Raw genomic sequence first — 68975 nt, 5'->3', positions numbered from 1 at the left:
TGCCTTAGCTGTTCTAACTTATAAAACATCTCCTGAATTAATTTGGATTTCTTTCTGTGCCATGCAGGTGCTGTCATCTGTGCTCGGTGTTGGTAATCCATTGTTGCTTGATGGTTTGGCCACCGAGCATTTACTATCCCTTATAGAGGGAGACTTTATAGAGTTGGATGATCTCATCGACTGATCATTCAATACTAATCTTAAAACAATTGGATCAGTCTTATTAATCTGTGATTAAAGATTAGCTCACAAATAGGTGAAGGTTTACCTTAATTATCAGGCTGAAATAGCAGCTGAAGCGATTATTCTGAGGTGCTAAATTTTGAGTTGTACAATTGTTCTTACACTGTAAATACACATCCAAGGATGAGAAGGGAAGACTAAGAACATTAATTTAATGGTTGTGAAGTTCAGAGGCAGGATCACCACCTGTAAAGGTAATTGGTGCATACATAATTGATTCTTTGCACTTTATTTTCAGTCCATTCAACGGAATATTCACTTTTGTTTCGGTTTGGTGATGCAGATTTGCTTGTGCCTCAAAGGCATGTTTTCACTGGAATTAGAAGAGTAGAAAATGTCTGATGATGATAATTCTGATATCAACTTTATTAGTATCGGCTGCTTCATTGAGCTACACAATCCTGCTGCCTTTGTATCTACGATATGCAAACATTATGGAGACATCAAGTTTTCCATCACCTCTAGTGCCTTCCCTTAGCGAAGGATCTCTGATTCTGTTTCCCGTCTTCTTTTTGTTATTGCAGAGATCGATAGGCATATTATCAATTCTGGGTTTTAAGGAATTTTCAGTTCATGGTGGCATTCAGTTAAACGAATTGTACTTTTGTTATGCCATTGACAGAACTATTATCAGTTCTGGGTTTTAAGGAATTTTCAGTTCATGGCTGCATTCAGTTAAACGAATTGTACTTTTGTTATGCCATTGATAGAACTATTATCAGTTCTGGGTTTTAAGGAATTTTCAGTTCGTGGTGGCATTCAGTTAAACGAAATGTAGTTTTATTATGCCATCTCTTGATGCAGAGTGTTGGGAAATTATGTATTGAGATGCTTTCTACCTTTTAATACTCGAGTGCATTTTTATGAATATTGTGTGTGCGCTTTGTTTGAACAATTCTCTTCTTCTAGAACCAATACATGTATTAGAATCGATAGAAGAATATTGACCCTTAGGTTTCGCTAATCTATGATGTTATAGAAATTCAAGAACAAGGATCGTTTGGTAACTCACAACTCCATTGATTGGGACTTGAGGATTGAACACTATTGCTAATTCTGAAACTCTGTGATTGATAAACTTTAAGCAGGAGCTGTTCTAGTCAAAAGCTGACAAGTAGTAAAACCATGAATGATTTGCAATTTGTCCACTTTGACAGGAGGTTGTGTTTGATAATTAGTAATTACTTGTCACCTAAACCTTGCTAGTGGACCTTGGTAGATGGTTTGGTTATCACCTCTAATTTTCTCCTCCTTGGTAATTCAGATGAATCATTATTGTCTACCAATTTCATCACCTTGTCTTGAGCAATTTTAGTTTCCTTGGAACTCAATTCCTTGCTATGAGGCAATCTTGCTCCCCCCCCCCGAGTTATTATAACAGCTGCTGCTCTAGACCAGTTGACCTCTCCCTATTCATGTGTTTAGGTACAAAAAAACTGGAAGGACTTGTTTTTCCATGTGCATTATCAGATTTGGCCCCATATGCCCACACAGCTTTTAACATTGTGCTATTCCAATCCTTGTTTTTGCCGCAGGCCTTTGTGAGATCATGGGTTTTGCTCCCTTTGAATAAATTTGATTCAATAACTACATCACCCACCCTTCAGAAAAAAGAAATTAAGAGAGTAATTGCAGAGGTTTAGGTGCCATACATCTCCACCCACCACAACCTTAGCTCTCTGTCTATTTTCGATTTTTCGTACTCGATTACCTCCCTAATTATATTATTTATAGGGAAAGAAAAGAATACCTCCCACTAGAATTGAAATAAGCCATTATAGACTGTTTGCGTTTTAATTTTGATGCATATAATTGAATGGAACCCAATTTTTATGATAGAGTAATCGAAGATATTCATCTTCTGGGGTGAGGGAGCCATTTGGCGTGTACCGTAGCTAGAGTTTTAGGCTGTCAAGTTTTCTTTCTTCCATCGTGAAAAGCACCAAAAATTTTCTCAATATTCGCTTGGGTGGAGGAATCGTCAAACATCTTATCCTCATTACCAAGATAAACAATGGTTTTCAAAAGAAAGGAGGTACTGTCATTACGCAATGACCTAAGAAAATGATCCATTTGGGTTGCAAACAATGGGAGGGACGGAGGGTTATTGTTTTCGTGGCCTCAAATCAAAACGCAAAGAAAAAACTATACCAAGATAAAAAGCAAAGCAACCAGCTTTGAAAGGTAATGAGGGGAGGAATAGAAAAACAAAAGCACAAATGGGAAGGGAGCATAGTACCAAAACAGACGTAAAAGAAGCAAGAGGCCCACGATGGGGATTTGAACGGTAAGCAGGCAAAGCCATTTTGAAAGAAGAACCTGCTTAGAATACTTAATAGAGACATGTTTAGGTCTGTTTTCACACCTCTTTCAAGCAAAGTTATATACCACGCAATACGGCATAAACCGAGAGAGAGAGAGAGAGAGAGAGAGAGAGAGGGTCTCTCCTCTCCTTGTGTCGCTTAAAGGGCAAAAGAGATGGAGCAAGAAAAAGTCCAAGTGTCTCCAAAATGATCAAGCACCCCAAGACCAACCACACCATTTTGCACACTAAAATTGTACCGACAGAATAATTCATTGACACCCCAATTTCATTTCTGGATCATTTTTTCCCAAAAGATAGAGATTGGATATCGGTTTCTAAAATAGACTGTCAAAAACTTGGTTACCCTCTGCCCTCTATATAAAAGCACACAAGGCAGGCAAATCTTTAGGAAGATGAGCAAAATCTAAAGTCATACCAGTCTGGGACCCAGAATGTATCTATCACGCCACGTGTGCACACACGAAGAGCTGGATTCTGTTTTTTTTTTTTTTTTTTTTTTTTGAATTGCTTGGCTTGGTTGGGTTGTGGGGGTCAGAACTCAAATTACACAGCTCAAAGTCACCGAGGTCAGAAAAGAAAAGAGGCAGGGCATGTGAAAATGTGATGGTGATGAGGCGTGAGAGGGTCAGGCACTCAGGCATATGGAAAAATGAATGAATATGTATATATATGCTTGGCGTGAAAGAGCCATTGCCATTGTGGGGCGCAATGGGAGCCATTTGGTCTTTGATTTCCTTTCATTATTTCTTGGTGGCGTTGGTTACGTAGATAAGAGAAGGTACGACTAAACTTAAACCTTTCAAGATTTAACACCCGTCATTCTCACAAAAAAATCCGAAATAAAAATAATTCGTTTACAATACATTAATATACCTATAAGTTGAAAATAAATTCAGACATTACAGTGAGATATTTGATAAAGTGGTCGAATAGAGCGCCTTGTGAAGTGAACCATCTCAGTCTCGTCATAGTGTGTCGTCTTATCAAATCTAATCTAACTTGTGTAGCTTCAGAGCTTAGGGTTATAGTAGGTGGTGTAGAGGTTTGTTTTTTGTGTTTGTGTTTTTAATTTTAGTTTTAGTTTTTATGAGAACGTATTTAATCGTAGATACATATATTTCTTTGTTAGGAAACTGCTGTGTCTGTCTACGACCATAACTCTCTCCTCGGTTGTCTCTCTCTTTGGGTTATTTCGTAAATTAAAGATTACTGTCCCCCTCCTCTTTTAATCCCCTTTCTCTCCACATTTCATTTCAATTTCATTTCATCCACACCCAAAGAGCCAAAGCCTCTCTCTCCCTTTCTCTCCAACCCCATTGCTCTCCCTCAGTGGGTTTTGTGTTGTTTTCTCCCAACCCTCTTTTGTTTTCTGGAGAAAAAAAGAGAGAGAGGGGACTTTCATCATCATCATCTTCATCTTCTTGCCTAATTTGTCCCTTTTCTGGAACATAGATCGGTTTCTTCATCTGGGTATGTATGGTTCTTATGATTTATTCTGTTTTTTTTTTTTTTGGTTTGAATCGATCGGTTGGTGGTGATAAGATTGGATTTGAAAGACTTGATTTTTGGTGGTTTTTTTTTATGGGTCAAAATTTTGGTCTTGCTGGGCTTGTTCTGTTCAATCTCCGGAGCTGAATTGTAAAGGGTAGGGTGAGGGTTTGAAGCCTTCACAGCTTTTTTACAAACCCAAAGATTGTTACTTTCTTATTGGTTTGGTGTCCTTGGTTTTTGATAACTGTTTCTGGGTCCTCATTTGTGGTTTGATTGTGTGTGGCCTTCACAATTTTTGATACCAGCTGCTTTGTAATGAGATTTTGGCTTGAGGTTTTTCGGCCATCCAAATTTGACCTTGTATGTGGGTGAACCGATCTCCCAATTTTACATGTAAATGGGTTTGATCAGTCCTTTTCTTATTATACTGGCAATAATTCATGGTGGGTTGCTTGAAAGCTTCAACCTTTGAATTGTTTGACATGGTTTTGCTCTAGACTTGTATCTTTTAGCTGGTGGGTGGCTGAGTTTATGTGAATTTGATTGCCTCTTAAGTGTTTCATACAAAGGGTTTAGCTTTTAGACCATTTGTTTGCTTTACCGGTGGACTCGGTTTTCGGTGAGGAAATGTATGTGATTTTTAATTTAAGGATTGTTGTTTCACTTAATATAGTTGCACATACAGTCATTCACTCTATTGCTGCTGGAACATGAACGTGTATTCTCATGTTATTCAACAACTGCTACCATGAGGGATCAATCTTTACCTCAGCAGTGTGTGTTTTCTCATTCTGTTGTCCTAGTGTCATTGATGTATCTAGTATTTCTGGGCTTTTGGTACTGACAGCAGTGCCACACAACATAACTATGTCATACAATTCAATTGTATTCTCTTCCTGCCAATTAGGCATCTAATTCAAAAGACCTGGAGCACATACATTTCCTCAGAATAACTTGCTCTCTGTAGAAGATTTGTGTTTCACTTACCTATCAAAAGAAACTGAAAAATGAAGCATTGTTCTTACTCTTATGAATTACTTATTTAATTTTAACTTTCTTTGATTCAATTACTAACTTTCTTCTACTTTTGGTTTCAGGTCTGCCAAATTGCACACAGCTTATTGATCGTACTGAAGGTTTCTTCAAGTACTTTACATATAATTTACAAGGAGATCCATATTAGCCCTAATGCAAGGGCAGAGGGGTACTATCGGTTCCTTGCCTGAAATGCTAGATTTTGACCATGGGAATACGTCGAATGATGCTGCTTTAGATCAGCAGATTTGCTGGAATGGCACGCGGAATCCTGTAGAAAATCGGATTCCTGACTATATACAATCACCTACTGATATGAATGTTGGTTTTGGGAATTCCATTGGTCGTGAACGTCAGAACTTAGGCAGATGGTGCTTAGGTGAGCCTAGTTCTAGAAACTCACAGGGTGAAGTAAGTCGTGATGAGCGGAAACCAGATTTTGGATGGTCATCTTCAGTGGATGCTTGTGGTGAAGCTGGTCTGAGGTTAGAGGAGCGGCGCTATGAACCAACTAATAACCTTTCACTGGACAACAATGTGAATACTATTTTTACACCAAGTTCCAATTCTGATGCAGCTTCACAGCATCTGAACTTGAATGCAGGTTTCACTGGTCATGGTGGTGATAGTAGTCAAGTTATGGAATGTCCTAACACATACAAGTATAATGTCACCGAAAATGAGCAGACTCGTCCTACTGGTAATTCTGATCCTTTTCTGCTTCCTGCTGCAACTACTGGATTTGTAGTGGGAGAAAATGATGGCAGACCCGGTTGTTCATTGGAGGGTCGCCGCGTATCTTGCAAAAGAAAGACTATGGAGGGACATTTAGGACAGTCTTCTTTAAGTGGAAGTTGTAGTTACTTTCAGCATACAGAAAGTGGTGCAAGGCCTTCTGTCCCTGCTCACTATAATGCAGGCATAAACATATCTACTCCATCACAAGAGGGAAATCCAAGACCTGGAGCAGGTGGTAGAGAACTTACTTCTGACAGCATTCCTGATTCAAATGTTGGAAGAAGCTCAGAAAGTTCTCACAGAAACTTCCGTGTGAGAATAAATCCATCCAATCAACAAAACACTATACCCTCAACTAGGTTCTCAAGTGGGAGGGCTGCTAGGCATTCTAGTGGTTCTTCTTCGCAGCATTCACCTGGTCTTCTTCCAGTTGATCATAGTCTCGACCTGCGACCAGCACCGGTACTAGATAATATGAGTTCACAAAACCAGCCAGTTGTCCATGTCCCTGCATTGCCACAAAATGCGCAGTCTTTGAGGTGGAACAGTGGTTCAAGCTCAAGAACCGGTGGCTTATCAAACTCTGTGTTTATGGGGGACAGAGATGCTCCACTACGTGAGGAAGCGAGTTCAAGAAGCATGGCCAGACAGATTTTGGGTCATCCTATTTTTGTACCAGCAACTGAATTGAGGAATTCTGCTAGACTTTCAGCAGGTTCATCCAGTAGAAATTTAACAGGTGGAAATGCAAGTATTCCTGGAAATGTTGCTTCTACATCCCGGACCGGCCCAAGTTCAAGCACTCATCCAGCGTCTGCTCCTACATGGGTTCCTCACCACAATTCTCATCCGCAATTTCCTCGAAGATTATCTGAATATGTTCGTCGATCATTGTTTTCTGCTGGTGGTAATGAGTCTGGGAACCAGGGCAGCAACTTTTTGCCAATGCGTTCTGGTTCTTCATCATCACAGGAGGCTGTGCATTCATCCGGAGCTGCTAACCTGGGTCATCATCAGCCTCACCCAAGGTCTGCATCGTGGTTGGAGAGACATGGAGATGGACTTGGGCTTCCCTATTCATTGCGCACTTTGGCTGCTGGTGGAGAAGGAAACAACAGGCTTGTATCTGAGGTGTGTTACTGAGTCACCTTAAATTTATTGTGATATCATCTGATAAAACAATTACAACTATGAAGAGTTGCTGTTGCCCCATCATTTTTTCTGTATCAGTTTTTATTTTGAAGTCTCCAACTCGTTGCATTATCAAATTTTGAAATTTTCATGTTAATCGAGTTTTCTGTTGCTGTATTATTCTTAAACTCATATTGTTTTGTTAATTATGGTAAAGGGGTAGTCACTTAAAGCTTATGGAGTTTTTTTTGCGCTCTTCAGCAGATTTGCAATGTCTTGGGTCTCATGCGAAGGGGCGAGAGCTTGCGGTTCGAGGTTAGAATTTTGTTTTTGTTATGTATACCAGAGCACATCAATGTAATCCCACTCTATCTAACTTTGCAAATGGCCAGAAATCTTTCTTTAAAGACTTGAATTCTGATTTATTTAGTTCTAAGGTAAACTGATACGTGAACGACTTGGAGAGGCTTCGTAGTAATATCGGATGATTCTCGGTTGTGTTCAACAATGTGGCATAAACTAATCTTTGTGTGTGCATTTTTTATTTTTCTTTGGGGGTGGGGGTCCATTTTGTTATTTAATTTGTAGATATTATAATTTGGATAAGACATATGAATATTATGACTGAATGCTACTATGAATTATTGTTTTGAATTGGCTTCGGCTTCTTTCTGTCAGGATGTTATGATTCTTGACCAGTCGATGCTGTTTGGAGTGGCTGATATTCATGACCGGCATAGGGATATGAGACTAGATGTTGACAATATGTCTTACGAGGTAATTGGTACAAAAAAAACAGATGAAAGTTTTGTTTCCTTATTCATATAAATGAGACTTCTAACTTTAAATTTATTATTAATGTAGGAGTTATTGGCTCTGGAAGAGCGCATTGGAAATGTGAACACTGGATTGAGTGAAGAAATTATATCGAATCGCTTGAAACATAAGAAGTATATTGCCGAGGCATCTCAAGCAGAGACGGAGACGGAGCCTTGTTGTATATGTCAGGTAACAACACCATGATACATGTATATCCATGACTCTCTGTGTTACTCCTTCTATCTCTGCTTGATTTATTTTCTATTATGCATGCAGGAGGAATATAATGAAGGAGATGATCTTGGAATGCTTGAATGTGGGCATGATTTCCATAGCGACTGCATCAAACAATGGCTGACGCACAAGAATCTGTGCCCCATTTGTAAAACTACAGCCTTGGCAACATGAGTTGACATCAATGATTTTGCAGGCTAGTTTTTTCTTCAAAAATAGGCAAAGAGGGTTGCTTTGGTTTGGGGCCTGCCTATATTGGTTCAGTGAATCCCAATTTCCCAATGCCTCCCTCACCTTTCCGTGCTTGTCGAACTGAAGTTAGTCCAATGCGCAACTTCAACAAGAGTCGAGCATCAAATTTATTATTATTTTTTTAATTTTATTTAAAACCATTGGCCTCCTATTGGAGGCAGCAAATTTCAAAGTTGGAAAGCTAAACTGGGTACTGACTTTTCATTTTATCAATGAATGATTAGGTTTTGATATTTTGTAATGGTTTGCTCCTTTTGTGCTGCTTCCCCCTCCAATACAGTTGTTTTCAAAAGTCTTGGGTCAGATTATTCACATTATATCTCAGATGTCTCATAGCCATTTATGTTAGTCTTGTTAGAATGAGAGCAGATTAGTGTTTTAAGATCTTTGTTTCTGTTGTAGAGGCCGTTTTAGCAGCTGAGATCATGCATAGCTGTATGATAGAACTTTGGGGGGGGGGGGGAAGATATACTACTCGCATTCATCATTCTACATGCTATGGTTGTAGCAGTGTGTGAATACTTCACGCATGAAACTTCCTAGCTGGTGCACAGCCTAAGGCAGCCAACGCGTGGTGGAAGTTTTGCATCATTCTATGAAGTTGCTTCGAAATGCTCATATTAATTACCTTGCTTATATATCATGATTTTGATGTTTCATAATCATGGTTAGGAGGCAAGCGCATTGTAGAACACACGAAATGTGGAAGACACTTTTGTTTTTCTCACAAGTTCATCATCCTCCTCATCCTTGGGCCGACCTCTTTGAATTGGAATCCTAAGCTGGAGTTTTGTGGCAACAGCTTGGAAATGAAGGGGAGGATGATGTAGGTGGTATCATAATGTAGAGAAGATCTTGCGTGGGGCACCCGTAGGGACACGTGGTGGGGAGGGCCAATCACCCCCCAGCAGGGGGTGTGTTTTGGGTATTTCACTTTAGGAAGCAGGGGCATTTTCGGCAGAGATGGAAAATTTTGACAGTTCTGATTGGATGGCCGTAAGGCCACGTGGTGGGGAAACCCCCACCTAAGTATTTGCCCATAATGTAAATGGTACTTTGGTATGAAGTAACACGCTACTAAAAGGGACCTCGGGAGTTGCACTTTGAATATTAAATTTGCAGGCAAAAAGGCTGACGTTTTGGTTGGATAAGACAGTGAGACATGACATGTTTGACTCTAAACCCCATTTAAGACGTTGAACAAACCAAAATTTTATTAGAATTTTTGCTACAGTATTAAACTAAATTTGGAAAATTGGCACAAATAAAGGGTTTATTATAAATTTGGCTCACTCTTCTTAACCTGAAAAATTGACTGCGAACCACCACGGCGTTACTAAGCCAAAAGTCTAATTAGCTATGCCATGCCCATGGGGAGTTCGGCATGCATGACAGATCTTCACTTGCTGTCGTATCACAATATGGTAAAATTCAACGCTTTTAACATTGAAATGTCTGATTGAGAATCAGTTCAACTTGTATAGGAGATTTAAATTATAGACTGAAAAAGAAATATGTATTTATTTACACCGAATAGATTTCGAACTACTACTCAAACTCTCTATGGGCTCTAGCAGTTTTCAGTTTTCCGTTTTCAGTTGTGTGCACCTGCTTATGTCCTTGATTGCAATAACGGCTGAAATAGTAGAGCACAGGGTGTAAATAAGAGAAAAACGAGGGGCGCAATCTAGAATATTCGAAAAGGCATGGGAGCTCTGAGAATAATTGCCAGTTGGAAAATTGATTAGCGCGGGAGACTAATCAAAAAATTGTGAGGTCGAGGTTTAAACTCTAAACCCCCCCCCCCCCCCCCTTTTTCTATTGGTTTTGGTTTTAAGCAGCGACGAATGTCAAAACGGCACAGAAAAAGAGAGAGAGAGAGAGAAACGGAAACCCCCCCACAGAAAAAGCAGCCGCAGCAGCAATCATGGCGGATCTGTACGGAACGCCGCCGGACTCGGAAGAAATCTCCAACATTCTCAGCCACCTCCTCCACGGCGGCTCCTCCTCTTCCTGCGGGGCGCCCCTCAAGCCCGCCACTTACATGCACCTACTCAACTCCTCCTCAGTGCCGCCGCCGCCGCACGAGCATCCTCAATTGTTGCCCCGATCGGCGGACCGGTCCGACTCCGACCGCCCCTCTGACTTCAACTTCTCCGATTCCGGCGGCGGGTATTTCATGGACTCCGACGCCAACACTTCAAAGAAGGGGAGGAGAGTTCCGTCGGAGAATGATCTCGGTGACGTCAGCTGTGACAGTGAGGTATATAGTTTTTTCTCCAGAAAATCAAAGAGAAAAAAGATCGAGACTTATTGTTAGTTATCATCACTAAAAGTTTGTTGAGTTAGAATTTGTTGGAAATTTGAAATCTTTTGGTGGAATTATAAGGGTCCTGAAGCGCCGGAGGTTCCATTAAACCCAGCTCCGCCGCGTAGTTCGTCCAAGAGAAGCAGAGCGGCGGAGGTCCATAACTTGTCGGAAAAGGTTGGGTCTTTTTCTTCTTCTTTGTCATTTTGACACATGGGAATTTGATTCTGGGTTTAATTGATTTTGGGACAGAGAAGGAGGAGTAAGATTAATGAGAAAATGAAAGCTTTGCAGAACCTGATTCCAAATTCTAACAAGGTACTCTACTTTCAAAATTTCTGTAGCTTTTTTTTTTTTTTTTGACTGGTTTTATTTTTCAAATGAGTGATCTGGTGGTTAATGCTTTTTTAGACGGATAAGGCTTCGATGCTGGATGAAGCAATTGAGTATTTGAAGCAGCTCCAGCTTCAAGTACAGGTCAGATAGATTTTCACTCCTAAAGATAAATGTGTTAACATCACGAGCAATTGCTTTTGATATGTTTCAATGATAAGTCCTGTTACATGTTAAGTTGTATGCAGTTGATTTTCTGGATTGTAAATTCAAATTTTGAGGGACTCTAGTGAGTGAAATAATTGCTACTATGAAAGAGTGATGTTTGCTCTGAAGCATAATTGAGTAGCGATTATTTTGTTTGTAGCTGACTAGTTTTGAAATTAACAGAGCTTTGCAATTACTCTTGGCTAACCCACTTAATGTAAATCTCATTATTGCTTATGCAATAATCCTGTTTAAAGTGTGGTGCATTAGTTTTGGGAAAGAACAAATGGTTCAACATTGCCTATCTGGAATAAGTAGACCTCAACAACTCAAACATTGCATAAACCGTTGCTCCATGTTGTAGCGATTGTCAAGAAAGTCATTTGATATTTGAGGAAGAGTACTTCACAAAAGCATGTTGTAACTTTTGCTAAATGGTTATGCATTAGTAGATTAACATTGGTCTCGCTTCCATGTTAAGCACTGAATATGTTCTTTGAAAAATATGAACCTCTCAACCTCATCCTGCCACCTGTCCTTCTGGCTTAATGCATACAAACAAGATTGGCTGTACCTTGAAAAGCTTTAGGGACTATAGTAGGCTATCTTTCATTCTTCCTTTATCCATGAGTTATCCTCAAATTGAAAGGCTGTTTCTTCATGACCCAGGTCATGTGCTTTGTGAAGGAAGCCTATCGTGTCCTCTGTTTCTGGCCATTTCTTTTTGTTCAAACCTTTGTTAGCATTTTAGCCCTACAAACTCTGCATAAACGATACCTATGTACTTAATTGACATCTAGCACACATTCGTTTTAGGTTGGGGGTTATGTGACCAACCACTAAACTTGGACCTGGATATGTGTTGTGTATAAGACTGCTTTTGTGGATGTTGTATTTGCAATATCCCCTTTCCCCTCCTCTTTTCAGATATGCAAAAATAATCGTGGAAGGAAATTCACTCTCATAACAAAAGCTGATAGACTCTTTTCTTTTGATTGTGTATGCAGATGTTAACGATGAGAAATGGACTGGGTTTGCATCCCATGTGCTTACCAGGAATGATGCAGCCTGTGCAGTTTCCTCATATGGCATTGGGCTTTGACGAAGGAAGTGACAAAGTTCCAAAGTCTAGCAGAGGAATGAGCCCATTTTTTGGTAGTGAAGAAAACTCAATGCAATCAGCTTATAATATTTCCAGTGGATGCACAATCTTGAATCAGCCAATGGTCGTACCCTCAGCTGCAAATGTCCCTGCTTTGGAAGCCTCATTCGTCTTTGAACCATCGACTCAAGCTTACTACAGACCCTTCTTTGCTGCCGCATCTTCTAAGGTAACTCTAGCATGGATGCCTATGTAGTAATTTATAAGAATTTCAAGGACTAATGCTTGTCGTTTTCTTGCTATGTGATCATAGGAACTATTATTCGGTGAAGGTGAGCCGTCCTCAAAATCAGATTCCAATCGGACTGGGATAAACTCTTCATCAGATGCTGATAAGGTGTCCTCAAAGAGACCTGATGTATGATATTCGACCTCATTTACATGAAGTTCAATTGAACAACCAAGAAACCGCCAGGAACCTCCAAACTGCTGATATTTTTCATTATTTTGCGAGTGTAACAGGCCAGAATACATTCCCTATTGTATTCTCCTCTAAACTAATACAATAGGGAATGTCATTGGAATATAATTCATTTTGTACCAAAAGAGAGAGAGAGAATTATGTTGAGCATCAATGGGGACAAGACCGGAGAACTGTCCAGAGCTTTACAAGTAGGAAGAGACCTTTATTTGGAGGATCTTGTTAAAGTTTTTTCACGAGTTACTTTAGAGTAGAAATGATTAGAGGAAAGGTGAGAGTTTCTGAAACCGAAACTTATTCTAACCAATTCTTCAGTGGAAGAATAATTAATTAACGTCTTTGTTGGGTAGTGACAGTTCAGCCCAGTTTCCCTTTCACATTTATTTTGAAACTAGAAAATATAATGGAATTGAACTTACTGACCTTAAAAACATATGATGATAAAATATCATGGCCGATTTAAGGCGAGTTTACACACTTGCCAATACCACGAAAATACAAAGGATCATTCAAACGATGCACCAATTTTGCATTTCGATCCGCAAGACTCATAAAATGGTAGCCATGAGCCCATGACCACGTCGTCGGTCCTATTTTAAAAGGGAGACCAGCAAGGGCATGATCCAATCAACCAAGCTAAAGAGGGGAATGGTAGTTCCGTAATAAATGTAGGAAGGAGGGGTTTTTGTCAGGAGGCCAAATAACCGTCAGTCTCTCTTATGCTCCACAACAATCCCCAATCATTTTCTCAAAAGCCCAACACATTTGTCACGCTTCCTCCTCTCTTACGTTCTGAAAAACGTCCCTCTTTTCTTTTCAACTTCTCTCAACCATTTTCTCCGCCTAATCCAGAGATGAAAGAAAGATGATGATCTCTCCTCCCTTTCTTAGCTGTTAAAACTCCTTGCTTCCGTTTGCTCAGTTCAGTTTTTTCGCCGTCTAATTTTCTTTGAGACATTTCATCAAACATCTTACATACACTCGTGATTGTAAGGATAAAATATCTAAATATTGAAAGAAGTTATTGAGCTTTACTATATGGAACATTGAGTTCATTCCTAACAGAAGCTAGCAGACAATACCCATTTGAGCAAATCAAACTATTCTCCAATTAGTCTGGTACTTGTAGTGGTGGCGGTGTCCAATTTAATTTTGAAGCTAGAAAGGAACACAAAAGATATATAATTCAAGCTCCGGTACGGTAGCTAGCCCCTGCAGCTGCAGCTGCATTGATGGAGAAAGAGGTGAACGAAAGTCGAAAGGGCCGAAAGGCTGGTGGTGGTGCGTGGGTTGAGAGAGAGCGAAGGAAGAAGATGAAGGATATGTTCTCTTCCCTTCATGCCTTGCTTCCTCAGCTTCCAGCTAAGGTACTAATCTTAAAAAGTTAAAGTACTCTTAGCAAGCTAGTCATCCTTAACAGTGCTCTGATTTTGCTTATACGTACCTTGATTTGAGTACTAGATATATGGGGAATAGGTAATGCTGGTATGTATAGCAATTTTCCTGCTTGTATATATGAACGTTAGGGCAAGCAAGGGAACTGAAATGCATATAATGCTGCATTGAAGCCTAAGAGTATCTAAATGTCACAATATCGATCAATGTGTCTATGCATGCTCTTCCAAGTTAATAGTTTAATTTGTAGTTTTCTAAGGGTTTGATTTGTCTCTTTCGTGTTCCTGGTATAAATTAAACACTGTTTTAAGATTGTGAAAATCACTTGGCGCATGAATGTCCCTTAGGCCTTGACGATATATGCATGTATATGTTCCTTTTCACTGATGTGCAGGCTGATCATTGTACCATTGTTGATGAGGCAGTGAGATATATCAAATCCCTCGAGCACACTCTACAAACAGCGCAAAAGCAAAGGCTTGCTAAATTGCGGAGTAGCGCTTCTTCATCCATTATTACATCGAAAACAGAAGCTAGGAGTGATGCTGGTGTTACAAGAAAAGCGTTTTTAGCTGATCATTTTCAGGAGGAGGAGGAGGATCGACCATCAAAGAAGTTGGCTTACGGAAACAATCCATCACCTACTTCTCTTGATTCTCAGCAGGCCAGCTGCTTCAAGACGTGGTTTTCCCCTAATATTGTGGTGAACATATGCGGCAATGAGGCTCACGTAAGTGTTTGTTCGCCAAGAAGGCCAGGGCTCCTCAGTACCGTCTTCTACATACTAGAAAAGCATAAACTGGATGTTATATCTGCTCACATTTCCTCGGATCAGCATCGTTGTATGTACATGATCCACGCTCATTATGTGAGTCTGCAGAATTTCTTGCTTAATTAGTAATCAAGGCAAAAGCTTACTCCATTATCCTGTCCCTAATTGAGTATTAATTTTCACAATGATCAGGCTGGTGGAGCTTGTGATGATACTCTTCCAGCTGGGGCGTTATCAGTAGAGGACACTTTCAATCTAGCAGCAGGTGAACTGAACCTGTGCCTCTTTTCATCTTGATTCATATACTCGTATCATTACGAGGAAAAATTTCGAACTTTACCGCAAGTCTTTTGAGTTGAAATCACACATGGGATAGTTTGAGTTAAGGCCAGAAACTGATGGTGCCACAGTCACATGGCTAGTAAAGGCAATACAGCTAGTACTGAAACTAACAAGTTTGCTTCTATCAAACCACATGATGTGCACCTCATTTACTTCCCAACCTGATGTTGTCTTTCAGCAATTGTGCATGAAAAATGTTGATGCTAACACTGACCCTAAACAGACCATGACAACAAACCACCACAGTTTTTTATTTTTCTTTTTTGCTAATGTCTTTTTTCTGTAATTAATAAAAATGAGAAGCAAACCAACAGGTTTGCGACAGCAATGCCAGCTGCCAACCAGAGTCCACCTAAACAAATGGCCAATGGTGGGGGCCCAAAATGACGGCCCATTTCGATGTGAATGATTAAACTCGTGCAGAACATCGGAAACCAATTGTTACAAAAAGTTTTAACTTAATCCACCTCGTTTGGATTAATGATTATCATAATCATTAATCAACTTGATGACCTGTCCCATGCCCACGGAATTTCTTATTTTTCCTCTCTTAAAACTAACTAGAGCATCTTGAAACTAGTCAGCACCCATATCCAAAGGGAATACCCAATAAGTCAATACGCTAAGTAATCGTGATTAGCGACAAATTTTCTAATTTTAATCACTATCTTTCCTTTCAATTGCACACTAGGAATCTTGATATGATATCACAATATATACAATCAAACATGTATAGTTGGTGTGGACCTACAAGATAGCGACCTATTTCTCAATACAAGAATTTTAGTATATTTTCTAAATATCATTTCTACAAATCTGTTAAATATAAGTAAAATCTCGTTCAAAAACGTAATCATAGATACGAATTAACATGTTTTCAATTGATTAGTAACACAACACTCTAAATTGTTCAACAGAATTATTGTTTAATGTTTCTGTTATACGTAATGTGAATCGTTGAACTAGCAGTCGACTGAAGATCAACTCAATAATGATGTTAAATTAATATTGAGTTTAATAAAGTTAGGAAAAAAGTAGATGTCGAATATTAAAATTAATAAATAAATGTCAAAGCAAAAAAACGTATACTGAATTTGATATAATACTTAATACAAGTAAAGACCAGAAATAGATACTACGTATGTGATTAATAATATGTAGGAAGATACGCACAAGAAGAAAATAGTGGAGGATTCTCATCATGATTGCCGGCTGCCCCACTCCCTCTGACCTCAACCCTCACACACGACACACCTCCATTCTTTCTTTCTTTCAATTTCCTCTCTCGATACTATATAAAACTTCCCACTCTCACTTGCCTCACTATATACTAATACTCCCTAGCTCTGTCCTCATTCTCCTCCTCCTCCTCCTCTCTGGATTGTGTTTCTGACTTTTCTATGGCCACTCCCCACTTTTGAGTTTCGAAGAAGAACACAATGTCTGGGTACTCGTTTTTGAACGACCAGCTGTCTCGGCGCACCTCCATTTTCGGGTTACACCTCTGGGTGGTTCTTGGAATTTGTGTCGGAGCAGCCATAGTTCTGGTTCTGTTTCTCATCTCTCTATGGTTCACTTCACGCCGGAACAGTAGTTCGTCAAATTCTAAGGCCGCCCAGAACCCGACAATCCCAAATGTCTCCAAGGAGATCCAAGAAATCCGAATCGACTGCTCCCGGAGCACCTACGCCCCGCCCGACCCGAAGCCGGCCCAGCAGCACCCCGACCCGGTTGCGGAGTCGGATCCCCTGGCGGCCAGAGCCCAGGCGGTGCTGCTTCAGCCGGACGAGGACAGCCCAGCGAGCACTGGAAGGCAGAGGATTCACATTGAAATTGGCAAGGACCATCGGATTTCGTACCCGGAAAAAGGCGGTGGGTCGTCGTACGGGAGCGGCGAGACTCGCTCCGGCGACCAGGGGGGGATCGCTGGGCCGGAGGTGTCGCATTTGGGGTGGGGGCATTGGTATACACTCAGAGAGCTTGAGGATGCTACTAATGGGTTTGCTGATGAGAATGTGATTGGTGAAGGTGGATATGGGATTGTGTACAGAGGTGTTTTGGAGGATAACTCAATGGTTGCAGTCAAGAATTTGCTCAATAACAAGTAAGTTATTGCTTTCTAGTCAGATTGTAATGTATTTGAGGTAAAGTTGAGATCTTTATTATGTTTACTATGAACCCAGTTGAGAAATTTGAGGCTTTGTTGGGCAGTATATATCCTTGTGTGCTATAAATGTCTGCTAGGTGTGAGAAAGCTTGATGATTTAGTTGGATTTTTGGTGCAGGGGACAAGCTGAGAAGGAGTTCAAGGTTGAAGTTGAAGCAATTGGTCGTGTTCGCCATAAGAATTTAGTGAGGTTGCTTGGCTACTGTGCTGAAGGTGCTCACAGGTATGTTGGTCTTCGGTTCTGATATGTTGTGTCTCCTTTTCATCATTTTTTTTTTTTTTTCAGTTCATTGAATTCTGTTAGTGGCTAACTTATTTATAGTCTTTGCACTAATATACTTGAGAGTTTTTTTTTATAGGATGCTTGTGTATGAGTATGTTGACAACGGAAACCTGGAACAATGGCTTCATGGAGATGTCGGGCCTCTCAGCCCTCTGACATGGGAGAATCGCATGAATATAATACTTGGGACAGCGAAAGGGTATGACTTAAATCGAATGACCTTCAATTATTTGTATTTTGTTGTTGTTTATCAGTACTAAATTCGCTAACATTATAGGTTGACATACTTGCATGAGGGACTAGAGCCCAAGGTTGTTCACCGTGATATTAAGTCCAGCAACATCTTGCTTGATAAGCAGTGGAATTCTAAAGTATCTGACTTTGGCCTAGCAAAGCTCCTGGGCTCAGAAAGGAGTTATGTGACAACTCGTGTGATGGGAACATTTGGGTGAGTTGAACTTTACTAAACTATCACTTTCTGGATGGTAACATGAATCATGATCTTCTTTTTTCAGAGTTTAATTACATTTTTGTTTTCATTTGTAGATATGTAGCTCCAGAATATGCTAGTACTGGCATGTTGAATGAAAGAAGTGATGTTTATAGTTTTGGGATTCTCATAATGGAGATTATTTCGGGGAGAAACCCAGTAGACTATAGCAGGCCTGCAGGAGAGGTTTGTTTCAAACAATCAAGAGTACATAATAGCTATCTTATTACCAGAATGACTAGTACTAATTGGTGATCAAACTTCAGGTGAACCTAGTTGAATGGCTTAAAACAATGGTTACCAATCGGACCGCCGAGGGAGTTTTAGATCCTAGATTGCCAGAGAAGCCTTCTTCCAGGGCATTGAAGCGTGCTCTTCTGGTTGCCTTACGTTGTGTGGACCCGAATGCTCAGAAGAGGCCAAAAATGGGGCATGTGGTGCATATGCTTGAAGCTGATGAGTTCCCTTTCCGAGATGTAAGTTTGCATCCATTTCGCTACTTAATCTTGTCCGATGGACGTCTATTTCCTAGCTGTTGTATAATGCTATACCTTGTTATCAATTTGTGTACATGTTTGTTTTTTGGTCTTTATGGACTTGCATTCATATGGTTTCACATTAGTTGCTAGTAGATGCTGCATGTCTTTTACCTAGATCAGGACATGGTAATTTGGAACTGATGTGCAATCATCTTAGTTAAATATTGGAGCGTATATCATGAACTCATCAAGCTGTACATTCATGGAGCTCATGTTACACGATCTTTGCATGAATAATGGGTGTAGGCTGTGTATCAGATAGGTGTAATGTGTGTTAAGTAAAATTTTGATGGTTTTGAGCTCTGTTTTTTGTTTAACATGGCAAGCAGATAAAACAAAGCTCTACCCATATGGATTTTTGATTTCTCACCCATTACTTTTCTGAAAATAATTTCAGGACCGCAGGCCTGGAAGAGAATATGGACGCTCACCGCGTGATGCTGCAAAGCGTGTTATGGAATCAGGTGATAGTAGCGGGTATGACAGTGGTGCCCAAACTAACATGTCAGTATGGAAAAAGCAAGAAGTTGAAGAAGAGCGTTAGTTGTACCACGGTACCAGTCAGCAGCTTCATGTATAAGGTGATTTGACACACCTTGTTTTACTGATGTGCCTACGTCTAGATCTAGATCAACTGCTATTTACTTCCCTGTATAGTAGCTAGTCATGTCAATATGAGTTTGCAGTCCAGCGTTTTGTTCCCTTCTCTTGATGTAATTGGAATTACCAGAATTCTATTCTGCTTTTCCCACTGGCTGTTGTATAACCATATTAGTATAAATAGATCATTTTCATTCTTCTCAGTGCCTCCAAGCCATCATAAGCATCATATTGTCTGAATCTTTTTCTTCTGTCGGTGCGTTTCTGTTTCTGTTAAGTTGTAAATCATATTGTCAAACTTTTAACCCACTAAAAAGTACACACTAGCCGGATATTGTTAATACTATGATTTGCTAGGTTTAGGCATAGCCAGAACAACTTTCGGGTCCCTACCGTTCACAGGTGTGGATTGCTATTGATTTTGTCTACTTTTTTTTGGCTTTAAGGGTGTGGGACTCTGTTTTGTTGTACAAGAAACCTTGACAGCTATGAGTGAATTGAAAGGGTGAAGTGTGAACCTTTGGACCCCTCAGTTGTGCGTTTTTCTGGCTTTGTGTTTTGGTGTTAATGTAAAAGTTATTAGGGGACCTTCTCCTTCTGTTTCCTTATCTTCAGGCTTTTTGTTCCAATCTTCTCATTAGGTCCCGCACCAAACTTTGGAAAAGCATTTGTTGGTGGTTTTGAGCTTTGTTATTTGTTTCGCTTTTAGACTGAAAATCTTTGGTTTTGACAGCTTTTGTTTCAAACTTTTGAAGAAGGACTTTATTTTCCAAATACTGCTAAAAAGAACAGCACATGAAAGAGACTTGACCGTCCACAATGGTCTGTGCACCTCTCACAGCTATACATCTGTGTCTTTGATGAAATGACATGAACCATGCTTCTAAATTCTGTTAGAGATGAGTGGAAGCATGTTTTTAGTTCTTTTTTCTTTTTGACAGCGAGTTGTGCATAATTTTTTAAACTAATGCTTTTATTTGTAATTTTTTATGAAAAAGAATATTAGTTTTGAACCTATTTTTGCATTTTTTTCAAGTAAGACTTGTGCAGTAGGAATATGCTATAAAAGTTCAATTATATTTTCTTATTCAACAAATGAATGGAAATGCTGATGCTATCAACTAGTAGTTAATTGCTACTACAGGGCTTGATACTATGTGGTTATACTGGTCAATCCATGCTAGATAACCATAGATCACATTCGGGGCATCGCTATCGACCTCTACGCTCAAAGTGAAACCTTGCTCTTGGTTTTTACCTGTGAATACTAGGGTACTAGGCTGTACTGTAATCCTCATTCCTTTTGGAACTTCTAAATATGCTCGGTAGGTTGATGTATCATCCCCTACGTTTGTCACAACCCTGCTGAAGTTCTTGGCATTCGGAGAGTCTGTTCTGTTAAAAATGGCCATGAAAGAAGGGTAGTTTAGTTCGGCAGGTTTTGAGCTGCAATACCACTGGCTTCGTCTGATAACAGCTTTCATTTGCTTGGCATTATACCCAAGGCCACATAGAAACTCAATGTAATCCTGCACATCCATGTCATAGATTAGTCCAGGGTTCATGGCTTTGTTTGGGTTGATATGGCCCGCACCAAAATCTAAAGGCGTGGCGGGAAGACCAGACCATTGGTCTTTTATGGTGGTTTGAGAATTGTCGCTCGAGTATGCTGTGGTCATGATGGCCGATCGGATGGCTGCGGGACTCCATTCTCGGTGAACAGCCTTCAGCAGAGCTGCCACTCCGGCAACATGGGGTGCTGCCATTGATGTCCCTGATAATAGTGCATAATCTGTCTCTAAATCATACTTGTGTACTTCCATGAACCCCCTGTTAGGTATATATGCAGCCAGCACGTCGACTCCTGGAGCAAGAACGTCTGGTTTTAGGATACCCGGAGTGACTGGGTCTGGTCCTCTTGAAGAGAAATACGCTACTTCCGGTGATGGTTTTGTACCCAAATTTGTGTGCACAAAACTCAGGGTCTTAACTCGAGTTGTATTGGCCTGTGTTGCATACTCTCTAATCAAGGCCCCTGTAGCAAATGGAACAATGATAGCAGGAATGGAGAAGTCTTCTGGGTCTAAAAATGAGAGATCTGTCATGAAGATTCCAGCATAACCACCTGCCCTCTGTACCTCTTCCTTTTGTCCTTCCACATCAGTCTCAGTGGTATTCTCACAGATGACCACCTTTCCCTTCACTTCTTTATGATCCAGTGCCCCAATATTGCATATTGCTTTGTTAGCATTGTCTTTGCCGTAGTACAATGGCGCATCAGTAATGTAAACGCTCTCCGGGAAGTATGATGTTCCTTCAACTGTCAGACCATTATCTAAAGTCAGTGTTGCAGTGAAAGTGCGATCAAGAGTGCCGGCCCCTACTGTTGTGATCCAGGGTGCTCCGTTGTATGTTGTATTGTAAGCCCCGTCATTTCCAGCAGCACAGACCACAACAATTCCCTTTTCAATTGCTGAAAGAGAAGCAATGGCAATGACATCGTTGAAATAAGGAAGGAAGTCAAAGCCAAGAGACAGTGACATTATATCAACACCATCAGAAATTGCTTGGTCCATGCCTGCAAGCACATCACTAGCTGCACTCTTTCCCGAGTCTGTTGCCCACAGGACCTTGTACATGGCAACATGGGCTCGTGGCGCCACCCCTCTTGCTGTGCCTTTTGCATATCCGAAATGACTTGCGCCGGGTACATGGTTACCTGCAGCTGTTGACGAAGTGTGACTTCCATGACCAAACCAGTCCCGTGGTGAATCAAAGTCATATTTTGTGGAGATTTTAATTCCTGCTGCTTTCAGGCCTTTGCTAAAGGATCGAGCCCCAATGAGCTTGTTGCTGCAGAGAGATGGGCTGAAATCTGTTCCATTCTCGCATGTGCCTTTCCATCTTTTTGGCACTTCAGACATTCCTCTATCACTAAAACTCTCGCTCTCTGGCCAAACTCCGGTATCTATGATTCCTATGATCACATCTTGACCAGATGAGGAAGCAAGCAATAAGCCAGAGTTCTGTCTTAGTCCTAGAAACTTGGAGCTGTGTGTTGTGAAGAGCTTGCCAAAAGACTCCGGGTATGTAGCAACATGAGCCGGAGATTTCTCCAATTCGGACAGTTGAGAAGCTGTGAGCCTGGCACTGAAGCCGTGCATGACATGGTTGTACGAGTACAACAACATCTCGTTCTCTTGTTCTGCCAGAGATGAAGATGACATTAACGAGGTTAAGGTAGACCTGTGCCAGTCTTCGTGGGTGACGAAAGACGTAGGTTTGTGGGAATGATCCATGTGAATGATGTATGTCTGGGATTCCTCAGCACTTGAAACTGCATTGTTGATTTGCAGTATGGTAAACACTAATAGAGAGATCATACTGTAGAAACTCATCTTTCTTGCTGTGGCACAGGAAATGGGATATGGAAGTAAATCAGTAATAAGGGTTTAAGAAATTTATACAGAAATGATATTGATTACTGTATAAAAACATGTTGGACAATCCTATGCGGCTTTGTTTAATTGCAAAACGATATGTTCAAAGTTCATACATGTTGAATTTATATAGTTTCTTCCGGTCGATTTTCTCTATGTCAATTTCATGACTACGAGTGATGTTGGACTTTGTTTGCATCAAAAAGGTTGGTTACTCCATTGCATTGGCCAAGACAAAAAGGTTACTAAGTCCGTTCATTTCTATTCTAGAGAAATTGGACTGGTCTCTTTGTCTGACTCAGTAGTCTGGATTTTCTCTCTGCCTATGTTCTGCGCTTTTGTTTTTTAATAGGTTTGAGTTCTGGTAAAGTTTCTCTGCAGGCCTTGCTCAATCTACTAGAACTTAAAACCAACCAGCATGTGTTTGCTGGTAATACAAGTCTTCTTCTGCAGCAATTACAGCTCGAACCCGAAAATTGTTATACTCAATGAGCTAACAGTCTTAATATGACCATAAAAGAAGAAGAAAACAAGTCATAATATAACTGGTAAAAACATTAGAGGGGTAAGCTGTATACTACTATACTCTGCTTTCTTTTGTCTCGTCCGATCCTCATAGGACTCTCTTGACTCTAGTATATGAAGTAACAGTGACTTTGCAATCTTTTGATCGTTTTGGAAGCCTTAAGAAGTACTATTTCAATACATGTTTTAAAGCAAATGGAGAAGCCAGTAGTGCGCTCTTTGCTAATTGGTGCTTTTTTGAATACATGTTTTTTGTAGAGTTTCCTGATACCATTTCGGGTCGTACTCTTTATGCTTATTGTAATCAGGGGTTTAGGCTAAATGTCCCCCCATTGTATTCGACAGTTTCATTAATGAAGGCGTGAGGGCAGCCGCACCGGCCCTTTTCAAAAAAAAAAAAAGAAGTACTATTTCAAACGAACTTAACTTTCCTGTTAACGCTCCGGCAGCGAAAGCATTATCTTCTACAAAAGCATTATTTAGCAAATACTTTGCTGCGCTTATTCGTTTCTAAATCCATGAACTTCAATGATCTTTCGATGCGACAAGAAACATGGAGGCACCGAGTCTATATCATCTTTGAGATGAACTCCATAATTGATAATCATGACAATGAATAATTTTTTTTTGGCTGAATGACTGAATAATTTAGGCATCGTAAAAAAATAACAATATTATTACACGCAATTACCCCCATCGATTACAAGAGTTTCGAGAGAAGGAGAGTTTTGCAGTACTTTCAACACTCCCTTAGAATTGAGCGCCACTCGTACTGAATTGAAATGGAGGAGTGACTTGCAAGAAAACAAGCAATCTGGCAACTCAAATGGTACCTTTTAATCATTTCAACTAGCTAGATGGAGAGAAAGATCTTGAACATTACGCTTTACCGCATCAGTGATCCAAGACTGCAATTGATAGGCATCATGACGAACATGAAATTCAACAAGGACGGTTTTGATGACACCATGAAGAGTAATCGCTCTCCACGTACGTATTTACTACTTTCTTGGAGCCAAGGCCTCGTTTGGTTCACAGAATTGAGGACTCAGGAAAGGAAAGTCATTATTTTCCATTGTTTGGTAACCACAAACTCCAGAAATACTTTCCTGACAGAGGGGAAAGTAGGGGGGGAAATCATTCCACTCAGACCCCATGGGATTGATTTTCCCTTCCCATTTCCCAGCATTTATAACAAAAGTTTTGGACAACAATACCCTCTCTTGCATAAAAAATTGATGTACTTTTAAATTTTTATGATGTTGTTTTTATTTTAAAATACAAGGGTATTATTGAAATATTAATACATTTTTACTTTCATTTCCTGCACCAACCAAACACCGGAAGAGAAATCAAATTGTCTTTCCTAAATACTTTCCTTGCTTTACCAAACAGAGGAAATGAAACCTGACAGGAACTTTAGTTTCCCTTCCTCATGGGAAAGACAACGAAATTGATTTCATTTCTGTGAACCAAACGAGGCCCAAGGGTAAAGGGTAGGCCGGGTAGCCAATGAAGTCAAGAATGGGGATACCTACTGTGTTATGGGCCGAGCATGAAAAAGAATTTTAATTGGTCTCAAGGTGGCCATCGTGGGCCTTGTAAATATGTTAGCCAATATTGGGTACTTAACGGATGCCACTTGTGGGTTTTCCCAGGAAATCCAATTTCCCGACGGCTGCCATTGCCGTTTCGTTAGGCAACTGAATGAAGCAGTCAGATACCTTTCAAGTTTCAAATGATTGAGAATTTCACGTCTGGTTTTTTTCCTACTGTCTTTTATTAAAATCAGAGGTTCGTCGAGAAATGTTATTGTTAAATTGAACAAATTTTTTCATATAATGAAGTATTCTTTGCTTATTGAACCATTGAAATACTGTTCACCTCCGACATCCGCTTGTGCATTTTATTTCTGATTCTCTAATCATGCACATGATGAATATGATGATGGTGTCTACTAGTTATTAATGGCCACTACAGGGTTTGATACCATGTGATCATGGTGATCAACCCATCTGAGATAACCGTAGATCACCTTAGGAGCATCACTATCGATCTCTACATTCAAAACAAAACCTTGCTGCTGATATTTTCCGGTGAATGTAAGAGAATTAGGCTCTATTGTAATCCTCATTCCTCTAGGAACTTCTAGAAATGCTCGGTAGATGGAGGTATCATCCCCCACGTTTGTCACGACCCTGCTAAAGTTTTTGGCTTTTGGAGAGTCTGTTTTGTTGAAGATGGCCACGAATGAGGGGTAGTTTAGTTCGGTAGGGGGCTGTCTGCAAGTCCACTGGCTTCGTCTAATAACAGATTTCATCTGCTTGTCATTGTATCCTAGGGTACAAAGAAAATCAATGTAGTCTTGCACATTCATGTCATAGACTAGTCCGGGGTTCATGGCCTTATTCGGGTTGATGTGGCCTGCACCAAAATCTAAAGGTGTGGCTGGAAGACCGGACCATTGGTCTTGTATGCTGGTGTGAGAATTGGCGGTTGAGTATGCTGTGGTCATGATGGCCGATCGGATGGCTGCTGGACTCCATTTTCGGTGAACAGCCTTTACCAGAGCTGCCACACCAGCGACATGGGGTGCCGCCATTGATGTTCCTGAATATAGTTCATAATCTGTCACTAGATTATAATTGTTTACTTCCATGCATGGGTTGTTAGGTGTAACTGCAGCAAGCACATCGACTCCTGGAGCAAGAATGTCTGGTTTTAGAATACCAGGAGTGATTGGGTCTGGTCCTCTTGAAGAGAAATACGCTACTTCCGGTGATGGTTTTGTACCCAAATTTGTGTGCACAAAACTCAGGATCTTAACTCTAGGTGTATGGACCTGCGTTGCATACTCTCTAATCAAGGCCCCTGTAGCAAATGGAACAATGATAGAAGGAATGGAGAAGTCTTCTGGCTCTAAAAGTGAGAGATCTGCCATGAAGATTCCAGCATAACCACCTGCCCTCTCCACCTCCTTCTTTTGGAAGTCGACTCCATTGACGGGAGTCTCGGTGGTATTATCACAAAGGACTACCTTTCCTGCCACTTCGTTGTGATCCAGTGACCCAGTATTGCATATTGCTTTCGTTGCATTGTCTTTGCCGTAGTACAATGGCACATCAGTAATGTAAACGCTCTCGGGGAAGTACGATGTTCCTTCAATCGTCAAACCATTATCTAGAGTCAGTGTTGCAGTGAAGGTGCGATCAAGAGTTTCGGCTCCTACTGTTGTGATCCAGGGTGCTCCATTGTATGTTGTACTGTATTTCCCGTCATTTCCAGCAGCACAGACCACAACAATTCCTTGTTCGATTGCAGAAAGAGAAGCAATGGCAATGACATCGTTGAAATAAGGAAGGAAGTCAATGCCAAGAGACAGTGACATTATATCAACACCATCAGAAATTGCATGGTCCATGCCTGCAAGCACATCACTAGCGAAACTCTTTTCCGAGTCTGTTGCCCAGGCGACCTTGTACATGGCAACATGGGCTCGTGGCGCCACCCCTCTTGCCGTGCCTTTTGCATATCCGAAATGACTTGCGCCGGGTACATGGTTACCTGCAGCTGTTGACGAAGTGTGACTTCCATGACCAAACCAGTCCCGTGGTGAATCGAAGTCATTTTTTGTGGAGATTTTAATTCCTGCTGCTTTCAGGCCTTTGCTAAAGGATCGAGCCCCAATGAGCTTGTTGTTGCAGAGAGATGGGCTGAAATATGTTCCATTCTCGCAAGTGCCTTTCCATCTTTTTGGCACTTCAGACATTCCCCTATCACCGAAACTCTCGCTCTCTGGCCAAACTCCGGTATCTATGATTCCTATGATCACATCTTGGCCAGACGAGGAAGCAAGCAATAAGCCTGAGTTCCGTCTCAGTCCTAGAAACTTGGAGCTGTGTGTTGTCAAGAGCTTACCAAAAGACTCCGGATACGTGGCAACATGAGCCGGAGACTCCTCCAATTCGGACAGTTGAGAAGCTGTAAGCCTGGCACTGAAACCGTGCATGACATGGTTGTATGAGTACAACAACATTTCGTTCTCTTGATCTGCCAGAGACGAAGATGACATTAACGAAGTTAAGGTAGACCTGTGCCAAGCCTCGTGAGTCAAAAAAGACGAAGGTTTTTGGGAACGATCCATGTGAATGATGTATGATTGGGATTCCTCAGCATTTGAAACTGCATTGGTGATTTGCAGTAGCGTACAAACTAACAAAGAGATCATAGGGTAGAAACTCATCTTTCTTGCTTTGGCACAGAGGAAATGGGATATGGAAGTAACGTGGGTTTAAGGATATATATATATATATATATATATATATATATATATATATATATATATATATATATATATATATATATATACAGATGGTGCACCAAAAAGGCTGGTTAGCCATTGCAATGGCCAAGAGAAAAAGGACGTTACTGTTGGAGAGGAAAGATCCCACATTGGAAAAGTGACAAATAAAAATATAACTTATATGTGGGTGACTCTTACCCAATTGTACCGAGGCCTTTTATGATTAAAACCCAACACCTAACAGGTGGTTAAGTTGGGACAGTATCGGTACAATGGTGGGCCACGGGCCACGCTTGTCGCTGTTTAACATGGTATCAGAGCGGGTCCCTCTCCAATTGCGTCTCCATGTAGGCACGTGTCATGAGCCCAAATTGGGGTTCCTTGTATTGCCATTGAAATTACCAAGTGTCCAATGTGGGCCTTGGATTGTATTGACCAAGTCTCCGATATGAGACTTGTGTCCCAATTTCCAATACGGGAATTGGATGAATGAATTTCACGTGCAGACCTAGAGCTAGGTTGCACGTGAGGGGGCGTGTTGGAGAGGAAAGATCCCACATTGGAAAAGTGACAAATAAAAATATAACTTATAAGTGGGTGACTCTTACCCAATTGTACCGAGGCCTTTTGTGATTAAAACCCAACACCTAACAGGTGGTTAAGTTGGGACAGTATCGGTACAATGGTGGGCCACGGGCCACGCTTGTCGCTGTTTAACAGTTACTGCATCATTTCATTGCTATTCTGGAGAAATTGGACTCACCTACTTGTCTGACTCATTAATTAGCCTGGATTTTCTCTCTGCCTTCTATTCTTTCCTCTTCTGTTTTTGATAGGTTTGAGTTCTGGTACATTTTCTATGCAGGTAGCGGCAGGTACATATAGAGTCTGAATGAGCTGACTGCTAACATAGTCTTAATTAATATACCAGTATACCACATAAAAGAAAGAGAAAAAGAATATGAAAGGTAGCGGTAGGTACATATAGAGTCTGAATGAGCTAACTGCTAACATAGTTATACATCACTATACCCATAAAAGAAAGAGAAAAAGAATAAGAAAGTCTTAATATAGATGGTTAGAAACATTAGAGGAAGAGATGCTGTATGCTCTGCTCTCTTTTCAGTATTTTGTTTAGTCGAATCTTCACATGACTCCCTTGCCACTGGTATATGAAGTAACAATGCGTAACGAACTCACAATGTGACAACGCGTCACAATGTTTGATCCTTTTGAAATCATTATCTTCTACAAAACAAAAGCTTAAGATGGGATTGAGTGTAAGGGGTGCTTAGTCAAGTTAAGAATGGAATTGAGTATTCACATATGTTCCCACCGTTTTGATAATGTGCTGGTTTCAAGTGTTTAACTGCTTCTCTGCGTTGGAGAAAGTATACGATGTGTCTAAGCTTAATTAATTTACTCCTCCTGGAAGAGATGTGAGGTGAGATTCCAAATTTGGATGTCGCGTTAAAAGTAAATGCTCTCCAACACTCTAGCTACTATCCCTCACTTCTTCTTTTTCAAGATCTATCCTCTAAACCAAACATAATCTATGCATTATATATTTACATTGACACTTACAATTCCCCCCTTACGATGATGATGTACAACATGCAGAAAAAAGTTATCCAAACTAAAAAAAGAAGTAAAATGGTGTAAAAAGCTAATGTATTACGGGCTGGGGTCCTTAAAACAATTTTAATTGGGCTCAAATCGTGTGATATTTGGGCCGTATTAATATGAGCCCATATCGGAGTTCTCAAAGGATGCCGGATCGGTTTTTCAAGGAAACAAATTCTCCGACGGCAGCCATTGGCAGTTCCTATATATGGAGTAGAGCACGAAGCAGACAAATGAAATGAAGCAGTCACCTGCTAACTTTTAAACGCTTAAGGATATCAGGTATGGGCTTCTCACCTCCTCAGAAGATTCCATTCTGTGCTTTCTTTTCATTATCTCCCAGGTATACATTGTTCATTGACAGATGTTATCGTTAAATTGATGAATTTTTGATAAACAAATAAAATCTTCGCTTGTTGAACTCTTCAATTTAAATGATTTTCACCTCTGAAATCTATCTTGGTTCATTTTATTTCTGATTCTCTAAACCTGCACATGATCATGATCATGAATATGCTGATTTACTGATACTAGTTATTAAGGGCCACTACGGGACTTGATACAATGTGATCATGTTGATCAACCCATTTGAGATAACCATAGATCACCTTCGGAGCATCACTGTCGATCTCTACGTTCAAAACAAAACCTTGCTGCTGATACTTTTTAGTGAATGTCAGAGTACTAGGCTCTACTGTTATCCTCATCCCACTAGGAACTTGTAGAATTGCTCGGTAAATTGACGTGTCATCTCCCACGTTTGTCACAACCCTGCTAAAGCTTTTGGTTCTCGGAGAGTCTGTGCCGTTAATGATGACCATGTAAGAAGGGTAGTTTAATTCAGTAGGGGGCTGTCTGCAAGTCCATTGGCTTCGTCTAATAACGGCTTTCATCTGCTTGTCATTGTACCCCAGGGTACATAGAAACTCAATGTAGTCTTGCACATTCATGTCATAGACTAGTCCGGGGTTCATGGCCTTATTTGGGTTTATGTGGCCTGCCCCAAAGTCCAATGGTGTGGCTGGAAGACCATCTGATTCGTCTTTTATGGTGGTGTGATTGTTGTCGACTGCGTATGCTGTGGTCATGATTGCTGATCGGATGGCTGCTGGGCTCCATTCTGGGTGGACAGATTTTAACAATGCTGCTACGCCAGCGACATGGGGTGCTGCCATTGATGTCCCTGATTTTAGTGCATAATCTGTCACTAAATTGTAATTCTTTAGTTCCATGAATGGCTTGTCTGGTTTCACTGCAGCCAGCACATCAACCCCTGGGGCAAGAATGTCTGGTTTTAGAATACCTGGAGTGATTGAGTATGGTCCTCTTGAAGAGAAACTTGCCACTTGTGGTGCTGGTTTTGTTCCCAAGTTGGTGTGAACAAATGTGATGCTCTTAACTTTGGTTGTATCGACCTGTGTGGCGTGACCTCTAACCAAGGCACCTGTAGAAAATGGCAGAATCATAGCAGGAACGGTGTAGTCGGATGGATGTAAAAATGAGAGATCCGTGATGAAGATTCCAGCATAAGCACCTGCCCTCTCTACCTCTTCCTTTTGTCCTTCAATGTCTATCTGGCTCTCGGCGGGATTATCACATAAGACTACCTTTCCAGCAACTTCTTTATGATCCAATCCCCCATAGTAGCACATTGCTTTGCTCACATTCTCTTTCCCATAGTATAATGGTGCATCAGTAATGTAAACGCTCTCTGGGAAGTATGATGTTCCTTCAACTGTTAACCCATTTTCTAGAGTCATTGTTGCAGTGAAACTACGATCGAGTGTGCCAGCTCCTACTGTTGTGATCCAGGGTGCTCCATTGTATATTGAGTTCGGAGCACCCTGATTCCCAGCGGCACAGACAACAACAATTCCTTTCTCAGCTGCTGAAAGAGAAGCAATGGAAATGACGTTATTGAAATAAGGAGGATCTTCCCGCAGGCTTATGCGAAGAGATATTGATATGATATCAACTCCGTCGGAAATTGCCTGGTCCATGGCAGCTAGCACATCAGTAGCTGTACTCTTTTCTGTTTCTACTCCCCAGAGCACCTTGTACATGGCAACATGTGCACGCGGCGCCACACCTCTTGCCGTGCCTTTTGCATAGCCAAATTGACTTGCACCGACTACATGGTTACCTGCAGCAGTTGATGATGTGTGGGTTCCATGACCACTGTGGTCTCTTGGTGAATTATAGTCAAATGGTGGGATTTTTAGGCCTTCAGCTTGGAGCCCTTTGCTAAAAGAACGTGCCCCTATGAGCTTCCTGTTGCAGAGAGATGGGCTAAATGACGTTCCATTTTCACATGTGCCTTTCCATCTCTGTGGAACTTCTGCCATTCCTTTATCATTGAAGCTCTCACTCTCTGGCCAAATTCCAGTATCGATAATACCTATAATCACGTCTTTGCCAAAGGACGCAGCTGGCCATATGCCAGAGTTCTGTTTCAGTCCAAGAAACTTGGGGCTGTGTGTTGTGAGCGGCTCAAGAAATAACTGCGGGTGTGTGGCAACATGAGCTGGAGATTTCTCCAATTCCAACAGCTGAGTTGCTGTGAGCCTTGCACTGAAGCCGTGCATGACATGGTTGTATGAGTACAAGAACATTTCGCTCTCATCATGTTCTTCAGGAGATGATCGCATTAATGATGTTATGGTGGACCGATGCCATGCCTCATGTGTTAAGAAAGATGCAGGTTTTTGGGAATGGTCCATGTGGATGATATATGTCTGGTATTCCTCAGCATTTGACACTGCATTGTTGATTTGTAGTAGCATTAACAGTAACAAAGAGATCATATTGTAAACCTATCTAGCTAGTTATGAACCTTATGACAGGAGAGATGGTATATATACTTGAATATGATATCTTCAATGTACAAGAAACATTTCCCATGATGATAATGTTCCTTTGTTTAATAGTGAAACGTTATGTTCAAAGTCCAGGCTTCATATAATTCTCTGATCATTGTTTTTGTGTCAACTTCATGTCTATGATTCTATGATATTGGTTGTTTTCTTTTATGTCTTCTGTTTGCATCGAAAAGGTCAGCTCATTACATTGGCTTTTTCTCGTTAGTTCGTTGGTATTTAGAGAAACTGGACTACTCTCCTTGGTCAACCTTTTGAATTCTTATCCTATTATTGTATTGTATCTGAAGAAAGTATCCAGATTTAAGATTGTTTGGACCTCATCTGTGCTTGATATGAACTTTGTGTGGCATTTGGGTAGCCGAGATCAGTTTTGTTCCCAAATGTTCTTAGGTATTAGGGTTTAGGGTTTAAGATTGAAAACTAAAAGACAGATGCGCTTCTCTGGTTTTAGAGGTGAAAAACATTTCATTCTGTAGTTGGATTGATCCCAATATTGGTTAAATTACCGCAACATGTAAATTTTTAGAGGCATCTCGTGTCTTGTGAAGATTCTATCTTCCTGTAGTTTTTGAACTTCATGTTGAAAATAGGCACAAGAACGGGGATACTTCCAACCAAAAATAGCAAGTTGACTCAGAAATTGGCCAAGGTCATCATTGTAATACTCAACCCTCTCATATACATTGATTGGCTCCTTTTCTTTCCGAATCTTTATGCTTAGTTAGCAAAGGGAAATTGTAACAGTGGTCCATATGAATAGTGAGCCATACAACCACATTCCATGGATATCCTAAAGCTATTTGCTCTGATTTTTTCGTTTGGTGCTAATTCACACGGCTCTCATTTCTTCTTCTTGGTTTGTCCAGAATAGAAGAAGGAAGAACGACTGGTTTGTCGTGGATGTGAGGTAAGCTGCTCTACCACTCCATCTAGGCATTTAATGTTGTCACTTCTCTCATCACATTTCCTTCAGTTTTTAGCTTTAAAGATAGACAACAGGAGGAGACTTGTAACTAATAACCTAACATTTGACTCCAAAAAGGGCCTAGGTCCTTATCATAAAATACACAGGCTCTTTCATATACAAGTTAGAATCTTAAAAATCATCGCACTTAACAAAGGGAAAATGCAGCAGTGGTCCTTTATAAATGTGTTCCGAACAACCATATTCTTATTCCCTGATCTGATTTCTTGTAGGTGAAACATCAACTTGGGAGTGGATGGATTGAAGAAATTTGAGGACCAAGTAAGTTTAAATGCATGTGCTTTCTTATATTTTGAACTATTATATGAAAATAACAGATACAGCTTCCTTTTTCTAATACAATTGATCTCATAATGAGCCGAACTTGTATACTGAGCTGTCTTGGGAATGATTGTGAACTGCCTGGTATGCTGATGATAATGAATCACTGAAAGTAACTCTTCGCATTCACATTTTAAGTATTCTGAATTTCAATGTGGTTATAACCGTTATAGAACTCTCAGTGAGCAAGTGTTTTTTAGTGTGGCGGGATATTGACACTCCGGAGGTGTGGACTTTGGAGGTGTGGATCATTATGTTAGTTTAATAAATGAAGCATATCGCAAGCAATGACTAATTTAACGGCTCATATCTCTAGAGTTTTTTAGAATACAACATAGAATTTTCAGTGTGCAACTAATGCTTATGTTAGTCTTCTTTTTTTTACCGTCGCGGGAGTGCACATGGTAGGCTCACATGACGACAATGAAAGCAATTCAGTCTAGCTCATGCTGACTGCAATGTGACTGAAATTGATATCTTTGTTTTCTGCGGTTAGCTTGGAAAGAAACATTTAAGCAAAGCATGAAAGATAAAACCAAGAGCTCACCGAATTTTCTTTCAGGAATCTGAGAGTGATAGGTGCATTTCAGTGCATGGGTGCACTACATTTGGGGGTTCACTACAATGTTAATCATATTGATATTTACATCTTCCACTTACATTTTGGGAATTGGCAGCTGTATACCCTATTTACCATATATAAATATAGAGGTCCTCCCCTTGTTTTCTGTGGCGGTCCATACAATGGCAGTGTCATTGTTGTGCGCATTCCCCATGTAACAAACCAAGTACCAAGCATCAAGATTGGCTGCTAGGCGCCCTTGCCAAATGATCTGTCCTGATGTTATGGAAAGAGGATCCTCTAGTGATGTGTTCTGTGCCGATGTTGAACTTGTGTTCAAATGATGGCATTTCAGTGTTCAAGATTAAGTGTTTTGAGTTTAGGGCTTAATAACAGCGTATGTAATACTGTACTGAAACGACATAGTTTAGGACATTATCACTAAATCAACACACAAAAAATCAATCGAGGCTCTGAACTCAGCAGTTTGAGGAACAGAGTCATTAGAGTCTAGGTTAGGGGAGTGTAATTTTGGAAGAAATAACCATTATCCATAAGATGCATGAGCATCAATTATAGATGCATATTGAGGGTCCCCTACTAATATAAGATGGCATGTGTATGGAGAAGTTGGAACAGTCAGTAGGTGATTGAGGAATATCTTGAGGTTCTCATACTCCCTTGTTCTCTATAAGTAACACCAAGCATTACAGTTTTCTTCTATATTTTCACTTCAATTCCCTAGAACTAGCTCATCCATGGCTACTCATAACCATCATGTTCCCTTGTACTTGTGGCTTTCCATTGTCACAATCTCAAACCTTGCCATAGTCTCCACCTTGGCTCATGAATCCAACAATTATATCATCCACATGGATTCATCATTTATGCCCAAAGCCTTTGCTGATCACCATTCTTGGTACTTGTCCACTGTAGATTCTGTACTATCCACTTCTTCCATCTCTTCTAAGCTCATTTATAGCTACACTCATGTCTTAAACGGGTTCAGTGCAAGTCTCTCTGTTCCTGAGCTGGAGGCCTTAAAAACCTCTCCAGGGTACTTATCTTCAGTTAGAGACCTGCCGGTAAAACGCGACACGACCCACTCGTCCCAGTTTCTTGGCCTTAACTCCAAGACGGGAGCGTGGCCGGTGTCCAATTACGGTAAAGGTACCATTATTGGTTTGGTGGACACCGGGGTTTGGCCAGAAAACGAAAGCTTTAACGACGCTGGAATGTCAGAAATCCCACTAAGATGGAAAGGAGAATGTGAAAGTGGTACGCAATTCAGCTCTTCATTGTGCAACAAAAAGCTCATTGGGGCAAGGTTCTTTAACAAAGGAATCGTAGCCCGTGACCCCAATGTGACATTCACCATGAACTCCACAAGGGACATCGACGGTCATGGGACGCACACCTCTTCTACGGCCGCTGGAAACTATGTGGCCGGGGCATCGTACTTTAATTATGCCCCAGGAACTGCCAGCGGCATGGCTCCTCGGGCTCACGTGGCCATGTACAAGGCTCTGTGGGACGAGGGTGCCTTATCGTCTGACATAATTGCTGCCATCGAGCAAGCAGTGGTGGACGGTGTGGATGTCTTATCCCTGTCGTTCGGATTAGATGGCGTTGCGCTGTACGAGGACCCTGTTGCCATAGCCACATTCTCAGCCATGGAGAAGGGCGTCTTCGTTTCCACATCGGCAGGAAATGAAGGACCTTTCTATGGTAGTTTGCATAATGGAATCCCTTGGGTTCTAACAGTTGCAGCTAGTACCATTGATCGTGACTTTCAAGGAACTGCACATCTTGGAAATGGAGAATCCGTCACAGGGATGACTCTTTTTCCGGGGGTTAATTCGTCTTCAACTCCAATCCCAATTGTTTTCATGAATGCATGTGACAATTTGAAGAAGCTGAACATGGTTGGGAAGAAAATCGTGTTGTGCCAGGACAACAATTCACTTGAGCAACAATACGTTACCGTTCAAGATGCAAATGTTGCCGGAGGTATCTTCATTACCAACAACACCGACTTGGAATTGTTCCTCCAGAGCCAATTTCCCACACTTTTTTTGAGTCCGAAGGAAGGTGAAACTATCAAAGACTACATCAAGAGCAACTCTAACCCGAAAGTAAGCTTGGAGTTTCAAAAGACACTTCTTGGTGTGAGACCAGCACCGACGGTTACTAGTTACACATCTAGAGGTCCATCTTCCAGCTTCCCCTTTACTCTCAAGCCGGACATTACTGCACCGGGTTCACTAATCCTCGCTGCATGGCCTCGAAACATTTCGGTGGCAACGGTTAACAAAAAACAGGTCTTGTTTAGTGAATTCAATTTGTTGTCGGGGACATCCATGGCGTGCCCACATGCAGCTGGGTTAGCTGCGCTTGTGAAAGGTGCACATCCTGAATGGAGTCCTGCAGCTATCAGGTCAGCTATGATGACTACGTCGGACATCCTGGATAACACACTTAGTTCCATTAAGGACATTGGTGATGATTTGCTACCGGCTAGTCCTCTGGCCATGGGAGCAGGTCATGTCAATCCCAACAAGGCCCTTAACCCGGGACTCATATACGACGCGACCATAGATGATTACGTAAATCTTCTTTGTGCACTAAACTACACCAAGGAACAAATCCAAACCATCACCAGATCAGCCTCGAACAATTGTTCATCTCCGTCATTAGATCTTAATTACCCTTCGTTCATTGCATTTTTCAATGTCAATGATTCAATGTCGGGAGTACAAACCACTCAAGAGTTCCGAAGGACGGTGACCAATGTAGGAAAGGGGCAGTCGACATACATTGCAAGCGTGACAGCTGTGAAAGGGTTTGAGGTTGGAGTCGTTCCCAACAAATTGGTTTTCAGCAGGGAAGGGGAGAAGCTGAGCTTTAAGTTGAGTATAAGAGGTCGAAGACTGATGAAAGAGACGGTGGCTTTTGGTTACCTGACTTGGGTGGACACTGAAGGTCAACATGTGGTGAGAAGCCCCATTGTGGCCACACAACTCAGCTCGGATGTAATTGTGTCAAATAACCACTAGCTAGAAGCCTAGAATAGCATGTGGTTCGACCCCATTACTTCCCTCTGCTCAAATAAAACTCATTTCACATAGGATCGGGTTAACACTTCGATGAATTAATCATGCAGACTATTGGCAAGGGTTTTCTGTGGAATTGTTAGTTTTAACTTATATAGTCATATGAATGTATCGTTGGACTCAACATAAAAGCTATTGATAAAATCTCGAGACTTTAAAGAGTATGAAGATGTGAAATGTAAAATATATTATTATCTTAGCAAACTTGTTAGAAATAAACAAAATTCAGAATAAATTCACGAGTACTTGGCATTATGCGAGAGTTGTCGTCATCCCCAACCCCATTACCCGGCCGGTGAATGAAATTTTCAGTCGACAAAACACGGGATTGGAAAAGCCAAGGGACCCAAACACCATATATGTCGCTGGTCATGACAGGCTGGGCCAGAATATGACTTGGTAACCAATATACAACTGGTAACACGCATGACATAGTTTAGCTTTTTTATACTGATCCATTAAGATTAGCTTTTATATTGTAGTTTTCGGATTTTTTTTTTTTTTTTTTTTTTTTTGGTACAATGGGGACCAGAGGCCCAAGCAAAGAGACAAAGAAGAAAACTAGCACATAGTGCTAATGGTCACTCTAGGGCGAGCAACACCAGCAATGTCATCAATGCATATAATGTTAGAAAATTATAACTAATTAGGAGGAAGATATGCTTTTGCATTCAATCATGACATGATCATCTATCTATAGTTGACAAATATGATCGATCAAGATTCCGGACTAGAGAAAGGTTGGACTTCAAAGATTAGATCGTACTTAAAGTAGTATTTCAGGGTACGGGTACTAACAAAAACCTTCTTTATATAATAACATATAGCTTAACAACTTACATTCATTAATGTGTTCCCTACAGCAGTATTTGCGATTCCAATAATAGAATGGTTTTTCCTAAATGAACAAAAGAAAAATTCTATTAGTTTGTATAGATTGAGAGTTGTATACAATCTCTATCTCTCCGAGTCTCCGTGACAAGTTGAGAAATATGAACTCAAATTGTAGAGAGATCATATTATTGCATGCATATAGATAGTTTTCTCGTGCATTTTTAAGTTAAGAGTGTAAATGATTTATAGATTGAGAGTTGTATACAATCTCTATCTCTCCGAGTCTCCGTGACAAGTTGAGAAATAAGAACTCAAATTGCAGAGAGATCATATTATTGCATGCATATAGATAGTTTTCTCGTGTATTTTTAAGTTAAGAGTGTAAAATGATTTTTCGTATATATATAAATATAGGGCCCTTCTAATGAGGGATCTTTTTTTTTAGTCATTTTAAGGAATCGCTCATTAGACCCACTTTTCGATCACATATTCACATCTTAATCGTTCAGTTTTTAGGTATATATGAGTATATCATCTCTGCAAATTTTCAGCCAAATTGATAATTATTAAGACATTCATAACTGTGAATTACAATTATGAACACGAACGGCTCAGGTTGGACAAATTCGGTTCTTCCATGGATTTAATCTAGTTCGATACTTTAACGATCATCAATTTGGTTGAAAATTTGCAGAAATGATCTATACATTAGAACCTAAAAACTAAACAGTCTATATGCCGAAATACGATCGAAAAGTGAGTCCCACAAGAAATCCCTTAAAATGGTTAAAAAAAAATATCCCTTAGTGAAAGGGCGTTCATATGTGTGTGTATATATATTTATCAAAATTGTAGATTATGTATGCATCTTACGAATCCCTTCTTTAGTTGATTAAAAGTTATGTCTTCCCTTACCATCATAGTGAACTAGTGAAGTTGCCTTTAGCCAAAAGTAGGACATGTCGGAAGTGGGTGGGATTAATCCATGCATGGCATGAAGATCTTTGTATTTCTTTGGACAGGATTTTCCAGTTTCTTTTCCAAATTAGCTGCTGCTGCTTCAGCTAGCTTGGGAACTTTTTCAGGGGCGATCGAGGCCAGTGATTCAATAATTCAAGTTGGATCCAAAGTCCAAACAAACAATGGATCTGTGTACGTATCAGAGTAAACCAGATCAGCAAAAATTAAAGAACCCAGATAAGATATGAATAACAGAGTGACACGCGCCCAAGTAATTACTAATTAGCAACAAGCAGACTCACATGGGAGTGTGGGACTGACATAAACCCCCAAAAACTTTTCTTCGATCACTTTGATCCTCTTCTTTAACGACAAATTACGTAAAATGCATGGCTTAATCAACTTTCTATTTCTGCAGCACGTACGTAAGAAAAGATCACCAGGTCCCATGTTATCTATGATGTACGAGCTAGAGATCCAAATTTTTAGGGATGCCAGATAAATATGTCATACTCGGAAGAATCATAAAATTCATTAAATAAACTCACGTTTATACATAAATGTTTATACATTAATTATTAATGCAAATGCAAGTTAACTTATTTTTTTTTAGGGAAACGGAATCTGGTTCCATTAATATCAACGACCTCACTCGGTCAAGCTAGAAGGATCCGAAAATCCTTCATAGTACAACTCAAAGCGCAATACAGAATCTAAAACAAAGCGAAAACCGAACTGAAAGTTCAAAAGCAAAGTCCAAGCTAAGAAAACTAGGGAAAGCAGGGAAAAAAACATAGACCTACATAACACCATGCAAGCCACCATCATGCCGCTTTGACGCCTAAGACCATTATGGTGTACATCGCAGCAAACATCACAACAAAAGCTTCCACATGGCCAATGTAGGTCAACAAACCTAACCCTCCAGGAGAGGGGTATCTTTCTCCACGACAGCCACCTCTAGAGCTGGTACAGGCTTGGGCTTGTTCCGTTGACCACGAGGACGACCCTTCTTCTTCGGCACCTTCCCCACAACAACAACAGGAACCTCCACCAATCCGTCACCAAAATCCATCGGCCCAACTGCCAACTTCAGCCGCTTCCCAGCCTCAGCCCAATCATTCTCACGTGATTTACGCAAGCCCAAAACCTTTTGTTGAATCCCCCCCCCCCCCCCCCCACAACAAGGAGCCTAACATCAGTGGACCCAAATTCATTGAGCCCAGCAGCTTGTCCCACCAACCCACTGCCTCTTAGCCCCACAGTCAACCCTAGTTTGAAACTAGGATTACCCGTGTTTCCCGCCAAGAAGATCGGAGCACCAGCTCCTTGAGCCTCTGCCTCCACCGACCCAGAGCCGCCATCAGCCAACCCCAGAGGATCTGAACCAGTCCTGGAAACCACGAGCGTCTCCATCTCCGACGACGGAGAGTCAGCAGTCACCTGCACCGGCACAGCAACCACCGACGACACCAAACCCTTGTCGCAATCCGCACCGCCATGATAAAAGAAACCACAGTCCTTACAGATCCCATGGCATCTCTCATACTAAAACTCCAGCTCTACAGAAAATTCCGATGAGAACCGAAACTCCCTCCGAGCCCAAACCCGTCGCCGCACATCGTGAATCAGACGGATTCGTTGCACAGAGTCCTTCCTCTGCAGCGCCACCAGATCAGCCTTAACAAAGCACCCCAGCACGTTTCCGATCCGAGTCAGAGCTCGTATGTTGCGTAAAGCAATATGCAGGCCCTTCACCGCCACCCAGACTTCGAGGGATTGCAGCGGGATCTCAGACAACGAACCTACACCATCGTAGTCCGCCAGCAAAAGCATTGAATTGCTATAATACCATGGTCCACCGTAAAGGATACGATGCTTCTCCTCCTGTTCCTTGAATTGGAACACAAAGATCCCACCCTCCTCTTGACGGATCAAGACCTTCTCCTTCAGCCGCCACACCCCGGAGATCGCCGCCGTGAATGATGGCACAACCACCCGCTTCTTGGACAACAACCGGCCGCACAGGTAAAAAAAAGGGTCATGGAGTGCTTTTCCGATCCCCTCCAGGCTCACAACGACCTCCTCCGATAGGGCGAGAGTAGCCGCCGCTCCCTCCTCCGCCATCGCTCCGGTAACTCTCGATCAGTTTTTCGGCTAGGGAGGAAACCCTAGCAGAGCAAAAGTCGACTCGCGTTGAAAAATTAATACACAACAAATGCAAGTTAACTTTGAAGCTTGAGAAGTGTATATATGATAGCACTGTTTACATAATTGATAATCCAATAAGCGACCAAAGTCAACAAGGCACTATGTACTGGATCGATCTTAAGACATGGCAGCAATAATTCGAACCCTATCTTCAAAGAAATAATTCATGCTGAGAAAGCCTGTGAGACTGTGATGCATCTTTTGTCAGTTATGGAAATAAGATCATAACTTTTAGGTCTTTTGGGTGGCACAAAAAGGTCATAATAGACTATATGTATCATATCTGTGTGAAAGGTTCAACTGATGCCATCTCCAATAATGGAAATGAAAGTTTGCAAGAATTCTTATTGTGATGTCATAAGTTTTTTAAGGGATAATTTTGCAATTTTCTGATTCAAATACCAAAGTAGACCCAACAAAAACAAAGAATTCAGTCATATATATATCCGATATATTATCTATGTCACAATAGTGGTATGGACAACATATTCGGAAGGTGGCCCGTCCCAAATAGCCCACGGTTGGACCAGAATTCTTATAGCATCAAATGAACTAAGGCCTGTAAGTTTATACAGCCTAAATGTTTAGGCCTACTTACCTTAGGTTGGTCTTGTCCCCCACTTCAAATCTCCCATCCTCATAAAAAAATGGGAACCAGAGGAGAGAATCAAAAGAAAACAATGTACCATGACTTCAAAAGTACATCCTACGTGAGAATGATCCAACTACCATCTCTTGGTGGTAAGGGCAACATGGCTCATAATTCATGGTCCAATGTTCATTCAAAAACTAAAACTAAAAGTATAGTGAAATTAGAGTGAAACAATACCTCGGTTTCGTGTCTCGTATACACCAGCCGGGCCGCTCTTTCTTTCGATTTAGAAGTAGGCCCAGCACAAATTTCCCGTAATCAACACAGAAATCAACAATTATATGATGGACCAAATTCTGGTAAGGAACTAAGGCCCATGAAACTGGCTTCCTTTTGTAGATCACATTAAATGTGTCGGCCAACAGCCAACTTCACCATAATTTGGTCTCGGCCTTCAAAAAAAGTAAACAGGAGATTTGTTTATTTTATTGTAATGGTAGAATAATTGTTGGAAGATTGAAGTCTAAATAAATTGCACATGGTATTAGATTTGTTTTGTTGGCGGTGGTACTGGTAATAATGCAGCATCTAAGTTTATATGTGCACTTAAAAACTTGGGCTCGGTCGGCGTATTCACATGCTTACCATGGAGACCTACTTTTAGTTAACAAAATTTCCATATGTTACAGTGTATTAGAAAATGGAACCACCTGGAATAAATTGACAGGTTAAGCCACACACTTGATGAAATTTTTTACAAAAATTGATAACTACTAAATTAACATATAAAAAAATGAAATAGAGCAAATACTTTAAAATTTTCAATTAACAAAAATGTAAATTGTACCATGTGTCAAACATGTCTTTTTTTTTTACTTGAAAGAAGGATGCAAGCCTTTTTGAATAGGATGGGTCTTTATGATTCATTTTGAGGCATCATTTTTTCTTCTATAACAGGCATTTAATAATAGTAGAATGTAATGAGCCGTTTGAATCACATTATATTGTTGTTTTCATCATTTTGACAATGCATTATTATTAAGTTTTGATCACAATTAAAATAATAATATAGAAAATAAGTAGTGATGGAATCACGAGAAAAAAGAAAATAATTACACAAAAATAAAAGAAGAAGTGAAAAGCCTTTTCTTTTCATTAAAACAATCCTAAATTTAGGCATGTATTGCACAAAATAGACGAAAATAAAAATATTTGATGGAGTTGAAATTAAGTGACCCGAAATATTTCTTTCCCTAATTTTTCTATTTATAAATGAGAAAATGAGATATTTTCTTTGTCAAAAGACATAAATTATTAATTGAAAGAGGTTTATTGTCATGGTGTGCTCGCGGTGCCAACTGTGATTTGCCTGTCCGTTAATTCGTTCCTCGCTGTTTCGTCTACCCAACACACCCACCCCCATCCCCTCAGACTTAACCCATCATCTTCATTCCTCTCCATCTCAGTAAGGTATACTCTCTCTCACAGTACCACCAGCTGATCCCTTTCCGCCATTAAAGTCACATCCCCAAAGGACCTCAAAAACCCAAACTCTAATCGAAAGCAACACTTGAATTACATCAAAGACCCACCACCCGAATCTCTCTCTCTCTCTCACACACAAAATGCACGCCAAGACCGACTCCGAGGTCACAAGCCTCGCCCCATCCTCCCCTACCCGATCCCCCCGCCGCCCAGTCTACTACGTCCAGAGCCCCTCCCGCGACTCCCACGACGGCGAGAAGACCACCACCTCTTTTCAGTCCACCCCCGTCCTCAGCCCCGCCGGCTCCCCTCCCCACTCCCACTCCTCCGTCGGCCGCCACTCCCGCGACTCCTCCTCCACCCGATTCTCCGGCTCCCTCAAGCCCGGATCCAAGAAGATCCAGCCCAACAACGACGGCTCCCGCGGCCACCACCGCAAGGGCGGCCACAAGACATGGAAGGACTGCGCTGTCATCGAAGAAGAAGGCCTTCTCGACGACGAAGATCGCGAACGAGGCTTCCCCCGGCGATGTTATTTCCCGGCTTTCGTTCTCGGATTCTTCCTCCTCTTCACCATGTTCTCTCTCATTCTCTACGGCGCCAGTAAGCCCATGAAGCCCAAGATCACCATGAAGGTTCCTTCCTTCATCGCATGCACACTGATATCCATTTTCAACACTTCAGTTTCCATCTTCTTTTTGTACTTATCAATTTTTAACCACTGCAGAGCGTTAGATTTGAACAATTCAAGATCCAAGCGGGTTCTGACAACACCGGAGTAGCCACCGAAATGATCTCCGTCAACTCCACCGTGAAATTCACATTCCGCAACACCGGCACATTTTTCGGAGTCCATGTCTCGCCAAAGCCTCTAGATCTATCCTACTCCCAAATCACAATTGCCTCCGGAACTGTAAGCATGTGCATTGATTGTTTTCTCATTTCCAAATCTCATCGTTTTTCAATGTGGGTTGTTTGTTTTTGTTATTCAGGTCAAAAAGTTTTATCAATCACGGAGGAGCCAGAGATCGGTGACGGTATCAGTATTCGGCGACAAAATTCCGTTATACGGGAGTGGAGCTAGTATCAGTAGCTCCACAGGGACGACACTGCTGCCGGTGCCGCTGAAATTGGACTTCTTGATCAAATCCAGAGCCTACGTTTTGGGCAAACTAGTGAAGCCCAAATTCAACAGGCGGGTCGAGTGCATTGTGACTTTCGATCCCAAAAAGCTCAACGTTGCAATCGCGCTCAAGAATTGCACCTATAATTAAATTCACGAAAAAGAAGAAGAAAGGTTGTATTTTATTCGTTGTTGGTTTCCTTTTCGGTGGTGGACAACTCAGCGGGCAGCTTTCGGAGTTGGAAGGGCAGGCTGTGCAGAGAGCCAGAGAGTGAGGTAAAAACGCGGTTTTGGACTTTTGGGGCTGCCCGAAGAGTGTAGAGTCAGTGACTTGTGGGTATGGTGTTATACTATTCACCTTCTCTCTTTTGTTTTATTTATTCTTTTTCTTCCCGTTGTATTATTAAGAAAATTATTTATTTACTGGCAATAATGCAACTACATTTATTCGGGTCGGTGTTTTTTTTTTTTTGGTATAGGGGTCAATGTTCTTAGCATTATGTATCAAAGCTCATATTTGTATAAGAGAAATAGCGAAGCAATTGCACATTCTTTATGTTCCTTTGATACTTAACTTGTTCTAGATCTAGTTAAAGTCAATCAATTGCAAAAGAAAAAGGTGGTAGCATGTTTCTTAATCTTCATGAATTACGAGGCCGGCTAACAAATGCACCAAACAAAGATCAACTATGAATTTGGATTGATTTTAAAAGGATTTTTGTCTATTTACCCCATTTTTAGAGATTTTTTTCCCACTTATCCCATTAAGTTTTTTTAATTCCCTCTTACCCAAAACACTCTAAGGAGGTCTTCCATAATACCCCATTAAGATTTTTTTTTTGTTTTTTAATTTTTTTTAATACAATTTTACCCTCACTCCTTTGAAACTTAGAGAGAGAGAGAGATAAACCATAAGAGACTTCGCCGGAGCCCGGTCACCGACCGCCGGAATCCGGTCACCGGCCGCCGTCCACCGGAAATGTTTTTTGCCCCCAATAGACATCTATTACCCCCCAATAGACGTCTATTGCCCCCCAATAGATGTATATTACCCCCTTATACTCATTTATTTCTTAAAATTAGACAAATAAAACTTTGATTAAAGAAAAAAAACGAGGAGATTACATCAATTCAAAACGTCTACTGCCCCCCAATAGACGTCTATTGCCCCCCGATAATTTTTTTTTCTTTGTTCTTTCCTTCTGGGCCTTCTGCCCCCACTTTACCAAAAAAAAATTAATTAATTAATTAATTAAATTCTGCACTCATTTTAGCAAAAAAAAAAAAACGATTTGGGCACCCAGAAAATGCTTTGGGCACCCAAGTCAAAAGCCGGATGCGTTTCTCGCCGGTGTTCGGAGCTCCGACTCCAAAGTAGTTGCATCTGGTCGAGCTGGTCCAAAGTAGATCATTCAATCAATCACAGCCTTAGAGATGACGACGCCGGTGATGCCGAAGATGACGACGATGAAGTCGGTGCTGGAAAACAACGGGGAAGAAGGCCGACGGAGGGATTAGTGAGGGGAAGAAGGTTCGGATCAGACTCGGAGCTTTTGTAATTAAGATCCTCGTCGACGACGTCCTTGCACAGAGAGAGAGAGATGGATCCTCGGGTCGTCATCGACGTCCTTGCAGAGAAAGAGATCGGTGATGAGAGAGAAAGTGAGAGAGAGAGTCGTCGACGTCTTCCTTGCAGAGAGAGAGAGAGAGATCGGTGATGAGAGGGAGTCGTCGACAGCGTCCTTGCAGAGCGAGAGAGAGAGTCGACGTCGTCCTTGCAGAGAGAGATCGATGATGAGAGAGAGTCAGAGAGTCGGCGAGAGAGATAAGAGTGGCGACCTGTAATTTTTAAATTTTTGGAGCCCAAAATCGTCATTTAGCTATCAAGTGGGGTTAGTGGGAACAAAATTTTGTTGGTGGTGTAAGTGGGCTAATTTTAGTCTATTTTGGTGCTATGAGTCAAGGACCCATTTTAAAATGATATTGTGTTTTCGCCCGACAGTTTATGTTTTGATAGTAAAAGATGACTAGTTTATCCACATATTGACACAATCTATCTGTTTTTGTCATTTTTTTTTTCGGCCGATAAAATTGTGTTTTGATTTTCCTTATGTGAAAATGCGAGCCTTCTCTATTGTAATTTCTTTTGTTTGTGAGAATTGAGATCGCAATTTCACTTGAGATAGGCTTGCACACCTTGCTAGTTTAGCTTGTATTGATGATGTGTGGTTAGATGAGACTCCTGCTATTATTCAGGATGTTCTCTACGAGGATCAATGTAATTGTTCTACTGTAGCACGAGGTTCAGGTTTTATGTCCCCCCGTTGCAAATTTCTAATATTAATATAATAAATGAAACCGGGCGTGGGCCTGAGCCTCTCAGCTAGGCTGGGTTCCAAACCCTATTAAAAAAAAAAAAAGACAATCGACCCCATATGTACCATCGCGACCACATTATAAAAGCTAACACATTGGTAATTAGTTAAATGAAGATAAACATGCAATGATGCAAGAGAGAGTATTTAGTGCATCGAAGTGTACTTGCACTGACAGAAATTGACGGCTGTCAAGTATATTTTTTTGTTATTAAAAAAAAAGTTAGCTATAAATATTAACGGTTGAGATCTGCTAGATTTGCTGGTTCACTTGCATCGTCGGTGCATAGAAGAATTTTCTATGATGGTAAAGCAATAGGATATATTGCTTTAGTTCATCTCATTGAGAATGGAGGAACAATGAATTGAATTTAACAATTTGAGTGAGAAATTAAGAGAATCTATAAATGTACTATCTATTGTATAGAATAATATGGCTCTGTAAAATAATGATTTTCATTTTTCATTATTCGATTTATCAGAAAGGAAAATAAAACAAGGGGGAGTGAAATCCCCAAATTGTTGTAAATATTATTATCTATGTGGATGTTCATGTAAATACTCATTAGTTATGTACTTTGATGTAAACCCTACCTCTATATAAAGGAGGCTAATGAGACACTGAATGATATACTTCTACTTCCTCCCAACTATTCTCTCTTTATCTTTTCTCTACTTTATAACACGTTATCAGCACGCTCTGCTCTATTTTTTGTTTCCTACTTATATACTCGATGATGGTCAAACAGTTACATGGGGCAACGTTGTTGCTTGTGACCAATAACTTGATCTATGAGTATTTTCCACTGCTGACGAAAGTGTTTATGATAAACCCTATCAGCTGCCATAACGATAAAAGATCTATTAGTTGATTACTTTCATGTATGTATGCGCTCCCAATTGATGTATGTATGCGCTTCCAATTGATAATCAGAAATCATAAGGGAATTGTTTGCGTATGATCGAGTACATGTTAATTAAGGTCAGAAGGTTGTAGAAATCCTATTTCTTCCCAAGGTCTGTTCCTTATTAATATTATATACATATGAGATAGTCAATATGCATATCTATGTTTGTCTCAATATTGTGCATATTGTGCCGTAACCTATGTTTTCTGATCATGGTTTGTTTTTTTTATTCGACAATTCTACTGCCTGTTTTTTTCCCTTTGTGCGGCACAACTTACTAATTATCCTCATATTTTGGTATGCCTATGTGTTTAATTACAACAAAAGGCTACTGGGTGATGGTTTCTTGAATTTGATTTGCAGCAAGTGGATTTGTATCATTTATTATATAATCATTGCCCATATAGCACTGTTAGTAGTCTCTGAATGTCATTATTATGATTAAAAATAATCTTGTATAGGCAATGTCAATGATATTCACACATGGTTAATTGGTCATGTTTCCGTTTTGCATTATGTTTGAAAGTGCATATTTCACTCTTTTAATTGAAAGATACCATTTGATTCACCTTCTTCATCCATTTGATTGGAAAAGTGAAATCGTGAACTCACACCCATATCTAGTTGGGAATTTTGAAATTAAAACAAATTGAGACCTGAAGTCTCTCAATCTGATTACAGAGGGCCTGAAGTTCCTCGATAACTACATAATCACAATTGCAATATGAAGTTTTTCAGAGTTTATACAATTACGAGGGCCAGAAGATCCTCAAAGCTATGCAATTGAGTATATGAACTTAAATGTTTCTTAATCTCTAATTATAAGAGGGCCTGAAGTTCCTCTAGTTATTTTTTATGCTCAAATTACATTATACACTGCCACCTTCTATTTTTAGTGTTTTCTATGTTGCTTGCTAATTCACTTCCAATTCTGCCCTTCTTCCGATCAAAACGAAAAGTCTTTCGTCATTTACTATCTCTTTTTTTGGCAAAGTCATCTACCATCTCTACCCAAATGACAACTGATCTCTTCGTTGTTAAAGAAAAGATGGGGAGTAGGATTGATCAATATGGAAATCTATGTCTTTTGGGTTGAGACCTCCAATTTTAGCTCTTCCTTTTCGTTAAACCCTTTCATTTCCAATGAACCTCATCCCTTAGCATGTGATTTGGCATGCCTTTGAATTATTGGCGACCATTGACTTCTGCGTTTTTCAAGACTTGGTTTTTGCTTGGAATTTCATATTCTTTCTCTTTGTGGAGGACTGAGGTGGGTGGAAGCTTCATGTTATCTTTATACTTGAGCTGAATTAAGGTACCATGATCTTAATTATAACAAAATCTTCAACTTTCACATTTTGATTCCCAGTCTTTGATCTCTTGGATTTAGTTCACCATTGAAATTTAGCTTTTGGGTGCATGGGATCTGATCTAAATTGAAGTATTTGGGTCATTTGTAGTTCTTCAGTCCACCCAACAGCATTGGAAATCAATATAGAACTTGTAAGATCAACATTTCCAACATCGTCATAAAGAATTATAGTTCGAACATTAATGGGTCTTCATCTACCTCTTAGAAAAAGACAAGGATGAGCAGCTAATGAAAAGAAAAAATTGAAGTATGGGTTTGAAGGACATTATAGGATTGATTTTGAAGGTGATGATTTTACCAAAAAAAAAAAAGAAGAAGAAGAAAATGAAGGTAGGGATCTAATTGTAAGTTGGGATTCTGGGATTGAATGTTGGTTTCTGATCATTCATCCACTCTTGAAACGGAACAAGGATTGGTGTGAATGAGCCTCCATAGAAGAGCTGATTGTTGTTGGGTATTGCCAGAAAGATGGTTATGGGTGATAGGACATAAGGGCAAAACGGTAAGAGCAACTTCAATCATGTATTACAAAGTGGGAGTGCAGAATGTAATTTGGGGAGTTGGTCTTGGGTTCAATGTACACACCAAAGAAAAAAACAAACATTACGAGGCCCATGATTCACGAATCACCGGACCACAGGCCCAAGACTCAGCCACCAGCCCGCCACACAGGTCGTATGACTTTTGTAGTCAAATATCCCGAAAGTTCCTCGAAGTTAAAATGCGCAAATTTATGAAGCAGCCCACACAATATATCATAAGTACAAGGACCATTTAGAAATAAATAAACCAAAATATGCGAATCTTTCACGGCCAGCTCGCTGTGCAATTCAATCTCTCCTCTTTCTCTCTCTAGAGTTTCAGACTCTCTTCTTCTTCTTCTTCTTCTTCTTCTTGTGAGTTTAGTTATGGCTCTTCCCCAACACCACTTTCAACAACACTATCCGCCCCAACAACAACAGCAGCAATCCAAGTCATTCAGGTAATCAATTTTATCTCTTCCTTCAAATTCATCTCACAATTTCAGTTTCACACATTTTAATTTTAATTATTTTTTTTAAAAAAAATTTTGCTAGAAATTTATACACAATCGACGGTCAGATATCGCCGGCGGTGGCCTATTTCGACTCCAACGCCTTACAAGATCACTCCCAGCATCCGCCTTATGTTCCACCCTGTAATTTTCTCTCTCCTCCTCTTTTCTTTTACGCGCTGTTTGGTTCTTCTAACAAACCCTAATTCAAAAATTATCAAATTCATTACACCAATGTTCTACAATCCAACCTTAGCTTGTGACCAAATTTGGGTTGAATTTCTCGTTTTCTTAAAGAACTAAACATCTGAAGATGGGGGAGGCTTAAGTAATTGAATTTTTCCCTTTTCCTGATCAAAACCTAATCTTTCTGAACCAAACGGGTCCTTATCTTCAGCTTACTATGACCACTGATTTATATCTATAATCTTCAGCTTAGTATGACCTAAAATCAGTTGTGTGTTTCCAGTTCATGTAGTAGGGTTTGCGCCTGGTCCCGTGGCTGCAACAGACGGCAGTGACAATGGTGCTGATTTTCAATGGAACTATGGCTTAGAATCCAAGAGGAAAAGGCCCAAGGAGCAGGATTTTTTGGAGAACAACTCGCAAATGTCTTCGGTTCTGCAACAGCAGCAATCAGTCTCAACGGGCTTGGGTCTGTCCCTTGACAATAATCGCATGGCGTCTACAGGGGACTCGGCTTTGCTGTCTCTCATTGGCGAGGATGTTGATCTCGAGATACAGCGGCAAGATGTTGAGATTGATAGGTTCCTCAAAGCCCAGGTCTGGTTTGTCTGGAAATGTTTTATCTTGTTGCCTAGTTGAATGTATTGCATTAACTTTTTGGGATGGTTGCGGGAGAATTTATATGTTCGTATTTATAACAGCATGGCTTACTTAATCTGCTGATAGTAGTAATTGGTCTTACAATTTTGCGTATGTTTGTTTTTGTTGTGCTAGTAACATGGTATTATGTCTTTGCTTTTCTGGTCATGGCATTTTCTGTAGTTTCAATCTTAGTTTCATGGATATCAAATGGAAATGGTTCCTATCTTAAGGATGCATTGGTATGCAGTTATTGATAGGTATTATGTGATCGGTTGCCACGTATGCTGTCAGCATCTCAACCCTGTAACCGGCCAACTTAGAATCTTTTAATAGCTTTTATCAAGGTGTATTCTTGTCGTCTGTAGCAAGTAAATTTAAGGTCATTATGATTAGGGTAGTCGCCGGTTCATGTAATTTAATTCAAAAATGCTCTTGAGAAAATTATCACCTTTCCAAAATACATATGGCTGGCCTACATTAGGGATAGGTACTATTGATATTTGTCCGATTATGATTTGATAACTATAACTGAAGAATGTGCCGTAAGTGATGTTCCATTTGTTACTAAACTTATCTCTCATTTTCTCATTATCTCCAACCATGATTTGACAATTGTGATTCTTCCTCTACACCAATATGGGGTCTTATTAATTATCATCCAGATGCCAAATCAAACAAATTGTTATTTTTTTTAATATTGGAACTATTCCACTTTGATGGAGAATCGTTGTATTTTTGGTTATGTTGAATTTGAAGATGTTTTGTATTGTAACATGCTGTTTGTTCACAGAATTCCATTCATCAAAATTATTAGTAAATGAGAGAGGGGGTGAGTTACTGAGGATTTGAAGTGGTGGTCATTCAAAAGTTTGGGAACGGAGAGTTTAGGTGAATATGGAAGGTAGAGCATGTAATGGTGTGCGAATATGTTTGCTTTGGATGTTCATGGTATTTTTCTGTCCTTCTTGTTTGTTAAATTCCTTGTTGAAGATGTTGTCTGTATCGCTAATCTATGTTCCTACAATGCCATTTTTTAGGATCATTCTGGAGTCATGTTATGAGCGACGTTGTGCTGTATTTTTGTAGCAATTGTAGGAGATATTCCCAATCTGTTCAGATATAGGTGGACGGTTACTTATGTATCCCCATTAATAGAGTAATGGAAACTAGAACCATTCCTTTTAGTAAATATTACTAAAATGAACGGGTTTTCGTTGTTGACCATTCCATCTCTGGCTTGTTGAATTTTCTGTGGCCCGCATTGTTCTCTGGCAGTTTTGTTTTGTCTGCAATTTTTCAAGTACTACCAATTACCTGTATTTTTATAGATGTAACGTAACTTACTAACTCTATGTTTCTCTTTCTTAATCTAGAGTGATCGATTGCGACAAAATATCCTGGACAAGGTCCAAGCTGCCCAACTTCAAACTCTCTCAGTTGTAGAAGAAAAAGTACTCCAGAAGCTCCGGGAAAAAGAAGCAGAAGTCGAGAGCATCAACAAGAAGAATATGGAGCTTGAAGAAAGAATGGATCAGTTGAGTCTTGAAGCAAGGATTTGGCAACATGAAGCCAGGAACAATGAACACATGATCACAGCTCTCAAGGTTAATCTTGATCAAGTAATTGCTCAAAGTAGAGACAGCAAGGAAGGATGTGGTGACAGTGAAATAGATGATACAGCTTCCTGCTGCAATGGCCATTCCATCAATTTTAATATGTTTGGCAAGGAGAGCAATGATGTGAAAGAGGTAATGACGTGCAAGGCCTGCAGAGTGAATGAAGTTTGCATGCTTCTATTACCCTGTAAGCATCTTTGCCTGTGTAAAGATTGTGAATGTAAGCTTAGCATTTGTCCTGTGTGTCAGTCCTCTAAGTTTATCGGCATGGAAGTATACTATTAATGTGACTACTTCATTGTCAAGCTGTAATCTTATGTAGTCATATGCGCTGTTGTTGTCATTTGATCATTACTTGCTTGAATATCCTATTTGGCCGGCCATCCTAATAGGGTCGATCAAGTAAAGACTTGGATTGGCTTTAGCCTTTTGTGAATATTACATTTATGTCTCCAATTTTGTATCTTGAAATTCCCATACCTGTATATTTCCATATGAAGTCCGAAATGCTTTGTTTTGACTTGTTGAACAAATCTAATCAGATGAAACCCCCCAAAAAGAGGCGCCTTCGGAGCTCCTAGTACTAATTTTCTTGATAGAGTATATTGGTTAGAGTAGCGATTTCTATGTACAAATCACATCTGTCAATCGTTTTTCTTATGTTTTATCTTTTTAGTGCAATAACTTGTATGGTGAACTCTAGGGCTGGCAATTTGGGCCGAAGCAACCGAATGGGCCGAAATTCGAACCGACCCGAACCGATTTGGGCCGAAAATTCGGCTGCCGACTTTCGGCTCGGCTGAGCCGTACCGTTTGGCTCCATTCGGCTCGGCTACGGTATGCCATACTGTATACCGACGGTATACCGTACCAGCCGAATATAATGTATACATACCGCAAAAATTACATATATGTATAAAATTGTGTAAGAGGCAGGGTTCGAACCCACATCCTCTTCCACAAAGACTCAGCTCCCAACCACTAGAGCACAAGCTGCTCTCGATATGTGATACTACAAATGTTATATTTATTTCTCACTTAGTTGTTATTGTCAAAAGTCAAAACCAACAAACCCTAATACCATATCACTTACTCGCTCGACCCCAGCCTCATTTCTCACTTCTTCAGTTCTTCGTTTTGCTCGACCTAAACCCGCCTCCCTCCCCAAAATCATCGATCCCAGATTCCGGCCCCTAAAATCATCAAAACCATGGACAAATCTCTTGCAGTACGTCATATCCCAAATCCCCAGCCTTATTTCTCCACAATTTTGACAGATTAACCTTTGTTGTTTGAAAATCCCCAAACCATCGAAACCCTAATTCTGGAAAAGTGTTGTTTCGTTCACCGAAAGGTAATCTCTACCCCTATTCTATGTTGTTATTCAATTTTTATTGTCGATTACTTGATTTTGATCAAAAGAAACTCCAAGGTCAAGAAGGTCAAGCTCACCGTCGTCCAGTTCTACAAGGTCGACGACTCCGGCAAGGTGCAGAAGCTGAGGAAGGAGTGAAAGAGAAGGCAGAGGGAGAGCATTTTTCTGGATTAAACCCTGGATGTTTAGGTATGTTAAGTTGGGTCCTCATTCCTTAATCCCATAAGATGATTTTGGCCTTCTTCTTGATTTTTAATTTGGTTTTCTTTAATATGCAGGTGAACTATGTTGATGTTCTCAGCATAGTTCAGGAACCTCTTGTAGTTTTGGAGCTAAAAAGTACTATTGCAGGTGAGTTGAATTGCAGGAACCTCTTGCAGTTTTGGAACTATGTCTTTCGTTTTGCTCTTTTGCACTCCAAATCCAAAAGAAACAATGTAAATATAGAGGATTATTGAGGAATTTGTTGAATTTGATCGTTCGGTTTTTCCAGGTCAATTGCTTTACTTCCTTCCCTTTTGTTCCGGGATGTTTAATTTGATCGGTCTGAGTTGAATTGACAAAGAGTGGGGGTGGGTTGATTGGTTTGATTAGGTTTTGGGTGTCCGCTATTTGATTCGAAAGTTTGGTTTTTCTAAGGATTTGTATTTGATTGATTGCTTCAAAATGTAAATATAGAGGTTTATTGAGGAATTTGTTTCTGACGAAAGTTTGGTTTTTGAGCCCAAAGTCACCCATGATTGATTGAGTGCTTTGTTTATTGAGGGTTTCATTTCATGAATCATTTTATGCTTTGTTGAAATTGGATCTGCATTTTGTTTGTCACAATTTCTGGGATCAATGAGTTGAGAAAATTAGGGGTTTTACGAATTTAGTGTTTCGTTGGGTTTGTACATATAGTGCTTAAAAGAAGAGACTTGCAGAAAGTAGAGTTTCACTCATTTTTGTTTTTATACATTGCTTCACTTTGTGTTCTCTTTATTTGCTTAATGAGATTTAGATATATTTTAATGCCTTTATTCATGTATTAAAGTAGTGCTAGCAGTCATGTGGCAGTTACGATTACTTTATTAATTTTATTTCCTGTTCTTTTCATGTTCCTAGACATTTTTGTTTTTTATTTTTTGACTTTTCTTTCTCCTTTGGCTTTTGTTTCTGATTAGATTCAGTTTGTCTTCAAGTTAGATTTTATGTGCAAGGGTATCTGATTCATTGCAGATAGAGGTTTTATTCATCTTCTTTTCTGTGTTGGAAGGTGAGTTGTTTATTTGAGAGGTTTGGATGATACCGGTATTGCTTTGTGTTTCTTTTTGGATTTGGAGCTTATTGTGAAATTGTTCCCCCTTTTATATTTTTGTTCATGGTATGTCACTATGTTTATTCGTTTTGTTCCCCCTTTTATATTTTTGTTCATTAACAGACTTTTGATGTGGAAATTGTGGTTTCTAACATTACTTAATTTCTTTGGTAGGCAAGGACAAAACTGGTAGGAGCTTACGTTTAGGAGCATACGTTGGAGCATACGTTGGAGCTTTTATTTAAAAGGTAATAGACTAATAGTACTTGAGCTGCATGTGAATGATGAATGCTATGGGTAGATTAATGCTATGTGAATGATGAATACTATGAACTGTTTGATGTATGCTGGAATGATTAATGAGTACTAGGAATCTCTGCGAATGGTAATGAACTGGAATGCAGATTTTTGTTTCTTGAATGCTAATGATTAATTGTGAATGGTAATGATTAATGGTAATGTTTTGGTAATGAATTAGAACTGCTTAATGATAATGAATTGGATACGTTAATGCATTGGACCTGCTTTGCTGTTGTGTTGCTGATAAATGAATAAAATGATAGTGTTGCTGATCAATGATAAATGCTAATATTTGATTATAAGTAATGAACTGCTAATGTTTTGGTAATGACACTTGGGTTTTTTTTTTTTTTTTTGCATGTTTGTGTAGATGGCATCTTCTTCTAGTAGCTTGAGTACCCTCTCAATATGCAGTAACCTTAATCACACCTCTACTTCTACAGTTCAGCCTTCAAACCCCAACCCAAACCCTGACCCTAACCTAAATATCATCCCTCAAGTAGACTCACAGTCAGTCCCAACCATTCCTACGCACGAAGGGCATGATAATACATTTACGTTTAGGGCATGTGGAAAAAGAAAGAAAGCAACTAGGGTGAGGACAGGGGGTAGAAATGCAAAGCCAGCGTTAGGAAGAAGCAAAACCTGGGAGTGTTTCACTAGGCCAAAACTGACTGATGGGAGTGATAATCAAGAGGTCGCACAGTGCAATTTCTGCCAAGAAATTGTACCTGCCTCCACCACTGTGAATGGGACTTCTTCAATGTGGTCTCACGCAAAGAAGTGCAAAACCAGCCCTCTTTACCAGCCACCACCAGAAATGAAGGGTCAAACCACTCTTAAATCAGATAATGTGAGTGGGGGGGTTACTTACCATAAATTCAGCCAACCTAGATGTGATTTAGGGTGTGTTAGGATGATCATCATGGATGAACTTCCTTTCATGCATGTTGAAGGGGATGGGTTTAAAGAGTTTGTTAAGGAGTTGCAGCCTCAGTGGAAAAGAATGAACAGAAAAGAGGTTGCGAGAGGAGTGTGGGAGTTGTATCAAATTGAGAAAGCCAAGCTGATGAGTGATTTTGCTGCTCACTCAACAAGAGTGAGCATAACTACTGATACTTGGACGAGTATTCAGAACATAAACTACATGGTCGTCACTGCCCACTTTCTGGACAGTGACTGGAACCTTCACAAAAGAATTATTAACTTCTGTTCAATCATTAGCCATAAAGGGGAGGATATAGGGAGGGTTTTAGAGCAGTGTCTTTGAGAATGGGGTATTAACAATGTCTTTACAATAACAGTGGACAATGCATCTGCAAATGATACCGCTGTTTTGTACATGAAGAGAAGACTTAGGAGTAAAATGACTTTATGCTTTGACGGTGACTTTTTACATCTTCGGTGTGCTTGTCACATCATAAATCTGATTGTGAGAGATGGAATCGATGAGATTGAGGATGGGATAGAGGCTATTTGGCACTGTGTGAAGTTTATCCGGTCTTCTTCAAGCAGACTTGATAAATTTAGGGATTTTTCAGTGCTTGAACAGTTGAGCAAGACTGCAAATGTTCCCCTTGATGTTATAACTAGGTGGAACATCACATATTTAATGTTGGATGCGGCATTAAAGTATGAAAAAGTGTTTGAAAGGATGGCTGATGAAGATGACGCTTTTAAGAAGTACTTCGACGAGACGGATGCCAAAACTAAGAAGAAAAGGGCAGGTCCTCCTTCATCACAAGATTGGAGGAATGCACAAGCTTTTGTGCATTTTCTTGGGAAGTTTTACGAAGCAACCATGAAGTTGAGCGCTTGGAAGAAAGTGACAGCACATCTGTTGTTTTCTGAGTTGATAGGGCTGCAAACTGAGATTGATAGCAAGATGAAGGATGTTAGAGACCCTATTTTGCAAAGGGTGGCTTGTGGGATGAAAGCCAAGTTCGATAAGTATTGGGGTTCATTTGAACAAATGAACAAAATCATCGTCATAGCCAATGTGTTAGATCCTAGGTGGAAGCTACAATACCAAAAAAAGGCATTCGCCAAAGTTGGTTCCTCACCAATAAGAGTTGCAGCAATAACCAGCGAGTTAAAGGGGATTTTAATGATGATGTACGAAGAATATAGGCGTTGTGATACTGCCTCTTCCCAAACCACACCCCTTGAAGGAAGTCAACCAATGGAGGGGATTGAGTTTGACGGTGTTGATGGTGGACAAGCTGAAATTTTGGCTGATTTAATGCAAGAAAGAATGGATGAGCAAAATGAGATGATATCGAATGAGGTTGACAAATACTTGGCTGATCTATATGTTAATCCACTAACACCGGGTTTCGATGTGACAGTTTGGTGGAAAGTTAATGCAAATGCATATCCGATACTTTCAAAGCTTGCAAAGGATATATTTGCCATCCCTTGCAGCACTGTCGCAAGTGAAAATGCCTTCAGTTTGGGGAAAAGGGTGGTAGATCCTTATAGGAGTTCCCTAACACCTAAAATGGTGGAGTGTTTGGTCTGCTCAAGTGATTGGTTGAGGGCTACAACACCTAACTTCTACAAGGAACCAACTGTGGCTGAGCTGGAGCAGTATCGCGAGCTAGAGGCAATGGAGAGAGGTATAATTCTGCAAATATTTAATTGAATTTACTCGTTTCTGCGATTTCTGCAATTTTCTTGAACTTTTACTCGCTATCAATTTTCTGTTTTAATTTGTAGAAACTGCTGGACTTAGATTGGATGAACCAAGCTCTTCTACGACCACTGCTGCAACATAAAGAAGATGCACATTTCAGTTTTCTGCCGGTGCAAAGGTTTTGGTATGCAATCAGTCTTGTCACTTACCTCTTCAATTTATTTTCATCATGTTTTCTTTAAATTCATCAATTCTGGGCTGCTGCATCAAGTTGCTGCATTCTGTTTTAGTCAAATATTGACAAACTGAAACTGTGCAGCGGCATCCCCATACTGGAGAAGATGAGGTGATGGCTGATCGGAACATTAAACCAACCTAACTAATTTTTGTTTTCTTCAGTTTTATGTATAATGGGGCTGCGTATTTTTCAGTTAATTGTTGGTCATGTAATTTCTTTATAAGTGTTGTGTTATTCTTTTTTTTTTTTTTTTTTTGGACTTTTGGATGCGTTGCAGCTTTGTACTTTGTTGTGGACTTGTGCAATGTGGCAATGTGCCGTATGATGTACTTTTACACCTTTAGGTTCTATAACTTGTAGTTGTAGCTCAATGATTTAATGTGTGGATGATATGATGTAGTGGGCTGCAGCAGCAGTAAATATGGAAACCATAAATAGGCTAAAACTGTGCTGTAAAAGCCCAAAAACTGGAAAACTGATTAGTCAAATAAGTATGAAAAAATTAGGCTGCTAAAAGCAAAGAGCTGGAAAATTGAAATGGGCCTTCTCAAACCCAAAAAATTTAGATGGCCCAATAGTTCGGTGGAAGCCCATTACCGAATCAAGCCAACCGAATAATCGGCATACCGAAACTTCGGTTTGGGCCTTGCTTGGCCCGGTTTCGGTTACAGTTTGGGCTTACCGACCCACTTCGGTTCGGTAGTGGTTTGGCCCAATTGGGGTCGGTTTTGGGCCGAATCCAGCCCTAGTGAACTCTAAGACCTTTTGGCACTCGAATACAGTGCAATGTAGAATTGATGTTTCATATTACTTGACTTCATTTTAGTCATTGCTGTAATCCTAAAACTTTAATTTTTTTATCATGTTCCTTAGGTTCTAATTAATGATTTATAATATTAAATATAAAATTATTTATTTATTCTCAACGTGAAAAATCATGTCTCAACCTTGTAGAAACCCAAAAAAAAAAAAAAAAAAAAAAAAAAAGTGAACTATAAAACACAATTTTTGCCCAAAATTACATGTTTTTATTTTCTCACCAAATTTCTACACCCTCAAAACATGATTTTAAAATATTTTTTAAACTGATGAAACTATAAAACCATGACTCAATTTTTTTTTTAATTTTCAAAGTCAAAAAAAATAAATTTTATAAAAAAATATAAAGCCATTTGAAGTTTTGGTATTTTATCAATTGAAACGTGTTTCAGAAAAACATCCTCTATAAATGGTGTAGTACATGAGAATTTGAAGAAAAATTAGTGTTATCACGGTTTTAATATATTTCGGTATGTCATTACATTTCACGGGTGCTCCTATGGCAGTGATGGCACCTCCCATTGTGTCAAACCCCATTGTCATTCAAACTTTCATGTTTCACACCAATGGTAAAACATGATATGTAGAATATGTCCAATTGACCCAATACTGAAATTCCATGGTAAAACCAAGTCCAACTGTACATGATATCATCACGATGGTTGTTAGGCAAGAAAGTTCATGTTCAGTTATCCAATTGGCAAACAAACGTATTTGAGCATCTGGTTCAGAGTTCAAACAGAGAGACTAGCTACAATATCTCAGCTATATGAAAGTTTTCCAGATGATAAAATGCTTAATACAGATGGAAAATACCAACAATATGCAGAACAAACAAAAGGGTAATCCTAACAGACCTGAGAAAACGCATCAACAAAGTAGTCATCTTGAAATTCGATTTACTGCATCAACAAAACAATTTAGAATTCATTCCTACAATCTCCCAACAAAACACGCCCAAATCCAATAAATTGAAATACACCCAAATCAATTAAATTGAAATACACGCCCAAGTCTACGATTACGTTCCTGTTCCGGTTCCCGTCGAGCAGTACTTCCACCATGACCATGACACCGGCTTCTTCAGCTCCGACGACTTCCACCATGATCTTGTTCGATTCAGTTCACGACTAGATGATGAGGGGAAGGAGGAAATTGGGCGGAGAGAGAGAGGGAGATGCGAGGAGACGAACCAGATCTGGAGATTCAGTGTTGACGTTAACGTACTAACGTCGATGTTAGTGTGTTTTATGGCTTTCTCTGTTGTCAATTTTATAGCCATTGGATTGAGTGAGGCTGACGTGGCGAGCTCACATTGTTATCCAAGCAGATCTTAGCAACTTCTTTTCTAGCAGAGAAGCCGAATCCAATTGAAGACAACGGTGGTACACACCTAGACCACCGTTGTCTTCAATTGTGGCAACTTTGATTGTTATTTCGAATTGAGGTGTTGCGAAAGAGTGAAGATGCATAACAACATTGAATTGCAGAGTCCTCCGAATTCCGATCCAGAAAAGTCGATACATGGGCCTAATCAAACAACTGGACTGGCCTGCAATATGAAGAATAGAAAGAAAAAAAATGTCATTAAAGAGATGGGCTATTATCACAACTGCAATGGGCGCATTTGATCTTTTGCTCAACATGGGGAAAAAGAAGTTGGAAATGACATTTTTTGTAGATTACATTGAAAGAGTTTGAACTAGTAATTAAGACTCATCCTAAACCAATTTAGAAATCGCCCCATCCTCACCAACTTAATTGAGTTACCAAGGCAAGTGATATTGTTTTTTCTCTTCATTGTTTACCTCTCTACATGACAATTCTTTGATCATATTGAGCTTTACATACCTTCTCGCATTGTGTTTACAAAGTATTATAAATCCCTTATTCTCTTGCTGAATTACACCACAGAGTTGAATAGCGGAGCCAAGCCAATTAGCCAGAGAAACGCAGCCCAATGTTAGTTATTAATTGATGTCAATAGTAATATAAAGCTGAGCTTATTTTCTTCATGGTATGAATCTTGGGAAGGAAGCTTATGGTTTTGGAGCTTTTGGACGGTGTGGTGTTGCAGAAAAGTAGGAGGGAATTGGGAGTTAATTAGTAGCTTTAGTTTGAGGGAATAGAATTGGAGGGAGAAGATTGAAAAACTTTTATCTAATCATGCCCTAGAAAGTGATGACAAAGAAGAAAGTGAATATGCTTACCCCATGATTGTAAACTATATATCTAAGCTAGCTCTATTATTATTACAACAATTATCGATCATTATGATTCCCACCTCCACTTCCACCACCGCAAACCCCATAGCCGAACTCCGTCCTGTCAAACTCATACTCGATCATATATTCACTTTACCTTTTCTTTCCTAAATTCTAAAACCCTCATGAAATCTTTAACATTTGGATCCACTAGCTACTGAATTATTATATGAATTTCAAATATTGAGGAAGATTGAAACTCACTTTGGTTCAGGCTCAATCATTCTGAAAACTCCTCCTTATTCCCTATAAAGCTGTAGGTTTTAATTTTTTGGGCTTCACTTTCTTTCTTTCTTTCCTCTTTCCTTGTTTCCATTGTAGGGACTCTGCCCAGCCTTTTCATGGCTTCATTCCACTTTGTATCTCTTTGCCTTCTTTTCACCAGACGTTCGTATGTTAGTGAAAGTATATTTAGGGCTCCAACTCAATATTCTCTCTCTCACTGTCAAAAGTTATTCCATATCCCATTTTAATCCTAAAGCGAACAGATGAGCTTTTGTGATCTGATAGCCATGCTTCCTGCCTGCTTTAGGGGTTTCTGTTTTTCAGTAGCTTTATCTTTTAAGTCTAGTTAATTAAGTGGTGATATATGTATACTTGCATTTATTGACTCTCACTGTACATAGCGTAAGATACTGATGATTCATGTAGGTGCGTAGAGAATCAGACGTATATGATCGAAGAGAAGAAAATAACATAGGTTTAGTCTCACTCTTGCAATTTGCAAACTTATAAAGAAGTGAAGAATTAAGATCTACAAGTTTTGAACTCCTCACAACCTACTTACGAACAAATATCGGAAAAAAATAAGTTTGAAAATTATTATATATTATTATTTCTTTTGAAATTTACCAAAAATGGGCCACAAATAAGTATAAAACTTTGAATAAAAAAAAAGGGATCGTCTACAGTACATTAATGTACCGATACATCAAGTAGACTAGGTTCAATACATAGGTAGACTAGCTTAGTACATGGGTAGACATGCATGGAGTTAGTCTACCCTTGTACCGAGCTAGTCTACATTTGTATTGAACCTAGTCTACTTAATGTATCGGTACATTAATGTACTGAAGTATTTTCCATAACAATAATTTCATTTCGTTGTTAGTAAATTACTACTGTGAAAGTTAACCGTTTGCATGCCACCATGTTCTGCCAGTTCTAATCTGAAATGTCTTGGAGTTTTACCATTTTCCATATCCGCCAAACCACTGCCTAGTAATTTGGTGATTATTACGGAAGGAAAAACAATTAGTGTGGAGTGTAGGCTTCACAGATCTCTATAGTTTAGGATTCGTGCGTATAAAGAAATCTAATTAAGTAGCTTCCATCTCCAACTTGTTGAATCGATCATGCAACATATATATGCATGTCAATAAGATCCTCGATCAATAATATGAGGCCCCCCACCAGAAATTAAAGTTATTCTATTTTATGTTTCAAAAAAGAAAAAGACAGTGTCTAATTCGAAAGGTCATGCATCCAAAATAGAGCACTTTACAGTTCAAAGTTCCACAACCATTTACATTAGGGGTTGAACCTTAATTGTCTCATACATTTGTACTCATCCCATGGTCCTTGGAACGATATGACCCTTAGATTTAGCGTAAATTAATAAAATCCAAAATTGAAAGTGTCACATAGCTAAGGCATATATATATAGGATCAACATGTTGAATGTTAATGCTATTGTTGATTCGACTTTTGGCAGCAGTAGCTAGCTACCAAGTGATAGTATATATGGTGGTGGTCCTAGAAATATATTGAAAACCAGGCCATCTTAACTTCACGTCCTTGTCCATAACCTCTTCATATCTAACTTAGAAGCTCCTAGTGCTCCTTCCACAAAATAAATATTAATCTCATCGAAGCCTCTTAAAGGGGTGATGCATGACTTCCTCTTCTTCAATGCCTTGGACTTGATTAATTAATTAATTAGTTGCATGGTGGATGTTGTTGGGTCGACTTTGTTTATTATTGGCTCATCTCCTTGTACATGCTTGTCATAGAAGTGGAAAATAGTGAGAAACTTGGGTGTGTCCTGTATCGTTTTATGAAACTATTTTTGTAATACTGAATTGTAGAATGAAAACAGGGAATTAAACTACAAGTTTTTAAGATATCAATACATGTTCGGCACAAGTATTTCAAAATTTGGAATATTAAAAACATATCTATCATTTCAAAAACAAAAAAAAAAATCTATAGCACTCAGCTTATACAATCTGAAGCTCTATTAAAATCATTTTTAGTTTTTCCTCAGTAATCTTGAAAGATTGAATATTTTGTTTGTATTGATCATGAATCCTTTATTGGTTGTTATGAGAAAAGAAACAAAGTATTGTGAAGGAGATTGAACAAGAAGAACCGAATCCCTCAATTTTGTTTATGTTTATATGAAATTGCAAGCTCCTGAATCTTTAGTTCAAAATGATCATTCAATCAAATGTCTCAACCTTAGTTGTTAATTCCTCTAGCCCATGAGATAATCTAATTCTATTGAAGCATAAAATGCCGAAGCTTTCACCCTAAATCATCCATATAAATTAGATCTGACACATAAAAGAGGAATTTTTTAAATCCTTCATTCTTCTCCATTGCATGATTCTGCAAGTTTCAATTGATTGAAAAAGACGGGGAAGAATAAAGTTAAAACAGCAGATAAAGTAAATGAGATCATGAGAAGAGAGGATAAGTCTCAATGGAAATTGTGGGAGAGAAAGAGAGAAAGATCGAAAGAGAGGAGAAGAGTTTGTGGATCTATCTGCTTAAAAGTAAAAAAATAAAAATAAATCACTTTCTCTAATTGCAGGGCGGGTTGTTTTTAGGAAACAAGGAAAACGTCAAAAAGTTATTTCCCATATTTATTCATAGTTCCTGAATTGTTTCCTAAAATTTGTTTTCCCTGTTTTTCAAATTTAATGCACCGAACACAAATTACATAAGTTTTTGAATTCGTAAAATAAAAAACAGTATCGCAAAATGATACCGAACGGACCCTTAAATCTTGATATTTCTGAAACACTAATACCTATATTTATAGTAAAAAAAAATAGTGAAAACCAAACAACAAAACTGAGTCAGATTTTTTATTTTATTTTATTTTATTTTATATATATAGTGACAATGAGGATTTGACCGGACATAATATATGAAATTGAGTACATAATAACAGATTTTTTTTTTTTTTTTTTAAAAGATGATCAAATGATTTCACTCCTACTCCCATGGTGACTCGAACCCATGACCTCGATCCCAAGAATACATAATAACAGATTTAGTAAAAGGCCATTTGCATTATTCCTTTTCAAAGCGAAAGAACGTTAACTAACATTCATCTGCTCGATCAACCGGTCAATTTTGTGTTTCAGTACGTTGAATGATTTTGCACCAGATCACTTGGAAGCTTTATGGCTTGACATGATTGAGCAGCCACAAAAGGGTTTCTTTAGTGGATAATTAGGTGGCAGTAATATTTTTTTTTTTTTTTGAAAGGGTGGCAGTAATATTTTTATGACTACAGAAATCAGGCGGATATTTCTTCATATTTATACGTAGTTACTGAAAGAATAATATAATTAACAGACCAAAAACAAGAAAATTGTGGATGCAGTAGATCCAGTCGGGATCAACCGCAACACTAATGCAAATGATTTTCTTATCACTTGACAATAATAAACCAATCAAATATAGATAATTATCTAGTTTTCACCGAATATCGATGAGACATTTCTTATTCTAAATGATGCAGCAATATTCGCTGTCCTCAGAAGAAAATGGCACTTTAATCTATAGCTACTTTGGCTTTGCAACTAATGGATTTTATCAGATAGCAGATACAGAGTTGTGTGTGACTGTGACTGTGAGGTGGGTCTTCTTCGACCTAGCTAGCTCTATATATATGCATGAAATGATGGCAATGAAGATGATGGAGGGTCCCGATCAGCTTTCATCATCATCATCATCTCGCATAATCCCTTGGATTGAGGAAGAAGAACTGAAACAAGTAGTAGTAGTATTAAGCAAGCTATAAGCTAATTGAATTTGCAGCAGCCTTGAGCCGTGGGACCTTTTTTCTCTTTAACGTTCATCAGCCACAGTATAAAAAGAAGAGAAGAGAAGAGAAGAAAAAGAATGTGATGTGCATGTGATCCAACAGCCTTTATGTTCCCCCCAATATATAAGTGTCCTTTAAGTCCTTTATATGATCGATCACCTTCTAAATTCTGATTAAAACCCAACTCAGAAAATTGTCTTCTTTTGACATTCGATGAGTCACACTTTTTCGTGTTAATCATGTTTAGGTCATAGACAAAGATTTGCATGTCCTCAAACTTATATCTAATTGGGGTCCATGTTTATAAGACATGCGAGCTAGGGTCGGCCATGGTTGATATAGGAATAATGGCACCGACTAAAAGTATGTTATTAGTGGAATCTCAGGCCCCAATATCATATCATACATTATATTATGGATTGATGGATGATCATGATTAATGGCAAATTTCGTTTACATTAACTTGGTGCGCAAGCAGTTTGTATAGCTTCTACTAGTACATCCATGCAAGTAGAATATACTCAGAATGAAGTAAAGTCGCTCTCACACGTTTATAGAAGGATCTCATCGATCTCTTTTTAACGTAGAAGATGAACGAATGGCTTTCAGACTTTAACAAAGAAGAGAGAAAGAAAGAAAAGAGAAAGGAGGTGAAAATTAAAAGAAAAGATAGTAGTGGAGGAATTGAAAGACAAGTCTTGTTCTTCTCTCCTTTTAATGTAATTTTATAAAGTGAGTTAAAATTAACTTTATTTCTTCATTGAAAAGAAAATAGATTGATCGAGGCCATGCAAGTCTATCTACATGCATTATATATTTTTTTAGTATTTGATGACGACCCTTTGGACCTTAGATTGCTCTCTTAGTCTCTGAGAAGCTAGGAAGCTGCTTTATAAAGTCTTTTTTGTATGAATTCAAGAACTTTTGCATGGAAACTAAATATTACATTATCCTAACCTATTTTAATTTCATATATAGTGACTTTCTCAACCCAATTCGAAAATCAAAATACTTGAAAAAATAAAACCAAGTTAATGTATTTTCTTTATGTAAAGTCAGTACCACCTAAAGTGGTAACAAGCTTTAGGAAACTTAGCTATAAAGGGCGGGTATACGCAGAAGATAAGAACGATTTGCTTTAGTAATCATAACTTCATAAGGATACTAATAATTCGCAGTCGGATACTGCCAATAAGTTAATTCTCAATTCTAACCTCTCCATATTTCCTAATCCGGGTAGAAACATTTTTCACCCACCTAATTAAAGTTTTTACCTCAGAGGTAAATTCTTTCTGTAATAATTCCAAACACTAGTTTGATCGAGTAGTTTCTCATTCATGCATGCACTTATGGAAGTGGGATGCTCTGTGTGACTGAAGAAGAGAAGGATCGATGCATCATGCATGTGATAAATATAGAACATGAGAAGAAGCCCTAGAAACGTCAGTCTCATACATTAACAACACAATGGACAAAGAACCTGGGTACATTAATGTTTATGTAGATCAAAGACAAACGGGTATCTTGTCGGATCCTTAATGCATGCCCATTTGCTCGTGCTCAGGATCCACATATATGTAGAAATATATGATCCCCTCGTGACCTTTTTGAATTTTTGTTTCTGTCTAAGCTCTTAGAAGAAAAATAAGCACCTGCAGGATTCGAAACCTAATATTATCATTGCGCTTTGTTTGACCCAATTCAAACACCCTCCATCCATCACTGGTCTGCCCCGATTCTATACTATTATTATTATTATTATTATTATTATTATTACTGATACGATCAAGTTTCATTGAACGTACACAGAACACATATATATTCGATTGGAGCAATAATAATAAAAATGGTTAATAGGGTTTTGTGTTGCAGGGAAGAAGTTAGTAAAAGAGACAAAAGAGAGTGCGAGAAGAGAGAAGAAAAAGAAAAAGAACCTTGTAGTAGCTCTGTCGTATGGAAATAGAATACAGAGTTTGATTCTTTTAGATTTAGAAAGAAGGAAGATAGAGTTAAGCTAGTGTGTATGTCTGTCTCTATGGTCATTATTATAATTCAAAAGTGCTATTACCCATAAATCACATTTTAAATATGTGGTTTTATCCGTATTCGCTCTGCGGTTTAAGTTGTCTTTCCTTGAAATTCTCATTCTCAGACAGTATAATAAGGCTGGTTAAGAAAAAAATGACAAAAAGCTTGGTTTTTCAGTAGAAATAATTTAAGAGATTTTATTGTTTTTTGGAAGCTAGGTATCGGCGGTGGTCATGTGAGAGGAGGTGGGGTTTTGGTTTCACTTTCACTGCGTTTTAGAAATTGGAATAGAATCTTCTTGCTCTTCAGCACACATCATATACAGAGAGAAGAGAGAGAGATTGATGAGTATTAGACTAGACTGGACAATGGAGAGAGAGAGAGAGAGATGATTTAGGTAGTGATGGTGATGGTGGGCTCGGTGAAGAAGGATCATATATGTCTGAATTCCTGACATTGAACTTGTGAAATTATTCAGCGTTGTTTGTTTTTCGAGATCTCCATACTCTGTGGACCCTCATCTGTCTATGTTTACCGACGATTCAACATTTCTTACTTCTGTAATTGACTAATTTCTAGCTCTTAATGCATGGGTTTAAATTATTATCGCTTTCTTGATTAAGCTAGCTAATCCACTGTTGTGATTTTTCCTGTAGTAAGTCTTCACTAGGTTAAGCTTGGTTTTGAAAATTGCATGCATGTAATCATGTATAGGTCTGTTTAAACTCCCTATGATCCATGCATAAGAACTATGTGAACATATATTTGTAAATCCGAAATTGTTTAATAATTTGATAATTATCACTTTTGTTAAATACCTAGCCGGCCGGTGTTTTTTTTTTTTTTTTTTACTAATCATGGAATCTCCAATGTGCAAAAGCTTAAAGAACAAAGAGTTTGAACAATCTCCATATGCTAGATTCATGCGTTTTGAAATTGAATTTGAATCCGTTGTTGTTATGTTGTCCCAATTGATTCTAAATATACTTTAACAGTGCTTATAGGTTACTGGGTTTGTGTGAGCTGAGGATTTCTACAATGTATATAGGTGGGGGTAATATTCCCCAAAAATGTATGGCCAAAAAATAATAATTCCCAAAAATGTGCATGTAACATGAATAAGGGTCCTGTGGGGTGGCAATAAATATACGTTGTGCAGAGAAAGAAAACAAAACAAGAATCACGAGAATGGTAAACCCACAGAGAGAAGAGAACCACATCAAAATTAAAAGGACTACTAGCTGCTACTACTTAATTACTGTTTCCATGTCAGCCGCTGAAACGGTCCAGAACTCTGCAGTGCTGCTCTCTCTCTCTTTCTCAGCTGCAGGGTTAGGTTCCGTGTGTTTTTGTTTTTGGCTACCCAGCTGGGAATTAAAGAAAGAGAATGGCCAACAAAGTGTAAGAACTTAGAAGGTGTGTGTCTCAGTGCCTGTGTTTTTCTTCTTCGATCTTATGCTGGCTAGCTAGCTTAGCTGGTTATCAAAGGAACCATTTCCCATTTTAATTGAATATCGGGACTTGAAGCGGACATTTCTTCGTGCAATTTTCTATATCAATTCCCTTTTCTAAAACCCTAACCT

General features: G+C 39.5%; 10 protein-coding genes and 2 long non-coding RNA genes across 14 annotated transcripts in view; 9 read left to right on the top strand and 3 right to left on the bottom strand.

Annotated features, from left to right (window-relative positions):
* Nucleotides 1–1111, top strand: part of LOC133739718 (NAC domain-containing protein 72-like) — a 3351-nt gene extending 2240 nt beyond the window's left edge. The window contains exons 3-4 of the mRNA XM_062167507.1: nucleotides 68–437; nucleotides 527–1111. Of these exons, the coding sequence (XP_062023491.1) occupies nucleotides 68–184 (117 nt within the window). The 3' untranslated portion in view covers nucleotides 185–437; nucleotides 527–1111. The remainder of the gene's footprint in view (nucleotides 1–67; nucleotides 438–526) is intronic.
* Nucleotides 1112–3698: 2587 nt separating this feature from the next.
* Nucleotides 3699–8510, top strand: LOC133736201 (probable E3 ubiquitin-protein ligase RHG1A). 2 transcript variants are annotated; one of them, XM_062163646.1, is made up of 6 exons: nucleotides 3699–4039; nucleotides 5158–6964; nucleotides 7229–7279; nucleotides 7643–7741; nucleotides 7829–7972; nucleotides 8060–8510. In XM_062163646.1, exons 2-6 carry the CDS (start codon nucleotides 5249–5251, stop codon nucleotides 8189–8191), a joined length of 2142 nt encoding a protein of 713 aa, XP_062019630.1. In that variant the 5' UTR covers nucleotides 3699–4039; nucleotides 5158–5248; the 3' UTR covers nucleotides 8192–8510. The 2 variants fall into 2 exon arrangements, with proteins under 2 accessions (XP_062019630.1, XP_062019629.1); XM_062163645.1 differs by having other exon boundaries at nucleotides 3703–4039; nucleotides 7226–7279.
* Nucleotides 8511–10100: 1590 nt separating this feature from the next.
* Nucleotides 10101–19491, top strand: LOC133737980 (uncharacterized). The gene is made up of 15 exons (XM_062165426.1): nucleotides 10101–10532; nucleotides 10659–10754; nucleotides 10830–10895; nucleotides 10989–11054; nucleotides 12125–12448; nucleotides 12533–12637; nucleotides 14490–14825; nucleotides 15060–15132; nucleotides 16632–17313; nucleotides 17495–17599; nucleotides 17736–17858; nucleotides 17937–18107; nucleotides 18206–18335; nucleotides 18416–18625; nucleotides 19086–19491. The coding sequence occupies exons 1-15, from the start codon at nucleotides 10197–10199 to the stop codon at nucleotides 19230–19232; spliced, it is 2970 nt and encodes a 989-aa protein (XP_062021410.1). The 5' UTR covers nucleotides 10101–10196; the 3' UTR covers nucleotides 19233–19491.
* On the top strand, nucleotides 13452–15848 carry LOC133735405 (transcription factor bHLH95-like). Its single transcript, XM_062162821.1, has 3 exons — nucleotides 13452–14067; nucleotides 14490–14963; nucleotides 15060–15848. The coding sequence occupies exons 1-3, from the start codon at nucleotides 13933–13935 to the stop codon at nucleotides 15162–15164; spliced, it is 714 nt and encodes a 237-aa protein (XP_062018805.1). The 5' UTR covers nucleotides 13452–13932; the 3' UTR covers nucleotides 15165–15848.
* An 855-nt stretch (nucleotides 19492–20346) lies between the features above and the next one.
* LOC133735404 (subtilisin-like protease SBT3) lies at nucleotides 20347–22869 on the bottom strand. Its single transcript, XM_062162820.1, has one exon. It carries the CDS (start codon nucleotides 22684–22686, stop codon nucleotides 20410–20412), a length of 2277 nt encoding a protein of 758 aa, XP_062018804.1. The 5' UTR covers nucleotides 22687–22869; the 3' UTR covers nucleotides 20347–20409.
* A 2271-nt stretch (nucleotides 22870–25140) lies between these two features.
* Nucleotides 25141–27490, bottom strand: LOC133741547 (subtilisin-like protease SBT3). The gene has a single exon (XM_062169425.1). It carries the CDS (start codon nucleotides 27479–27481, stop codon nucleotides 25211–25213), a length of 2271 nt encoding a protein of 756 aa, XP_062025409.1. The 5' UTR covers nucleotides 27482–27490; the 3' UTR covers nucleotides 25141–25210.
* Nucleotides 27491–29309: 1819 nt separating this feature from the next.
* Nucleotides 29310–33562, top strand: LOC133738579 (uncharacterized). The gene is made up of 3 exons (XR_009860173.1): nucleotides 29310–29461; nucleotides 32925–32965; nucleotides 33256–33562. It is a non-coding gene; the product is annotated as an uncharacterized LOC133738579 (long non-coding RNA).
* Nucleotides 29391–32073, bottom strand: LOC133738578 (subtilisin-like protease SBT3). The gene has a single exon (XM_062166138.1). The coding sequence runs from the start codon at nucleotides 31981–31983 to the stop codon at nucleotides 29710–29712; it is 2274 nt and encodes a 757-aa protein (XP_062022122.1). The 5' UTR covers nucleotides 31984–32073; the 3' UTR covers nucleotides 29391–29709.
* A 997-nt stretch (nucleotides 33563–34559) lies between the features above and the next one.
* Nucleotides 34560–37140, top strand: LOC133739184 (subtilisin-like protease SBT3). The gene has a single exon (XM_062166921.1). It carries the CDS (start codon nucleotides 34685–34687, stop codon nucleotides 36980–36982), a length of 2298 nt encoding a protein of 765 aa, XP_062022905.1. The 5' UTR covers nucleotides 34560–34684; the 3' UTR covers nucleotides 36983–37140.
* A 5870-nt stretch (nucleotides 37141–43010) lies between these two features.
* Nucleotides 43011–44694, top strand: LOC133736608 (uncharacterized). The gene is made up of 3 exons (XM_062164158.1): nucleotides 43011–43756; nucleotides 43849–44034; nucleotides 44114–44694. Exons 1-3 carry the CDS (start codon nucleotides 43262–43264, stop codon nucleotides 44393–44395), a joined length of 963 nt encoding a protein of 320 aa, XP_062020142.1. The 5' UTR covers nucleotides 43011–43261; the 3' UTR covers nucleotides 44396–44694.
* Nucleotides 44695–49685: 4991 nt separating this feature from the next.
* Nucleotides 49686–52839, top strand: LOC133739344 (probable BOI-related E3 ubiquitin-protein ligase 2). Its single transcript, XM_062167096.1, has 4 exons — nucleotides 49686–49881; nucleotides 49976–50076; nucleotides 50402–50715; nucleotides 52134–52839. Exons 1-4 carry the CDS (start codon nucleotides 49808–49810, stop codon nucleotides 52659–52661), a joined length of 1017 nt encoding a protein of 338 aa, XP_062023080.1. The 5' UTR covers nucleotides 49686–49807; the 3' UTR covers nucleotides 52662–52839.
* Nucleotides 52840–55266: 2427 nt separating this feature from the next.
* LOC133736140 (uncharacterized) lies at nucleotides 55267–58551 on the top strand. 2 transcript variants are annotated; one of them, XR_009859435.1, is made up of 3 exons: nucleotides 55267–55296; nucleotides 58067–58167; nucleotides 58303–58551. It is a non-coding gene; the product is annotated as an uncharacterized LOC133736140 (long non-coding RNA). The 2 variants fall into 2 exon arrangements; XR_009859434.1 differs by lacking the exon at nucleotides 55267–55296 and adding an exon at nucleotides 57765–57966.
* The last annotated feature ends 10424 nt before the right edge of the window (nucleotides 58552–68975 follow it).

This window comes from Rosa rugosa, chromosome 3, assembly GCF_958449725.1.
Source record: "Rosa rugosa chromosome 3, drRosRugo1.1, whole genome shotgun sequence".
NCBI classification, from domain to species: Eukaryota; Viridiplantae; Streptophyta; class Magnoliopsida; order Rosales; family Rosaceae; genus Rosa; species Rosa rugosa.
Note: the sequence above shows the minus strand (reverse complement) of the source record. Positions and strands in the feature narration are given on the sequence as shown.

Coding starts and splice junctions, on each gene's coding strand:
- LOC133736201 (XM_062163645.1), top strand. CDS start 5,249: ATGCAAGGGCAGAGGGGTACTATCGGTTCCTTGCCTGAAATGCTAGAT. Junction 6,965..7,225: donor ACAACAGGCTTGTATCTGAG/GTGTGTTACTGA, acceptor TGCGCTCTTCAG/CAGATTTGCAATGTCTTGGG. Junction 7,973..8,059: donor AGCCTTGTTGTATATGTCAG/GTAACAACACCA, acceptor TTATGCATGCAG/GAGGAATATAATGAAGGAGA.
- LOC133737980 (XM_062165426.1), top strand. CDS start 10,197: ATGGCGGATCTGTACGGAACGCCGCCGGACTCGGAAGAAATCTCCAAC. Junction 11,055..12,124: donor AGCTCCAGCTTCAAGTACAG/GTCAGATAGATT, acceptor TTGTGTATGCAG/ATGTTAACGATGAGAAATGG. Junction 14,826..15,059: donor TATGCGGCAATGAGGCTCAC/GTAAGTGTTTGT, acceptor CACAATGATCAG/GCTGGTGGAGCTTGTGATGA.
- LOC133735405 (XM_062162821.1), top strand. CDS start 13,933: ATGGAGAAAGAGGTGAACGAAAGTCGAAAGGGCCGAAAGGCTGGTGGT. Junction 14,068..14,489: donor TTCCTCAGCTTCCAGCTAAG/GTACTAATCTTA, acceptor ACTGATGTGCAG/GCTGATCATTGTACCATTGT. Junction 14,964..15,059: donor ACATGATCCACGCTCATTAT/GTGAGTCTGCAG, acceptor CACAATGATCAG/GCTGGTGGAGCTTGTGATGA.
- LOC133735404 (XM_062162820.1), bottom strand. CDS start 22,686: ATGAGTTTCTACAGTATGATCTCTCTATTAGTGTTTACCATACTGCAA.
- LOC133741547 (XM_062169425.1), bottom strand. CDS start 27,481: ATGATCTCTTTGTTAGTTTGTACGCTACTGCAAATCACCAATGCAGTT.
- LOC133738578 (XM_062166138.1), bottom strand. CDS start 31,983: ATGATCTCTTTGTTACTGTTAATGCTACTACAAATCAACAATGCAGTG.
- LOC133739184 (XM_062166921.1), top strand. CDS start 34,685: ATGGCTACTCATAACCATCATGTTCCCTTGTACTTGTGGCTTTCCATT.
- LOC133736608 (XM_062164158.1), top strand. CDS start 43,262: ATGCACGCCAAGACCGACTCCGAGGTCACAAGCCTCGCCCCATCCTCC. Junction 43,757..43,848: donor AGCCCAAGATCACCATGAAG/GTTCCTTCCTTC, acceptor TAACCACTGCAG/AGCGTTAGATTTGAACAATT. Junction 44,035..44,113: donor TCACAATTGCCTCCGGAACT/GTAAGCATGTGC, acceptor TTTGTTATTCAG/GTCAAAAAGTTTTATCAATC.
- LOC133739344 (XM_062167096.1), top strand. CDS start 49,808: ATGGCTCTTCCCCAACACCACTTTCAACAACACTATCCGCCCCAACAA. Junction 50,077..50,401: donor TCCGCCTTATGTTCCACCCT/GTAATTTTCTCT, acceptor GTGTGTTTCCAG/TTCATGTAGTAGGGTTTGCG. Junction 50,716..52,133: donor ATAGGTTCCTCAAAGCCCAG/GTCTGGTTTGTC, acceptor TTCTTAATCTAG/AGTGATCGATTGCGACAAAA.